The sequence below is a fragment of the Theropithecus gelada genome, chromosome 4 (genome assembly GCF_003255815.1).
Source record: "Theropithecus gelada isolate Dixy chromosome 4, Tgel_1.0, whole genome shotgun sequence".
Taxonomy (NCBI): domain Eukaryota; kingdom Metazoa; phylum Chordata; class Mammalia; order Primates; family Cercopithecidae; genus Theropithecus; species Theropithecus gelada.
In genome coordinates, this window is record NC_037671.1 from 12,518,901 (window position 1) to 12,590,989 (window position 72,089).

Consider the following 72,089-nt stretch of genomic DNA (forward strand, 5'->3'; position numbering starts at 1 on the left):
AATGTGTGGATATATAGCTTAAATACAAAGACAAAGCTTTACATTCCTAGAAGGAAATAAAGAAGAATATCTTAATAAATTAAGGGTTAAGGAATAATTTCTTAGAGACTCTAAAATACAGGCGATGAAGAAGAAACCTAGAAAAGTTATTAAATTAAAATTAAGATAAAAAAATATAAAATATATACATATATGTTCTGTATATGTATTCAAACATCTATACATATAAATAGGGTAAAATATTAACAAAAAATCTAAGTAAAATGTGCAGATGTGTTCTTTGTACTATTTTTATTTTTAAAACATTTCTGTATGTTTGATACCATTGTCAAGTAAAAGTATTTTAAAAGACAATATAAGGAGACTAAAAATAGTAGCTACAGACTAAAGAAGAAAAACAATCTAGGGCACAAGGAAAGGATTATCTAGAATATATAAGGAAATGTAATAAGTCACTAAGAGAAAGAATCCACCATAAAAATGAGCAAAGCCTACGAACAGGCAATTCACAGGACAGAAACACTAAATGATCATTAAATATGAAAAGATGATCAATCCCGCTAATCAAAAAGGAATTGCAAATTAAAGCAAGATACCTTGTGTTTTTATCCAAGTGATAAAAATTAAATATGTTGAAAAAGAAAGCTAAGAGTGTTGAAAAAATGGAAGAGTCTCATGTGCTTCTGGTGGAAGAATACATTGGTACAACCACATTGGGGAACAATTTGTGGGACGTGTATGTAGGAGTTAAGTCATTATTGACAACAGAATGTCCCAGACATTGTAGAAAGAGGGGAACACTTTCTTTGAAAATGAAATGCTGCCTATCTGGGTTGACCTGCTGGGGCTAGTTTCAGAGACTGGCTGTTTTCTGCACCCTTTCTTACAAAATAGTCCTAGCAGTACAGATGCTCTCAACCACTGCCTGAGTAGTGAAGCTACACATCAGCTAGATCTACATCAGATAGTGAGATGGAAGCCAATGACTCAGCAAGCCAGTTGGTTATTTCCAAATATACACACCTTTGTTTTCCAGAGTAAAGTTTTACACAAAACGATTTCAACACACATGGTGGCAGAATATCAAAACAACTTCAACAGTGATATTTGGCTAAGGTGATGAGAGGTGGGATTTTAATGTGCAAGCTTGATTAAAATAATAAGTTTCATCATCGCTACTTTGTTTTGATAATTTAAGTGCAAGTGAAAAACAGCAGAAGGTATTGTTTCTTGGGAAGTAGCTCTCATGACTCAATGCTTTAAATGCTGTCTGACACCTTGAAGTTTTCCCTTTGTGACAATTTCTCACTCTGTAACAGGCAAGGCATTTTTTGAGTTTTTGCAACAGCCCTCAGACAGAAATTTACCCCTATTCCTATTAAAAAATGTTTGCTGTTGAATATTGCAATTCTCACGTATGTCTTTTTCATTTCCACTAATGCCTGACTTTGCTTTTAAGTATGCTTCTCCAGGGATAATTTTATTAAAATGAACTTATATGAAGTGTTATGTCATTATTTGCTACTCATTTGAGTCAATCATTCCTTTCAACCACAAATTTTATTGAGTGCCAGCAAGGTGACTTGCTGTGACCCCAGTGCTGGATACAACAACAGCCAACATTTATTGAACATTTATTATCTGGCAGGCATTGTTCTGACAGTTTTATGTGAATTACCTCATTCATTCTTTCCAAGAACTCTGTGAGGTAGACAGTATCATCCCATTTTACAGGTGAGGAAACAGTTGCAAAGGGAGGTCGAATCATTTGTTCCAGGTCACTCAGCTAGCAAGTAGTAGACCTGAGATTTAAACGTGGACAGGCTGGCTTTAGAGAATATACTTCTAGCTAGTAAGTGATTTTGCCTCTTCTAAAAAGCAAACCTATTTTATGTCATCAATATCAAAAACAAAAGTAGGCATGGTAGATTTTGCACCATAGTATGTAATAATTTTAACAAGTGTGCCATTTTCATAGTTAGAGTTTAGCAAAATTATTGAACCCATTGCTTCCCTTTAATCTTTTTTGAGTTCAGTGTAGAAAACAAATGGCATTGGAGATTCATGTTTAAAGGTCAGACTTGTGGGTCTTGACAATTACTAAGTTGTGGAGATTTTCAAAATGTGGAGGATGTGGAGTCAAGATATTCTAAGGAAAGAAACTGGCTGAGGTTTAGACAGTTGAGCAAATGCATCAGGGAAGCAGGCAGCCTCGAACCAGGCATAGTGAGGTTCTGGCATAGTGTCAAATATTGAGTTTCAGTAACTCGCCACTTTTCTCAGTCCTTGCTTTCTACGTCCGTTCCTTTGGGATTCGGGTCTTGTTTCTGCTCCCAGTTCTTGCAGGGACTGCTGTATGATTGCTCAAGGGTCATTTACCTCATTTGTGTTACCTCATCTTATCCTCATAGTTTTCAATGGTAAGAAGCAAAGATGATGTTCATTTTTCTGAAGAATACACTGGCTTTCAGAGGTATTATGAAACTTACCCAATATATCATCATTAAACAAAGGCAGGACTTAGAGCATGGCCCTATAACCTAGGATTCTTGACTATCTCTAGAAGGCCCATCTAATCATTCCATCGTTAAAGGAAAACATAAAACCTACCTCGGCATAGCTCCCTTCTTACCTTTGGACCTTGGACTGTCCTTCAGTGCTCAGATCTCATCTTCCCGAGTTACTCTTAAGATTGAAATTAAATTGCCACGCCCAATACGGTAACCCTATACCCTCCCTAATTGTCTAGATTAGAGGAGTCTCCTGTGTACACAGCCCCGTAGAATCCCATGCCTACTGCCATCATAACATTTATCACAAGGCATTTTAATTAATTGTTCTTTTTTTTTTCTTTTTTTTTGAGACTGAGTCTCACTCTGTCGCTGGAGTACAATGATGTGATCTTGGCTCACTGCAACCTCAGCCTCCTGGGTTCAAGCGATTCTCCTGCCTCAGCCTCCTGAGCAGCTAGGATCACATACTTGGCTACCTTTTTTTTTTTTTTTTTTGGTATTTTTAGTAGAGACAGGATTTCACCATGTTGGTCAGGCTGCTCTTGAACTCCTAGCCTCAAGTGAGCTGCCCGACTTGGCCTCCCAAAGTGCTGGGATTATAGGCGTGAGCCACCACGCCTGGCCAATTGTTCTTTTTTTATGTGTCTTCATTCTGAACCATAGTACTTTAAGGGCACAGATGATGACAATAATGATTTATTTTTTAATTTTATTTTTATTCCCAGTGCATAGTAGAGTTCCTGGCATAGAGAAGTTGCTCACTAAATATTTAGGGGGAAAGTCTATAATTTTAAGTTTGACAGTGACTCTCACAATATTGTTGTATTTGACCTTCGACATATGATGAATAGCTCTCATTCCTCTTGAACTTGTTACTGGCAGTGGTATACAGGGTGGGGCAGTTCACAGCAGAATACACGAGAATGTTTGACAAGATTGGTCCGAGCATCTGAGTTCCTCTAGATTGTTGAGAGACAAAGAGCTAAAACAAATATTTCAGTACTAGTGGGTTAAAACGATCCTCTTCAAATGGTGTAATGTGCAATGCTGCGTGATGCAGTGTTGGTATTTGCAATTTTTTATAAGAATTCAGAAAAAAAAAATACTTCATGCAGAGAAGTGTTTAAATTATTATTACAGTGTCTCTATACATTTTCACCAAAAGCTGACAGCTTTAACGTTTAAATAAAGTAATTGAAATACGTAATAAATAAAATGAAATGTAGAGAGAGCATGTTGCTGTTGCCTAATAAAGAGTATTGCGAATAAATAGCAGTATTATTTTTTTAAAAGAAGGAAATAGTGTAGACCCAGAGTTTAACACAATAGTAGAGATATGAAAACAAGAGTAACTCCTCTTATTTAGTAAATAGTTAATACACACTTTTAAACTTAAAACTAATTACAATGTTTACTTGGTAGTTATTGAAAGAAAAAATAACCTAAAATAACTAGTAGTTATTTAAAATATATGAGAATTTAATATTGAAATAGAATGCTTTTATAGAAAACATTTTGTGAGATTTTGCATGTGATTGAAGGAAGAACTCTCCTCCAAACTCCCCGACCAAAAGTTTTTTTTTTTTTTTGAGACAGAGTTTTGCTCTTGTTGCCCAGACTGGAGTGCAGTGGGGCGATCTCAGCTCACTGCAACCTCCGACTCCTGGGTTCAAGCAATTCTCCTGCCTCTGCCTCCCGAGTAGCTGGGATTACAGGCACCTGTCACCAAAGCCCGGCTAATTTTTGTATTTCTAGAAGAGATAGGGCTTCACCATGTTGGACAGGCTGGTCTCAAACTCCTGACCTCAGGTGATCCGCCCACCTTGGTCTCCCAACATGCTGGGATTACAGGCGTGAGCCACCACACCCAGCCCAAAAGTTTATTATTTATAGGTATCTTGAAGAAAATCAGGACTAAAGCATTTGGATTTGGACAGTCAACTCTCTGTACAGTGTGTGCACAGCATTCTTTGTTACATTGTTTAGCTACTTTGTGTGCCTGTGTGCTCACGCAGGTGTGTGTGAGTGCATGTGTATGTGTGTGGGAGTATGTTTTTATTTTACAGTGAGTGTGCTAAGAATTTCCTGTTGGTGCCAGCACACAGCAAAAGGCAGTTAGAAATGATGAAAGGTTTATTTGAAAGCTGACTCAGTCATTCATTAACTTGTGCCTATTATAAATTATTGAGCCTCTCTGGACCTCAATTTCCCCATTTATAAAATGGGAAAATATAACAATTAGTAATAGTACATATACGGTACTTGATATAATACATAGTATACCATATAAACCTAATAAATTATAGCTGTGGATATTATTGTTGTTATTCTTATTCAGTTATATTTGGCTAATTGCTCAGCAATACTTGGGCTACCCTCTTAGCCCTGCCTTCATTAATTTGAAATATTAAGGGTTAGACTTGACACACTTTAGTTCCTGAGGTCTGTGACCTTCCACACTGCCTATTTCATAGTCACCAACAATACTTATTTACTGGAATGGCTAGATCGTGTTTTGTGTTTGCAAATTGCTTTCCAGCATTTAAAACCCTTTAGTCTTACAGCAATTCTATGGTGTTGATGTTACCCTGACCATTTTGCTTATTAGGAAGTTAAGGCCTGGGAAAGTAAAAAAAAAAAAAAAATAACCTGCTATCATTTGGTCAGGGCTGGAGCAGGGATCAAACACAAGTTTGGGACTATAAAGCTCTCCCCTTCCCATCATTCTCTGTTTTGGTCTCTAAGCCAACAACAGTCTGGGTACTATGTTTTGCAGACAGAATGTATTATTCAAAGTAGAATATATTGGTGGGGAAGGGAGTGCTATTACTAACTATCCTGAGACAAAAAGAGTAAGTCAGGCCAAGTAGGATATAGGGTCACAGTGGTCAGAATATAAAAATAAGGCATATCTTCAAACTCCAGCTTCCTTAGCAAATAACTTGGGAGTTAGACTACAATTACAAACAATAAAAAATTTAAGTAGCATAGAAGATACAGGTAAGTGATAGCAGTTATAGCTATCCAGACAAGAAAAACATATGCCTTAGGCAGGGGGATATACTTTACTCATTTCTAAGATCCTTGCACTTAGTACAGTACTTTGAACATAGCGGAAGTTCATTACATGTTTATTAAATTGAGTCAGACTTATTTGAGTTGAAGTGTTCAGTGAAAATGAGGGAGGGAAAATTGTAGCTGAGGTTTACGCAAAGTCTCCTCCATTGGCTCATGGTTGCAATAAGCTTGTGATTTATGTGACCTTTCCTAAATAGGTCACTAGTGTGATTCTTGAAATATCATTGTGCATTAAAGCTACAAACCACAACGCATACTAAGTTATGATTAATCACATGATGGGGAATGACTGGGGACAGAAAAGGCAGAGATAAAGAAATTCATTTCCTGTTTAAGCAAGAAATATTCTTCTGATTTTTTTTTTTTTTTTGAGACGAATCTCGCTCTGTCACCCAGGCTGGAGTGCAGTGGCGAGATTTCGGCTCACTGCAACCTCGCCTCCTGGGTTCAAGTGATTCTCCTGCTTCAGCCTCATGAGTAGCTGAGATTACAGGCATGTGCCACCATGACCAGCTAATTTTTTTGTTTTGTTTTTTGTATTTTTAGTAGAGACAGGGTTTGCCATGTTGGCTAGGCTAGTCTCAAACTCCTGACTTCAGGTGATCTGGCCTTCTCAGCCTCCCAAAGTGCTAGGATTATAGGCATGAGCCACCATGCCCAGCTCCTTATAAGTATTATTAACCTAAAAATAATGGGCTGATTTCATTAATCTTCGTAGAATAGGTTCTATGATTGAAACAATAGGTTGCATTCAATCTAAATGTCCCACACTGAATTCTTGAGTAAGCACAACTATAACGTTCTGAGGATGTTAACTCATATAAAGTCTTTCCTTTTACATACAACTCATTCCTGATGCCATCCCTGGGTAGATACATCATGGTGAGCTCAATAATACAACACTGTTCTGTGTTTCTGGTGAGAACAACTAGAATTTGTTTTGACGTGGGAGTTGTCACACTTCATAAAATGTCTCTGAATAAATTCAAAGTGATACATATAGAATCGGTGGGTGTGCCAGTTTGGTAGAAAAAGAAATCTAAGTGACACACTTGGCTTCCTGGTTGATTAAGACATACATCTTTCCATTTACTGGGCTTCAGGGATTGGGTCTTGGAGTATGTACAGGAAGATCCATGAGGTATTAAGACTGGTGGATGAGGAACTAATTCTGACATCTGGGGCCAGTGTTGACCACCTCTCATTGAACCCTCCCGGGCCCTGCTGCTTTGATTGCAGTCTGCAGTGATTTTCCCCAGAAGAAGAGCTTTTAGCATTAGAAGGGAAGTATGATGTAGTGACTACAAGTATGTACTGGAATCAAGGATGCTGACTGTTAGGTCTATCTGTGCTACTGACTAAATGGAAGTCCTTGGTCAAGCCACAAATCTTTTCTGAGTTTCTGGTCCTCATCTTCAAAATTAATGCTTGGTATAAAGCATGCCTAAGGCTCTTCAAGTCCCTAATGACATTTCCTTATCCACTTTCTGCAAATATTTGCCATCTTTCTCTTAGCTAAGTGGTATCAGAAGGTACATGAGTGCACTCATCCTCAAGGCTGGCTAGTAAAGTCCAGAAAATCCACCATCACTGCAAAATTTCTCATAACAAAGGCTTCTTCTCAGTTTTTACCCCACCTTCCAAACTTTATTGTATGAAACTTTGCCCCAGTCCTTTTTTGATTTTTAACCAACCTCAGTTGTCCAAAAACCAAGATGCTGGTAGTTTTCAAAGGTCTGAAGGGTTGGAGAATTGTTAAGTAAAACGTCAATTTCATTAACTGCAGTTTTCTGTATCTTTACTTAAGAAAATGCTTGTGTTGACTAGAAAAGTTCTGCACATACATTAAAATTTATTAAGAAAAAGCTGCATAATTGTTAAGTGACCACAAAGATTCGGAAGGCTAAGGTGAAAAGTTTTCTTGACTGCCCCCTCCAGTAGGAGTGAAGAATTGTAGCATTTTGCTAACCAGTCTGTGCAATGAACTGTGGCTGGAAGATCAGACACGTACATGTAAATACCTTGCTCAGGAGGAGAGGGAACAGTGAGGACGGCATGTTCCAACTGAACCAAAACACATGCAAATATAGAATGACCCGTTCAGCTGAGGATAAGATGGAAACACCTCAAACACCAGGATGATCATAGGAAAGGGCACCCAGCCATGCCTTGGCTATGGCTGATAGATTTCCTGTTAATGATTAAGTTGGAGGAATCCATGGAGTGCATGGCCTCAGTGGCTTCTCAAATCCCAGAATGAAGCATTTGCAGGTGACTTGAAGGTCTGTTAATGATCACTGAAGGTAAAAGCTGCTTGTTGACAGTTCCCTACTTTTTCTTGTGAAATTACTTAGCTCCTCTGGGATCACTGTATAGAACCTTAGATAGAAATATTAAAATTCTATTTAGATGTACAATGTTTTAATGCAAATTTTTAACCATAAAACCAACCGCTCCATTCAGTTAAATTAATAGAATTACAAAAAGATGTAATGATAGCAATTAAGTCTTGAAAATGCAAATTTTATAGTCAAGGACAATTACCTCATTTATAGTATATTGGAATAGTGCCAGATGAAGGTAATTTAGATCCTCCCAGCTCACAGTTACATCATGATGGATATCTTCATTTCATTAGTTCAACAAAGATGGGTGAGAAGTTAGACAATACATAAAAAAACTAAAGAGTATTTGACCTTTATAGTATAACTAGAACCAGAATTCATTCACTAATTTATCAAGTATTTAATGAGTACCAATTATCTAAAATATTAGTGATATATTTTTTCTGCCTTAGAGAAAAAAGAAGTCTTTATTTTCAGCATCTAGAAAACAGTGGTTTGTAGAGAGATCAGATTTTTTCAAAACCAGGCCAGGTTTTTGGTGCTTGGTGAGTATCTTTATGTGCAATGCAGATGACCTAATTTTGTGTTGATTGGAGTGATACCAAATCTCTCTGCAAAAAGAACAATGGGTTTTTCACTAATTATCTTCTCTTTTATTTGAACCTGCTTCAAGTAATTGTTGGTGTCTTCAAATCATGCACTGTGAAAGCTGGACTACCTAAATGATTGCTTTTGTCATTTTAAGGTTTTACTATGTACTATCTTATGCTCCATATTTTCACATTATCATCTTGGCTGCAGTTCATTTGTACAACATCCAGAAGTTTATCATTTCCATATTACAGGAAGACAATTAACTTTACAAAAAATGTTTAAATAGAGAGATTTAATAATAAGAATGTAGGCTTTTCAAACTTCCAATTCTATACTGTCTTAATGCAAATTTTCTGCTTATGTTCATAAAAAAATATATACATTGCTCATGATCTCCCCTTTTGCCCTCTAGAGGGCACTAGATCACACTCCTGATGATGAAAGGAGTCAAATTGAAGCCCTGCTTGCTTATGTTAAAATTTCCCCTTGAGTCATTATCTCTGGAGAGAAAATTTCTCCTGTCTAAAGGAACCAGTGACTATGAGGAGTAGGCAGTTCGCTTCTTGTCACGTTGTTCCTAAACAGAGGGAAAGCAACGTGCTCAGGAGCTTTTGAAGACTGACTGCCCAAGTTCAAACATGGCTCAGGCACTTCCTGAATACATATATTGGGCAAATTATTTGTTTCTGTGCCCCAGTTTCCTCATCTGTAATATGGGGATAATAATAACTACTCCACAGCGTAGCTGTGAAGATTTTTTAAAATAACAGTATGTATAAAGAAGTTGGAGAACAGATACAGCCTATAGCAAGCACTATTAGTATTAGGGTTCCCCCCCCAATATTTTATAGCAAGCACTATTAGTATTAGATTTTTTTTAATACTTTTTTTGGAACATAATCCCCAATAATGATTCTGCACTACTGCCCCTGGATTTCTTCCTTAGTCCCATGACTCAAATGGGCAAGCCTCTATTAGGACCATCTAAGAGAGATATGCAGTTCCCTTACAAGATTCAATATTGGCTTAACGTACTTTTAAAGAGGCTGATGCCATGGATTCAATAGATGTCAAAACAGAAAGTAAATCGCTTCAAAGTCAGGATGACATACTTTGTAGTTTTGCTTTCTTGCTCACTTTTGGATAATAAACCTCAAACCAAAATATCAAGAGTTTATTGTAATGAAAGGCCATAGAAACACATGCTAGACAAATGAATATGTATAATAGATATACGGCCCTTCTTTAGTCTATGGAAAATATTTTATCTTAGTTGAAAGCCATATATAGTAAGAGTCATTAGGATTTTTTTCCCCTAGAACTTACATAGCAGCTAGAAGAGCCAGTAATGCTTTTGAAATTCAACCTTTGTTTCTAGTGATGATGTCTAAGTCTTTGTAGGTTTACTATCTTGGTTCACTTAGCTAGTAGTAGAACAAGAGTTTTCACAAAATATCCACCTGGGTCAAGGTGGTGGTAGTGGTAATCCTCTATCTTCTTTCTCTCCCTGATATTTATATTTATTTATTAAGGTAAGTTTTATAATGTATAAAAATGTAATGTAAGAAATGATTATAAATCTTTGGCTATATACATGTTCAAATAGATGCTTAAAATTAATTGCCCCTGATCCTCTCAACATAGATATTAATTCATCAATAAGTCAACTGATAGTTTGTGCCATAACCTCTAATAGATCTGGCTTTACCCTGGAAGCCCATGGAGGCTACAATTAGCAGCCAACCCTTTGCCTGGATTGTACTTCTAAAACAGTCAGATTTTCAAGTGCCTTGTAAGCATTTTAAATATATTTGTGTTGATGTACGAACTGGTTTGATCATTATTAATGAACTAATCGACTAAATAACATATTAGATAATCAGTTGGTGGAGCCTAATAATAGTATCAGCTCTAGATGTGAGTATCTCTTGACATTCCTGTAGTCTGATTTATGAATGGTATGCTACACATCAATCTTTACACATCCATTCGGAATAAATAAGCAAGATGAAAGGAGATTCACATATTCTTTGTTATGGATAAGTCTTATGAGGTAATGGCTCTATGATAGTTAATACACCCTATTCTCATAGCATTATGATAGAACCTAAAACTTAATTGTCCTGTTCAAAAGAGAAATAATGCAATGTTCCTACTTAAAATGGTTTCTTATGCAAAGGCATAAAATTTCTAGCATTAGAGGAAACAAATGTGTATCTGGTACTCTAGCTGCTGCTGTGTCTCAGTTGTAAAAATCTCGTCTGTGATCATAATAGGATATTGATTAGTTTGGAAGCTATACAAAGCTGAATTGCATTTCTTGGTGGAGTATGAAAGGTCACTGTTTGATTACTCAATAACTTTTCAAATACAAGAAATGCTATTTAAAACTATGCTTGAATGATTGGGTTGTACTATAAGAGGGAAATGGGGGAAATGCTACTACTTTCATAAAGGTAGTTAGATGTTAAATTCTTATATCATTTTCTATTCATGTATATTTAACATTCTGTACTATTTTATATACTAGAACATAAACCATGAAATCAAATTATAAGCGCAATTTTACATGTTGTCCGTGTGATATCTAACTTATAAGACATATAATTCACTTGTTTTTAGGCATTAATTGAGTTTGTCACTAGAGCCATCTTATATTTAATAGCATTTATTTTCTGTGATAAGAAATATAAGGTACTTTGTATTATTATAGAAAATGTAAAAAATACAGAACTATATAAAGAAGATAACAAATTGCCCATAATTCTGATATTCTGATTAACTTCTGTTCTTTCCTGTTTTTATTTATAAAGCAATAAAAATCTTATATATTATATTTGCTGCAAGTTATAAATTCAGGATAATTTTATAATAGTTTTAATGATAATTTTCCCCTTTTAACTGGGAATGCACTCTTATGAATAGTAAATATTCTTGAAAAAATGATTCTTAGTGGCTGCATACTGTTCTAAATTATGGATACACCATAAAATATTTAACCTGTTAGTTTATGCTCATAAATACCTCTGAATTCTCTTATTTATGTGACCTATGGTTTTGTTAAGAGCCTTGTATAATGGACATCAGCATCATCCTCTCTGATCCCATTACTTTCTCTTTACATTGCCACTAATTTCCTTCACTCACTTCGTCTTTTGGCATTACAGGTTTCTTTCTAATCCCTGGCATGCATGCCCAAGCCCAGTGCTCACTATTTGCTCAAACAAGTATTCACCTTTGATAGACTGAGTAACCTAAATCTGATTTGGCAAAATAAAGAAGCCTTATTGAGTCTATTGCAAGTACTGGCTAACAGCATCCCAATACATTGTTAGAACTCAAAACATATTTACCAAATGTATTATGATGTTCTTGCATTGCTATAAAGAAATACCCGAGACATGGTAATTTATAAAGAGAACAGTTTAATTGCCTTACAGTTATGCAGGCTGTACAAGCATAGCCCCAACATCTGCTCTGCTTCTGATGAGGGCCTCAGTAACCTTACAATCACAGTGGAAGCTGAAGGAAGAGCAGGCATGTCACATGGCAGGAGAGGGAGCATGAGAGAGAGGTGTGGGGTGCCACACACATTTCAACAACCAGATCTCATGAAAACCGACTCATCACAAAAGGCATAGTGCTAAACCATTCATGAGAAATATGCTCCCATAATCCAATCACCTCTTACTTGGCCCCACCTCCAACAGTGGAGATTACATTTCAACATGCGATTTGGTGGGGACACAGATCAAAACCATATCATTGAATATATAGATGACTGAATGACAAGAGGCAGGTTGGAGAAGGTAGAAAGCAGTACATGTGGAAAGAGTGGAGAATTTGAGTAGTAGATTATGAAGACAGAAGAAAAATGGATGATGTAAAAATAGGAAGAATACCACAGGAGTGGGCAGAGGAAACATAAATAGGGTGGAACACATGAGAACAGGGTGGAGGATTTGGGTGTCAGAAAAAAAGCAGTATGGAAATTAATTGATACTGTCTGCAGTACAGCCACATTCTATGTCATGGGCAACACAGCAAAAGTATCATTCATGATTGGTACTCTCTGGCTTGTGTAACCACTCACTGAGATAAAAGACACTGTTTTCATATCAATTATTTTACTTAGGGTTTTGATATCATGATATACCTACTAATGGACATTTGATCCCTATGCACCTTTCAGATGTTGATAGATGTGTAGCATCTGGAATTGGAAGGTGACGGACCTGCTCTTCTGTGTGCTAATCAGAATCTCCCGGAGCACTGGATTCAGGTCTAAAGTCAGACTTTTTAAGAGGGAAATAGACACTGGAGGAAATGTACCCTGGAGGATGGTCAGCACAGCGAAGGGACCTAAAATACAATCACCCACAGAAAGGTAAAAAGAAAGCTTGGAGAGGGCACGATTATATAGTACCTAATAGGTAACTACTTCTGAAGGCATGTCAAGTAGAAAAGGAGCAGGCTGGCTCTGTTTGACCTTAAGGAGAAGAGACGTGGAAACAAAGAAGGCTTTTCAGGAAGACAGATTTTGGTTTGTTCAAGGAAAACCTATAAGCAGTGGAAATGCTTGAACTTGTGATTGGTTCATCTTTGAAAAAGTAAGACCTTCCAAACTGGATGTGTTTAAGTACACCTTAGTGGACAGTTGGTGGGGATTTGGTTGTAGAGAGTCAAATACCTACTATTCAGTGGAGACAGATTATCTTTAAGGTGTCTGCCAACTTTGTGATACTGTAATTTTATGCAGATCTCTGTCTAGATGGAGCAGAGAAAGCAAATGCAAATTTGTATTGATGTGGCCAAAATTGCTTTAACAAAAGTTGAAACCATTTTAATTTTAATACCGTCAAAAATTTTACTTTGATCTTTCATAGGAAAACACCTGTAACAACTATAATATTGTTTTTTTTTTCCAATATCACCTGTGTTTTTAGTCTGAATATAATGCATGGCTTTCTGAACAGAAAAAAATCTCACTTTCTTTTTTTTTGGTTTGTATTTTGATTTTTGAGACAAGGTCTGGCTCTGTCACCCTGGTTGGAGTGCAGTGATGCGATCTCAGCTCACTGCAACCTCCATCTCCCAGGCTCGAGGGAGTCTTGTGCCTCAGTCTCCCGAGTAGCTGAGATTACAGGCATGTGCCACCTTACCTGGCTAATTTTTGTATTTTTAGTAGAGACAGGGTTTCACCATGTTGATCAGGCTGGTCTTGAACTCCTGGCCTCTTGTGATCTGTGCCCCCGGACTCCCAACGTGCTGGAATTACAAGCATGAGCCACAGCACTCGACCAGAAATCTTACTTTGTAAGTACTAAGATACATGATTGAAAATATCCCTACCCTTGAGTCACTTATATACATAATGCATTTAAATCATGAAAAAGCCTGCAAAGACTGCTTTGGAAGTGCAGAGAAGTAGAACTAATGGAGTCCAAAAGAGGAAGGGAGTTTATAGTGGACTTGTCCCAGAGTTGGGTCTTAAAAGCATGAGTAAAAGCTTGGTGAGTGAAAAAAAGTGGAAGACTAAATAAAGTTCCAGGAAGGAAGACGAGTGTGCAAAAGAGAAGGTAGAGAGTTTTCAGGTCTCTGAATAGGTTAGCAGAGTTCAGGCTTACATTTGAGGTGTGGCAGGAGAGACTGAGGCATAGTCAGATAGAGGAAGGCCTTTATGCTAGGCTAAGAAACTTCAATTTTATACTTTATGTACGTGGAAGCCATTGACATGAATAAGGGAGATTTGACTTTAGCTCAAACACTGATATTTGATATATACATTTAAATGAACCAAGAATGTAGGCAGGGAAACCCAATAGGAGGCTACCGCAATGGCTTCAAGAAAGATCTTAAAAGCCCAAGTTGGGCAGTGGTAATCTGTATGAACAGAATGTGAAAGGATTAAATATTTTTAATATAAAATCATTGGTCACTAATGTTATTAAGCAGTAGGGAGATGTAGGAGTCAATGATGACTCCAGATTTCTTACTTGGGTGACCCTGTTAGATCCACCAATTGAAATGGGGAGCATAAGACTAAGGACACGTTTTGGGGAAAGAAAGTGATTTATTCAGTTTTGGACTTACTGATTTTAGAGTGCTTTGGAGCCCTTTAAGTGTTACGTCAGGCAGGAAGCTGGATATGAAGATTCATATCTCAAGAGAATGATTCTGCTTGAAGGTATAAATCAAGTTTTATCTACATATAAATAATAGCTAACGCCATGAGTTTGTCCAGGGAGAAGAAAAAGGAAAAAGAAGTGGGCTGAGGGAGAAATCAAAAGAAATCTCATGGTAAAAAACGGCCAAGAAGAAAAAAACTCACAAAGGAATACGAGAAAGAGTGGTGGGAGAAATTGAAGAATAAAAAAAATCTGATATAGAATCAAGGGAATAGTTCCAAGGAGGGCTAATCTACAGTAGTAAGTGAAATTGACAGTCTAGCAAGTAAAGAGCTAAAAGTACCATTGAATCTGAGAATTCAGTGGTTGCCTTAAGGAGACTGGTTTATATGGATTAGCAGCTAGAAGAAACATTGCTGTGTTGACTATCAGATGAGAAACAAGAAATTAAAGTCCTTAGTTGTAGAATTCCTCCTCCTCTGTCCATGTTTGAGAGATTTCTATGAGAAAAAGAGCAGAGAAGGGGCACAGCTAGAAGGAAATCCAAGGTCAATGGAACAGTGGTGTTTGTATTACTTTGCTTTTTGTTTTAGAATGGGGAGTATTTCAGCGTCTCTCTGGATCCTAAAAAATAAGATCTAGCAGAGCAAGAAGGGTGAAGTTGAGGAAAAGATACATGACAACATACAGAACGTGGCATTGGCTTTGAAGAGCAGAAGAGAAACCACACTTTCTCCAACTCCTGGGCTCTATGCTCTAATTCAGCTTACTCATTACACGTGGATTTGCATATGTGTGTTGATAAAGTACTTATTTTTCCTTTGGCAATTATCTGGGACTGAATAAAAAGTTCAAGTTTATCACTTACCAAAATTCTTAGCTATAAATCTTCAGATTCAGGGATTTTAAAAAATCTCATTTTTTTAAAGACATTAAAAACAACTCTAAAGATAAGTTCTATATTTTCATCAGTATTAAATATTTTTTGTCAACTGCATAAAATCCCTGAGCCTTATTCCTTTTACTTCTAGAGCAGCAAAGCTGCAAAATCTTGCTTCCAAGATTAATTATACAACAAATGTGAGTTCACATACAATAAACACGTACAGTGGCATGAATAACAAAGTTAACCAGAAAACCTTTCTTGCAGTGAATGGACTCTTTCCATTGTTTCTGTAAACATCTATACTGTAAGGACAGAATGCTGAGTTTATAATTACAAATTTGAGAACATTCTTTTTAGAAAGGATTGAAATACAAGTTTTATGAAAATTGAAAATAATAGCTCTATGTAGAAAACTGGATATGGAGAATAAAATGGAATCTGGACTTCTACAATAAGGACTTCTTTATTATGTCTTTTAAATGATGTTTTTAATTATGCAAGTAATAAGCAAATTTATTTTTATAATAGCTTTCCATTTACAAACAGCCCCCATCAATTCATGTGTATACTCAAACTCATTAAAAACCAATGAATTTCATTCCCTATTTCGTTTTCACTGAGTCCTTTCTGGTTATACCGTTAGACCAATGTAATGGTTTTCTCTATAAAATGGTATAGTGCTCTATTATTTTCTATTACCATTTCTCCCTTCTTCATGTTTGTATGTAACTCTTTTTTTCTTAAAATCTTTTGGCTAGAGGAATCCACTGATTTGGCAGACTTTCTTTTTAAACAGTTGCAAATACTTAAACCATTTGTAGAATTAGATACCCTTATACAATGATGTTTGCTTTTTATTTTCATATACATGTTTGGAAGTCAGTTCACCTTAGAAGAAAATAGTGGGTACCTGTGAGGGATGACCGAAGCCAATATGAAATTAAAATACCCAGCTGCATCCTCACGTATTAAGGTGCTCTGCTCTCTTCACAACTTCTGTAAACTTATCGCCAAATCTCTTTCTTTAAATTGACTTTATTTTTATTTTTATTTTCTTTGAGACAGAGTCTTGCTCTGTCACCCAGGCTGGAGTGCAGTGGCTTGATCTTCACTCACTGCAGCCTCTGCCTCCTGGGTTCATGCAATTCTCCTGCCTCAGCCTCCTGAGTAGCGGGGACTACAAATGTGCACCACCATGCCCAACTAATTTTTGTTTTTAGTAAAGATGGGGTTTCACCATGTTGGCCAGGCTGGTCTCAAGCCTGGAGTGTATGGACAGCAAAGTCCAGGCTGAGGTGGTCTCACATGGAGATGAGGAATTTGTTGAGAACTGGAATAAAGGTCACTCTTGCTATGTTTTAGCCAAGAGACTGGTGGCATTTTGCCCCTGCCCTAGAGATCTGTGAAACTTTGAACTTGAGAGAGGTGATTTAGGGTATATGGTCAAAGCCATTCACCAAGTCTTTAGGAAGTTCCAAGCTTTCCCACATCTTTCTGTCTTCTTCTGAGCCCTCTAAATTCTTTCAACCTCAGCCTGTTACCCAGTTCCAAAGTTGCTTCCGCATTTTTGGGTGTCTTTAGAGCAGTGCCCCATTCTCTGTAGCACCAATTTACTGTATTAGCCCATTCTCATGCTGCTGACACATGATTTTTCTTGGCCACCTTGCCAACCAAGAATCTCCACAGCCAACAATGCCCCACTGCTGCCTGGGTCTCACTTTGCCCCAGGCCTGCTGCTGGAGGACCCTCACCCACTCAGCCCGACTATGTAATAACTTGTACCTGTGTTTGGTGGTTCCCAAGCCCTTGTCCCATGTCCAGGAAGAATGGGATAGACTGACAATTCAATGGGTGAGGATTGGTGGTGAAGAATTTTATTGAGTGATGGAATAGATCTCAGTGGAGAGGGGATGAGAGGGTGGTTTATCTCCCAGTGTGGCCAAGTCCAGAGCTTTTTATGGGCTCGGAGTAGGGGAGTGTGTGCTGATTGGTGAGTATGCAAAAAGAGTTGATGTGCAGACACCACTTAAAGGTGGGCATGACAGTGTAGAAAACCAATTAGAAAAGGATAGGGATCTGCAAAATAGGTGAAGGGTGGGGACCAATCAGAGGAAAGCACACCAAATGGGAAGACAGGTTCTCAATCTGGTCTATGTATCTACCAGGACTTGTAGCTAGGCTTTAAACTGTCTTAGGCTTGAAGGTGGGGTTTCACTGGGTAGCCGCCCCTGTCTGCCTAGGCATTTGCCTATCTCCTGCTGCTATCACTGCTATGAAGAACTACCCAAGACTGGGTAATTTACAAAGGAAAGAGGTGTAATTGGCTCACAGTTCTACATGGCTGGGGAAACCTCAGGAAACTTACAATCATGGCAGAAAGGGAAGCAAACACATCCTTCTTCACATGGCGACAGGAGACAGTAGTTCTGAGCAAATGGGGTAAAGCCCCTTATAAAACCACTAGATCTCATGAGAACTTACTATCAGGAGAACAGCATGGGAGTAATCACCCTCGTGATTCAATTACCTCTCACCTGGTCCCTCCCATGACACATGGGGATTATGGAAACTACAGTTCAGGATGAGATTTGGGGGGGGGACAGAGTCAAACCATATTACACATCTATGTGTGTGCGCACATACACAGACACACACACAGAGGAAAATATAGACGTGAAGGAAGCTATGATTCCCTACTTATATTAATGTACGTAAAACCAGTTAGCACAATTTATGAGGCCTTCAATACTATTCCTTGTCTGATCCAAGTCCAGGACACCTCTACCTTTATTAATGATAATGATTATCATTATTTTCATTGTCATTATTGTCTGATAATAGCAGTGACTAGAGAAGCCTGTTTGCCCAAGATGTCAAGGAAAATTATGTATAAACCCAGTAATACTCAACATTTACTTGGAAAGAAGTGCCTTGTCGATAATAAGGGTTGATATAATTATGAATTTGACTTGAAAACTCATTAACAAATATACACATTCTATGAGTAGGCAAATATTCCCAAAGCATCATTCAGAGGCAGTGCAATTTTTGTTCTGAGGCATGAGGAGGCAGCCAGAGAACTGATGTCACTCTCCCTGTCACTTTCTCAGGAAGGCTAAACAGGATTCTATGAGCTCTTCTGGGTTGATTTATTAAAGGTTTTATGGAGAAAACGGTGGGAATTCAGGAACCACTGGAATAATGGGTGGAAGAATTTGCAGAATAAGGCTGCATCCCACACACAGAGGCACAGAGAGCAGAGGTAAGAATGAAAAGGACAAAAGACCTCACCTGAAAGGAATGATGACAATGGGTAAGGAGTGGACTATTTCATATAAAGTTTAAATGTCATGTTTTTATTATACCAAGGAAATAAACTATTACAGACAGCTGACTACAGATGTTTATGATTAGCACAGTACTTGGCTCTCATTTTCCTGGATTCTGCCCCATTCTAAATAAACCCGGATTGTTTTCATTCTCATTAGCATCATAGAACTCATTCACATTGAAGAGCCTATTAAGACACTCAGAGAGATGTTACTTCTAGATCTTATATCTTCTAAGCCATTTGCACAGAGTGAGGATTTGATGTTCCCTAACTAGGTAATAGGATTACTATATTTTGAAATGGTCCCTTTGGGACAATCCTTATGCAGTTTCCTGTTTCCTGTCAGGATGGTTTAACCTATACAGTGAAAAGAAGGGTTGCAGCAGGTTTAAATATTTAAAAGTAAAGCTTATTTGAGCTGCATAAAGTAATTGCTACCTGCAGCAGAGAAAGCATAAGTCAGGCTCCATTTTTTACCTGAGAAACTTTGAAGAGCTGCTTTTGTCACTTGTTTGTATTATTTTTAAATGCCTTCCAAGTTCATAAAGTCTCGGAAAACGTAATGTTTATGTATGGAGAAGACTCTGACCAGGGTTTCTTATCCTCCTCTTGTTTGCTGGGCCTGACTTTTCAGTCTTCTTGCAGGACTTTAATGAGCAGGGAATTATTCACAATTAATGATAGCCAATCACTACAGTGGGGAATATACACTTATAAAATTATGACAAATAGCCACACCATGTGATCAGAGTATACAAATTACACCATAAGCAGAAAGTAGTTATGGTTGATTGGAGCAATTAAATGTTTTCTTTTTAAAAAAACTCCAGTGAGAATATTTTAGAAAATGGCTTTTTAATCATCTGTAGAACTGTTAAAATTATTGTCTCCTAACAGTTGTAAAGTACGCCATGTTTAGAATTAACTGTAATCCCTTTGCATAGCCATGGGATTCTTCCCCCAGAAACCTGTTTACTTGAAACTTATTTTTAATCACAGACTTAACATCAACTCATTCCCATTCTGAATGAAATGCCAATAATTTTCTAAGATTAGAAAAGAAGACACTGGGCTTCCACGAATGAGTAAGAAATACGCAATCTGCGTAGCCAGATTAGGGAAAATAAAATTCTAAACAAATATGCTTGTTATCTTGCAGCTGGACTCTCCCCACCAGATCAGAACTTGATCAGGTGCTGGAAGGCGTTCTAATGACCTCCTAAAAAGTAACTAGGTTACTCTCCAGGGCCGCTATGGAATGTAAGCCAAGGAAGCCACCTGGTCTCACTGAGAATGGCTTGTGGAACCTGGGAAACCTGTGAGAAAAGGAGGGTAATGAAGAGAAGATGTTCATATTGACTTCTGTTTTTTTCTTTCTTTCTTCGCTGGGGAGTGGGAAGAAGACAGGGCAGGAAGTGCTAAGGTCATTAACAGGTAGGACCAAGGGGAAATCTGTTGTCTCACTAAGGTCCAGGAAAAGTGTCTGACCTCTACAGAGATTGGGTCATTTCATCTTTTCTGCTCAGCTTTGCGATTTGGGAAAGCTTAGGGAATGTGCCTGAATGGATCCCATAGCCTTGAGGGAATGTCAGGAGACACTGAGAAGCAGAACATAGCTAGGCAATAGGTATGCATGTCCAGTAAGTACCTAGTAAGAGACAGGGAAAGCACCCAGGGGATGCAGATTGGATTCTGACCCTGGATGTACCAGTCCCATGGACATTCAGACACAATGATCAGGGTTTTACAAAAGTGCTGGGTATCTTCATTAACAAAGAAAGGCATATATACAGCAATATTTTTAGCTCAGCCGTGTCAGCAACATCTTTTTCATAGCAATGGGCTGATAAGCTTGGATACTATTTGCTTTTTGTTGGTTTTGTAAGTTAAAATTTGAGAAACTTTTAATAACAATATATATATTTTTTTGTAGAGCTTGGAAGTCTCCCTGAAAATGCTTAATGAAGAAATTTGACTTGGGAATACAAACGTGTGCTATAGGATTTTATATTAGAATTTTGGCCACAACAGACAATTGCCTTCTGAAGTACCCAGTTTAGTTAAGTGTCTAATAAAAGTTTGATTTTTTTGAGGACATACTAAGTGATAGGTGCAATAGGTGCAGTGTTTTATTTGTGTTAACACATTTAACCTCTGCAACAACTGTTTTCACAATAGCCTACAAAATAAGAAAACTAAGGCTCAGAGAGATTAAAATGAGTTGGTTGTGATTAAAAAATGAAATATTAGATAGCGCCCAGACTGAAACAAGTTCTATCTGATTATAATATCAAATTTGTAATAAGAATATATTTCTTCTGGCTTGATATAATAATATCTTTTTTATTTATGGGTAAAATATTACCACAGATGTCAAATATAAGGGGAAAAAGACACTTAACCTAATTTTACATTAACAGTGCACTCAAAAAAATTTTTAAAAATTTCATTGTCTTACTATTATAATAGTTCTTTTTTTAAATTATACAATTGTTACTTAAACTAGGGTAATATGCTTTTCTAGATTTTTCATATATATCAACGATGTTGATTCAACTTTACAGTCACTCTTTAATGTGAATTTTCATAATTTCATTTACCTTTCATGGCACCACCATAGTGGTTGCCTTATTAATTTATTTAATTAAAGTGGTACTAACAAAAGTACCTCACTTCTGTTTAAAAACATGTCTTGGCCAGGCACGGTGGCTCACGCCTGTAATCCCAGCACTGTGGGAGGCTGAGGCAGGTGAATCCCCTGAGATCAGGGGTTCGAGACCAGCCTGGCCAACATGGTGAAACCCCATCTCTCCTGAAAATACAAAAATTAACCAGGTGTGGTGGTAGGCACCTGTAATCCCAGCTACTTGGGAGGCTGAGCAGGAGAATCACTTGAACCCAGGAGGTGGAGGTTGCAGTGAGCCGAGAATGCGCCACTGCACTCCAGCCTGGGCAACAAGAGTGGAAACTCCGTCTCAAAAAAAAAAACCACGTCTCACCTTGATTATTTGGAAATGTACACACTTTCTCCAGATTCCATTTCTAGAATGTTATCTATACGTTCACAGGAAGATAAAGCTTCTCAAATACCCTTGGACACACAGTCACTCCCTCCCCACCAACCCCTACCTGAAGTAACATAGCTTCTGGGGAAAATCTACAGTGGGTTTATCAGGAACGATCCTTCTTCCTGGATTTTCAGGTATTGCTTTCCTTGTCTAGGCAATAGGGCTTGAAGAGATGTGTTTGTTGTAGAATTAACAACCTTTTTCAGATGCATGAAAAGAAGCTGTTTATTTCACCCAAGATACGTCAGTTTATAATCACCTTAGGAAAGCCAATTTACCTTATGGAATGAAAATCAAGTTTCGTGGTTTAAAATTCACACAGTGCTATCTGTAAAGACTAGGAGGCAAGGATTGTAGCCAACCACTATAGATCACACGGACCTGTTCCTTGTCCCTGTGATGGTTCCTTTACTTTTCAGCATCCTTATAGCCTGCAGGTTCCTAAATTGAGCCTGGGTCTTCATATTATATATAAATAGTAAGGCATCCATTTAGCCAGATTCGAGTGGTCTATGACTTGAGGCAGAATGAGAAAAATTTCCAGAATAGATAACTTCTGCCATACTGAATAAAGATACTTGATCAAATTAACTAAAGGTAATTCTGTTATCCACTGAAAACCCGGGTATCTAAACCCAGGAGAGGTCCTGCTGCTAAGATGCCAAAACATGAAATTTATAAAACAGCAAATGACTAAATATTCTGTAGATCCACAGCTCTATTTCTCAGTTCTCATTTACATATTTAATTGTTTCCAATAAGACCTCTTTGCAGCAGAAATAGAAAGATGTGTGTGAGTGCACTGATGTGTGGCATCATCTGAAATCCACACAGGATCTTTGTTTACCTGCTGTGCTTAATTTCAGTATACATTTCTATGATTAATTTTGTTTTTCTTCAGTACATCAAACTGTTCTAAGTCGTTTGCGTCTGGTATTTTATGCTGTGGATTAAAGTGGACTCGTGATTCCTAAGAATCGAGTTGTCTTTGAATCTGAATTCTAGATGATCACAGAGGACCACAGAACCTGATGCTTCACCTGGGTTTCACACTCACTCACACCCATGCTCAGAATCCCTCAAAAGAATGTGAGCCTGGATGGGGAAAATTACTTGATTTTTTTTCTAGTAACTAATAGAAATTTTTAGCGTTTCTTTTCATTCTTAATATGGCCAGAAAACCATGGTAGTATAATCAGTACTTACAATTTTGTCACCAGAAGAAATCACAGGTGTCTGTCATATCGCTTTATTGCATATATCCTGGAATATGATTTCTGTCCATCACTCATCATGCCTCTGTCATTGTGGTAGTTATTAGATCTACCCCATGATCTCATTAAGAAACTGTGTGCATTACTCTACAAATTATTTTACATTTTGGTAACTTTATTTTAATACAATCAGTTTCCTTTGTATTCTTTTAAGTATTTTATTTTGTACATTTAAATATATTGTTCTGGCCAGGTGCATTGGCTCACGCCTGTAATACCAGCACTTTGGGAGGCTGAGGTGCGCAGAACACCTGAGACCAGGAGTTCAAGACCAGCCTGGTCAACATGGCAAAACCCACCTCTACTAAAAATACAAAAAATTAACCAGGTGTAGTGGCAGGCACCTGTAATCCCAGCTAGTTGGGAGGCTGAGGCAAGAGTATCGCTTGAACCTGGGAGGCGGAGGCTGCAGTGAGCCAAGATTGTGCCACTGCACTCCAGCCTATGCAACAAGAGTGAAACTCCATCTCAAAAAAAAAAAAAAAAAAAAGTTCTGTGAGTAGATCTATAGACTTCGACAGATTGCTGAAAAAATCTGTGACTCAAGACAAGTTAGAAACCCTTACTCCAGGTTACATAAAAAATTTATATTACTATAAAGTTTTAGTATCAAAATGGAAAAAATATTTTCCCTTTCTATTCTGTATAGCTTTTAGCACATCAGGGCTTCATTAAAACTCATTACTAGACCTATATTTTTCCATAGGATATCTTCATAATTCTATAAAATGTTTCTGTAAACATCATTTTATGAGAACTATTTGAGCACCCAATGTGTGTTTGCTCTCAAGCAAAGGGCTGAGAAAAATACAAAAGTAGTGAATTCATGGTCTCTGCTCTCAAAGACACTGCAGTTAAGCTGAGTGGACCAGACTATGACTGACAAAACAACTGGAGAAGAATCATGTTCAAAATACTCAGGTGCTAACCATAAGTGCAAAAGAAGAGTTCAGAAAAATTAAAAGACATGTGAATAGGTGCCAGACGCTGCAAAAGCTTGCATGAACTGCTGAGGCTTGTGCTGGAAACTGAGGAATGGATAGAATTCTAGCAGCCAGAGGAGTCAGAGCCCTCAAAACAGGATAAAGACAAGAGTCAGAGGCTGGACAGGAATGGTCATGCTCTGTGTCCTCATCCTGCTTTATTTTTCTTCATAGCTCTTAAAACAACCAGACATACTTGTATCTAATTATAGTATGTCTTCAACTGAGATGTATGATCAGGAACATTGTTTCCTTCACTGGCGTAGGCACAACACAAAGGAAATGTGCCACCGCATATATAGCAGATGCTTGATAAACATTTGTTGAAGGAAGAAAAGAGCAAGAAAAAATGAGAGAGGAACAGACAAAGAGAAGGAGAGAAGATGTGACAAAGAGAGGGAGGTGGTGAATGTGTGGGCTGAGAAAACTGAAGGAAACAGTCTGAACAGAGCAAGGCATGTGCGCTAGAGAAGGTGAAAATACATATGGAGTGGTTAATACTAACAACACCCGTAAGAGAAGTAATCTTTACAACCAGTAACCAGGAGCTAATCTAAGTAAAGGAGCTATAAGGCATTCTATGTAATGAGCTCATTTAGATCAAAGTACCTACTTTAAGGCTGAAAACATAGCAGGGACTCAAGAAATGTCAGCTCTTCCTTCTTGCTATTTACATATTTAAGTTTTAAGGCTAGATAGCTCAAGCCTCGCTTTAATTGTAAGAAGTGTGTCATGACATTTGTTTATACATTTTTTAAGAAATTGAGATAAAAGTCCTTTACTCTGGAAAATCTTTGCCATATAGAGTCTTCATATCTGGCTTATTCTGTTATGTTGCACACTGGTTTATAGAGTTTTATAGGTTCCTATAGTGGCTCGTGCAATACTTTATTGACTACTTATAAAGACATTAAGACCCAGGCATAATGTTTAGCTCTTCTTAAGGTGAGAAATTCAATTTGATAAAATTTTGGAGTTGTAGAACTCTTGGATATTACCCAATCGAATCCCTTAAATTAAAAACAAGCAAAAATTTAGAGAGACATAACGTTTGTCTAGCTGGAACATAACTTCTGTGGTTCACAGAACTGCTTTTTCCGCCACATTCTCTGCTAGTATCTTGAGTAACCTTTCACCAGTGTTACCTCAAAGTGTCACTATTTTAGCTACTCATTTAAGTGCCTGGCACATATACTGTAAATGTTCAATTAATATTTTTAAATGAAACAAAGAAAGAAGGAGGAATAAATAAATGGATTACCTTTACCATTTTTTTGGTGTAAGATCATCCATCCATTCTACTGTAGAATTTGTCATCTCTCATGTAAGTGCTTGTAATCACAGGAGCTAGCAATAACTGTTTTTCACACATTATTTTACAAGGAAGAGAATTTTATTTTCTTTTTGAATTTTAAGAGATTAAAAGTTAAACTTTATTAATATGTATCATTAAACCCCTCTTATAATTAAGAAATAGAAGGCATAGAGTGAAAATGAATAATGGTTTGGTATAAGAGAAAGGTCATATAATTTGAAATTGAAAAGATTTAAATGTATGTACTAGCTCCATTTATTTTACTCCATTCTCCCCAGTTCTGTTACCATAGAAAAGGCACAATGGTAATGTGATCACTACCTGTGACATAGAATTGTTTTGAGGCTCGAATGAGCTAATGCTTGTGGAAGTATTTAAAGTGGGGCATGCCACACATATGAAGAGTAGTTGTTGTTGCTTTCCATAATTTCCCAAGGTACCAAATAATGACCCTGGGCTATGTATAAAGATTAACCTTGTATCTGGCAGAATTACATAAATAATTGTCACTCGCTAGACTCTGGGACACTGACCTAAAGTTAATTATTTGTATTGTTCTCTAATAGGGACTTAACATCTCACCCAAGTCACCTTTCTGGTCTCTTGTTGAACAATATAAGGAAAATTATTAATGATAGCAAGAGAAAAGAGTTTAGAATTAATTCTAAAACTTGAAAACTTGGACCAAAAGCAAAATTCCAATATGTGAGTATAAGGAGTTGCAAACCGAGGATTTTCTTCAAAGAGAGCATGCGTATGTTTTATATGTTACTATTTCATCATCTCCAGTCCTGACAATGCAGGATTTGGGACTTGAAAACCAATACAGGGCAGGATGTGTGGATAGGAATTGTCTGTAAATGCTAACCTCTTAAACTACTCTATCAGAAGAAGCCACAGCATCTCAGTCCAGCTTCTACCTTTCATCATGTCAACTCTTCAAGCATATGTGCGCGGGCGCGCATGCGCATGTGTGGGAAAAGCTTTGGAAAAATTTACAACTGCCGGTCGTCTGATGAATGAAGGTATTAGAATAGCAGATGTAGAGTATGGAGTTAGAAAGTGAAAAGCTAAGCAGTGCCTTGGAGCACCAGGAAATCGGACCAACATGGTGAAAGCCATCAAGGTGCCTGGGCTATGAATGTTTTAATGTGCAGTAAAGCACTTTGATAGCTGCCTTGAAGAAAAAGAAAAAAAAAAGGAAAGAAAGAAAAAAAAACGTGTAATGTTTGCAAGAGTTTCCCGAAAGCCTCACTGAAATACCTCCAGCAGCTAATGAATGGGGAAAGGGTCAGTTGCCATCAGTGGTGTGGATAGAGGCGCTAAACGACTGTGGCAAATAGCACAATAAGTGAGAGGTATCAGGTGCAGTGCAGGGCCACAGCACAGACCAGGAGCGAACCCAGAGGAGGCTGCTCTTCTCTTGGGGTCATGGACCATCCAGAAACAACACTTTCTCTACCTCAACCTTTTTTAATGTTGCCAGAGACTTTTGCCCTCGGAGCTCAGGTATTCTTCAGTTCTGACCCCTCAATTTGCAGCTTTGGCTTTCACAGGTCATCTGTTATACAAGATAGAAGAGCAGAATTCCTGTGCCTGTTCATAAAATGCTTGTCTTACATTTAGAGTAAGTTAAGTAAGACTTAACCCAGGATCCTGAAGAGAGAAAGGGTAGTTTCTTTCTGATAGTGTAGGTCCCTGGGTGCAACAGAGGAAATAGAGATACAGTGTTCACCACGGCTCAGACATCATTCCTTATATAAGGGAGCAGCCATTTCTGCTCAGAAGGTCTATTAGTTTCTCCCTGTTTGCCAGTTCAAACTGTGTCCTCACTTAAGGGGAGCTTGCTTGTAAATTAGCATTATTGTTCACTTAGGGAATGAGCTAAGTAAATGTAAATGGAAATCTATCATTACTTCTAGGGAGGCTATTACTCGAACTTCAAACATGAATGGTGTAGACCCTTTATGTCTAGATAATAACACATATACATTCTTATGTAGCCATTTGACCTACATACCAATGAAAGGACCAGTTAGTATGGAGGTGAATGTCTCAAGGCTTTGCTCTATTTTAATGAAGTTGACTCTGTCCATAATCTAACCACATTTTTCTTCCAATGCATGGATTAGAACAGAAAGATATGTAAGTTAATCCTTATTTCTTAGGAAGGTAAATATTTAAAAAGAACCCAAACCATTTTCTCGGTAATTTTTGAAAAGCACATGCTGTTAAAATTCAAGACTATAATTTTAACACTTCATCCTGTAGGTTTGTTTCTAAGCTATTAATTTGCTATCATGTTTTGGGGGAACTTGTCGAGCTCTAATTTTTTCTTCTTTCTCCCGTATCTGCAAAGTATGCACACATTTGAATTATGACTTTCCTACAGGAACTAACAGCTGTATGTGCAAATCATGCATATAAATCAATTACGAAGGCCTATGTACTATAAATGCACCCATTAATTAAGCAATGTCAGATGCTATGAACCATGAAGTTCATTACATCTTTAGCATTCAAAACCAAGGATTATTTGAAGAAGAAATACTAAGTTTACCTAATAGTTAATGAAATTAAGCCGGGTTGTTGCCAACATTCTTATTTTATGCCTAATTCAGTGTTTAAATGTTTATGAATAAAACACTAACTGCTGAAAGCAGATATGTTGAAATGTAATTACTGGTAAGTTATAACGCACTTGAGGACTCATTATACCAGACTTGGGAGTTTTAAGATCACCAGTGTAACACACTCTCCAAAAACACAGAGTTTTTATGGGCTAAACGCTGGAAAGGCATAAATGCTGTTGAATTTGTCCTGGCTGAGTGGAAATTTTGATGATTGTGGCGGTATGATTTATGAGTATAACATTTTCCAGTCATTACGTGGTTGCATTTCTGCATTGTGACATGATTTGCATATGTGAATATCCCAGCAAATTAGCTCTTGATGACTGCTGCATCTGCCTGGATAAAGAAGCCCTTATCTTAAAACCAATGCAGCTGCTACTACTACAAAAAAAAAAAAAAAAAAAAAAATCCCTGCTTGGAACAGAAATATTCAGTCCCGCTTCCCTTTGAAATCTATAGTCAGTGACTTGACACACATGGGTTCAATTTCAGGGATAAATACATGCTTGAAATGACTAGGTTTACACATCTGTAGACATTTTAACATCCCTTAAGTTGTCTGCTTCACAAAGACTTCCTGGATGGTTCAGAGAAGCCTGACACCTTTTCCCACACCCCTTTGTCTGGGCTTGGAAATCCCATGGCTCTCTTTCGGTCTGCCCCCAATAAATTGCTTCTCCTAGCCTCCTATATATAAACCATACTTACTTGGGACATAAAGTATCCTAACTTGCGTTAACATATCCTTGCGTGTGTGTTTTCTATGGGTCTACACATGTGATACCTGTATTCCTAGGTTTGCTACTCTGTCTCTAAGGACTGTTTGCCTCTGTGAGTTAACTAAAATGCTGTTCCTCAATTACAGAATTGTGGAAAGTAAAATATATTCTTTCACACATAAGTTTGAGTTTTCTGAGTCTTGCATTTCACAAACACAATCAGATAGTTTTACATTGAAATAGTTTCAATCACCCAGAAGAAGTTAAGGACACAAACAATTTTGGGAAATAAAGTATATCGAAAAGTGATTTTGTAAGTTTTTCTTCCCTGCTTTATTGGTTAAGTGTGGCTGTCTTTAGGCTGTAAATACCTTACTATTTCTTCTCTAGCTTGGTACCATTATGCTTATTGCTTATATTTTCCAGACAGAAGCTTCACCCTTTCCTTCCTTATTTTCTTTCTCCAAGAATATATTTTAAGTAATTTTGTTTTTTTCATTTTTAACATTGTTTATAAATGTTTGCTTGCTCTTGGCTTTACCAATGTTGCTTTAATTCTTAGAAGCTTGCATCATACTATTGTTTCATCACTCTAGGTGTAGTATCTCTCTATATCTTCTAGAAACATCCTTTAGCATCTGAGCTTATCAGATAATCTTGACATGTACGTAGAATGATTTTAACAGTGTCTCCAATTCTATGTCATGAGATGTGCTTCAAACTGTAGAAATATTAGATGATTTAAAGAGTCCCACTGTTTTTGAGTTTTATCCCGTTTGGGGTTTTTGCCAACACAATTGTATTTAATTTTAATCTGAGAATTTTAAAATCTACTTTCAAAAATTGGGTAACATGTTGACTCAACCCATCATTAAACTCATTTATTCTTTCTCTCTCTCTCTCTTTTTTTTTTTTTTTTTTAACTTTGAGATGGAGCCTCGCTCTGTGCCAGGCTGGAGTTCAGTGGTGTGATCTCAGCTCACTGCAAACTCCGCCTCCTATATATAAACCATATTTGAAATCCGCCTCCTGGGTTCAAGCTATTCTCCTGCCTCAGTCTCCCAAGTAGCTGGGACTACAGGCACACGCAACCACGCCCAGCTAATTTTTGTATACTTAGTAGAGATGGAGTTTCACCACATTGACCAGGATGGTCTCGATCTCTTGACCTCTTGATCCACCCACCTCGGCCTCCCAAAGTTCTGTGATTATAGGCATGAGTCACTGCGCCCGACCATTTATTCTTAATTCTGGAAAACATTGGGGTACATGTTGACTCAACCTGTCGTTAAACTCATTTATTCTTAATTCCAGAAAATAATCATGTTTTTCCCATGATTCTCATTTTCTCTGTGTCACTCCCCAGTCTTTTTTTTTCATGGAAGAAATTCAAACAAGCCACAGTTATTGTATTCTTTCTACATTTATAGACAGTCAATATACAGTAAAGGCAATCAAGAATTTACTAGATGTTCACAGTCTTACAATTCTTGAAGCTGGGTTGAAGTGTATCAGCATATCTTTAGGCCTGTTTGGTAACTAGAAAGCAGATTCCAGATCCTCTTTCTGCCTGCATGATTCATCTTGATCCTCACAGTGTCGTCAGTTCTTTTCTCCCATTTTGTGTCATCCTCATCATCTTAGGCTCCATTCACCTGAATGCTGAGCCTGTGACAAGTCTGGCATGTAATCCCTGTAAGCAGGCTTGTCAAAGAGGGGAATGAATTATTGCTACAAGGCGCTGGTGTTTAATCCTGCAAGGACCTACCGAAAAGACTTAAAATGTGCCCCAGAACTGCCTGCCTGGGAGATGAAAGAAGGACTCATTTATCCATCATGCTTCCTCTTTTTTTCAAGGGATACTCCCAGATAGTAACTTTCTAAACCTCTAAGATTCACTTGCGTGACTGTCTAGCTAGTTCCTATGGAGGTCCCTTACCATGGTACAAAGATGACCCAAGGAGGGGACCCAGGAAGAGATACATAATGCTGGTGGATGGTGAGGCCCTATCTCATTGCTCCTGCACAAAGCTGATTGAAGCCTGTCTGGAACTGGTCATGTCCACTGTGGCTGGAGTACAAACTAAAGCTAAGGAGATATTGAAATGGTGTCTGAAAGCTGTCGGATTGAGTCTGTATCTTGTTCACTGAGATCAACTCATACCACACAGTAAGTCCAATTAATCACAGACTCACTTTTAAGGGTAGGTCTGCTATCATTTCTGCAATGTCTTAGTACAATCAGCTATAGTCCTGGCTGCTGCAGCTGATCCTAACACCATGACACTTAACTATCTCCCTCTTCCGTGGTTCCTTCTTGTTTCCCCTCATGATTGGTCAGCATTTTAATCTAAGTGTGAAGCAGGTGTACTGGTTACCAACTTGTTTGAGTCTGATGGAGAACACCCACACACACAAATTACATGAAGCACATTTATTATTTAGAGATAGACAGCAAGGAACAACAGAAGCCTAAGATTCCTTGTGAGCTGATTCCTCTCGGCTCAGGAAAGCTGCCTGGGGAGGATGGAGTCTTGTTTGCAAAGGGTCTGAGGGCTTCCAGATAGCAGCCTGTTCAGGGACTTATAGCCCAGGGGTTATAGGGATTGCCGGGCTGATGCAGTGAAAGACATCTTGTTTCTAGGGTAGGTCGGGGAGAAAGGTGAACAGAGCCCAGGTTGTTCTGGCCAGTCCTATACTATCTTAGGATATTGCATTTCCAGCACATTCCACAGTTAATTTTATGCCTGTAATCCCAGAACTTTGGGAGGCTGAGGCGGGTGAATCACTTGAGGTCAGGAGTTCAAAACCAGCCTGGCCAACATGGCGAAACCTCATCTCTACTAAAAATACCAATATTGGCTGGGAGTGGTGGCGTGCGCCTGTACTCCCAGCTACTTGGGAGGCTGAGGCAAAGGATAACTTAAACCCGTGAGGCGGAGGTTGCAGTGAGCCGAGATTGCCCCACTGCACTCCAGCCTGGGCAACACATTAAGACTAAGAAAAAAAAAAGAAAAACAAAAAGAGGCGAGAACTTGGTCAGTCCAACACCACCTGTAGAACTGTTCTGCACTAAGTTTCTTCCTAGTGAGAAGACCCAGACATTCATTAGTTAGGGTCTATGCCCTGATAAATTTGTTCCCTCCCTAAAATCCAGATCCTCTTACCTAATAAAGTCTGAAGTTGTGAAGATGGAAGGAAGAAATTCTAGAAGGGAGTTATGGAAAGTGATGGTGGGAGGGCTTTCTGCCACATGGTTTCTCTTGGCTTCTTTTTTCCCCAGGATTCCAAAATAGTTAAGAAAAAAACAGGCAATGCTACAGCCTTTTCAATTATAATTGCTTTCATATGTTTTAAGAGACAGAGCTACCACATAACCCAGTGTTTCAACTTCTACCTATATCTATTTTCCAATCCACGAATCTGCAATCTTAGTATTTGTGATGGTGAACATGCCGGGAGTTCACAGCACTCACTTAACACTAGCAGAAGAGTTATTATTCACATCTGATTGGTGGGTCACTCAACCCCAAAATCTCTACTAAGGGTCTGCTTTCTGGGAACAATTCAAATATCTATTTTTTTTTACCCTGAGTCTTCCCAAACAATGAAGGCACAGGTAGCTTTTGTGGGCAGTGGGATTCCAGGGAGCAAGCATGTAGAGCAGGAGAAATAAAAGAGAATTAATGAAAACCAACACAGGATTAAATGGGCCTGGTGGTACAGGCCTGCAGTCCCAGCTGCTCAGGAGGCTGAACTGGGAGGATGGCTTGAGCCCCAGGAATTCGAGGCTGCAATGAGTTGTGATCATGCCACCACACTCTAGCATGGGTGACAGAGCAAGATCCTGTCTCAAAAAAGAAAATAAAATCACAAACAAACAATGAAAGCCAACACAAGAATGTATTATCAAGTTGGCCACCATTAATGGCAGTTGTGCTTCATCCACAGGAACCTTCTGAAGAGACATATGATGTGTGTTGCAGAGCTGTTCACCGGGGTTCAAACTCATGTAGGAAGCATTTAACCACGAATTCTCATTAATCCCTTGGTGAAGGGTGGCTTCTGGGGCAGTGAATTCCCCATATTTTCCAGTGTAATCATTGGTGACTCTAAAAGGGTTTCATGTGGATATCCTCAGCAGTGGAATTTAAATAATATACCATTTATAGTATACTATATAAAGACATACTCTACGATTTGTAGTATACTTTATATAGTATACACTATATATACATACTATGTATGCATACATAGGCTGTCACCATCAGAAACATATTCTTCTAGATAAAGATACTCAAACATATGTCAAATCTTTTACCAATAATGGAGAGTGGATGAATGTTCATTGCAGTCTACAAGGGACAAATTTACTATAAATTCTGGTGTGTTGAAAATATCAGAAGATAGGAAGAAAAATTGGTGAAATAAGCTACGTTAAACCCATCACATGATTCTGTCTGCAAATAGAGTCTAGAGAATTTGGAAATTTAAGATTATTTAGAATATTCACATCAAACTTTATCTCTCCAACTATTTAAACTTATTGAAATATAAAATAATGACTCATTAAATGGAAACAACCTCTATGGTCATCAAACTAAACTACTTTATTATTATTACCTAATATAGGGTTTTTAAACAATTAAATTTTATATTTGTATCACTAATTGGTTGTGGTTATAGAATTAGCTTTTCTATGTAACCTACTAGATGTCATTTAGGACAAAATACCCAGAATTCTTTTACTTCTTTACCCTCATGAAACATGCAACTTTTTTTTCTTTCTAAGAATGATAATGAAAGGCTACATTTTATTTTCCAGAAAATGTGTTTATGTCTATGATATACCAATATACCCTCAAAATTTGGCAATCTGCTTTAAATATATACGTATATATTCCCAACATATGTGCGGATATATACATATATCTTTGAGTTATGAACTAAAACACAAACAAGATGTACACCTGCCACCGTCTTTAATTCCAACTCCTCAGAGGCAATCACTTTTATTCAACTCTTTCAGTTAATACACTTATAATTCTGTTACTTGACTATCAGTTTTAGCTATTATCACAATGAGATACCATCTCACACCAGTTAGAATGGCGATCATTAAAAAGTCAGGAAACAACAGGTGTTGGAGAGGATGTGGAGAAATAGGAATGCTTTTACACTGTTGGTGGGACTGTAAACTAGTTCAACCATTGTGGAAGACAGTGTGGCAATTCCTCAAGGATCTAGAACTAGAAATACCCACTGACCCAGTGATCCCATTAGTGGGTATATACCCAAAGGATTATAAATCATGCTACTATAAAGACACATGCACATGTATGTTTATTGCGGCACTGTTCACAAGAGCAAAGACTTGGAACCAACCCAAATATCTGTCAATGATAGACTGGACTAAGAAAATGTGGCACGTATACACCATGGAATACTATGCAGCCATAAAAAAGGATGAGTTCATGTACTTTGTAAGGACATAGATGAAGTTGGAAACCATCATTCTGAGCAAACTCTAGCAAGGACAGAAAACCAAACACCGCATGTTCTCACTCATAGATGGAAACTGAGCAATGAGAACACATGGACACAGGGTAGGGAACATCATACACCAGGGCCTGTTGTGGGGTGGGGGGATGGGGGAGAGATAGCATTAGGAGAAATACCTAATGTAAATGACGAGTTAACAGGTGCAGCACACCAACATAGCACATATGTAACACACACCTATGTAACAAACGTGCACGTTGTGCATGTGTACCCTAGAACTTAAAGGATATACATATATAAGTGTTAGCTATCATCTATTATTTCTTTTTATTTAAAAAAAGATCAGATTTTTATGGCCATACACACACAAGCACATACATTTTCCCTCTCTCCTCTGATTCTTAAAGCAATTGAAATATACATTTTGGTTAGGTCAGTATTTATCACTTACATTACTGTAACATTGTGCATATTATGCATAGTACAGTGTCCTGCAGTGAATCAATGTATTATAATTATCTTTTTGTGTAAAACTTTCATTTCAGAGGAGGCAATATGGTCTTTTCCTTTATATTCCTCTATGTCTCTACCACTTATCCATCTTTAGTTACTCTTTGAGTAACTAAACCTCCTTTAGGCACATTTAAAGATTAGAAATTTTTTCAGTGTTACTTTTTAAAAATTGGATGTTTCTCGCTGGAATCTCCTTACTTCAGTTCACCTCTGGATTGATTGCACTCCAAGCCTGTGTTATTTTCATTGGGGTTTCTTTTTCACCTCTCTGTTAAATCCCATCTATGGTATTTTCATGTTCCCTAGCATTTCTTTAATCCACCCCTTTTTCCCTTTTCCTGTAATTTCTGAGATAATCACTTAACTTTGTCTTTTGCTTTACCACTTCAGATTTCAGCAGTATTCAAAGGTTGTTTGTAGTCTCCATTATAAATACTTAAATCGGGGCCTGGCACGGTGGCTCAAACACATAATCCCAGCACTTTGGGAGGCCGAGGTGGGTGAATTACTTGAGGTCAGGAGTTCAAGACCAGCCTGGCCAACATGGTGAAACTCCATCTGTACTAAAAATAAAAAAATTAACCAGGCATGGTGGCGGGCACCTGTAATCCCAGCTACTAAGGAGGCTGAGGTAGAATAATCGCTTGAACCAGGAGGTGGAGGTTGCAGTGAGCTGATATAAGACCTTGCCTCAAAAAAAAAAAAAAAAATTTAAATTGTAAATGATGTTTATACCTTAAGGTTTTCGATCTTTGTGGTTGACTGTTTTTGTATTATAGAAGTAATAATTATATTGATTTTCTTTTTTTCTGGCAATAACTATTTCTTAGAAATCAATTCCTTTTATTCATCAGCTAAAGTCCTCTTCATTAGTACTGTAGTACCTCCCAAATGCTTGGTACTGTTTCTCATGTTATCACGCATATGTAGAAAGACTTTTGTTTTGTACTTCATGGGAGATAAAATGGGTTATCTCAGAGTTAGTGAATCTCTGCTCTAACCTTCTAGGAACATTTTAAATGATGCTAAACCAGTGTTTCCCTATAGCAGATCTGCGCCTACTAACACATTCAGGAACTGTTGGGAGTGGCAGGAGCCATAGTCATTTGCAGCCAAGGGAAGCTGCAGTTATGCAAGTGTCCTTGTCATATGTGACATGGCAGCCGGAAGCTACGCAGGAGAAGGCCTGTGTTCCTTGCACGATTCAGCCGTTCCCTGTTATGAGACAGCTGTAGTAATGACTCCATTGCTCATTAGCATGCCTTTCCCTCCAGAGTGACACTGTGAGATCTTTGGTATGGCTGTGCCGCTGTTGTTGTCTTCGGCACATCTGTGAGGTAGAGAAGGAAGTCAAACATGGTCCAGAACCATTTTTACTTTCAGCTCTGTGAGTTAAAGGACTTCCTAGTCCTTTCCTTCTTGCCTCATCCCCATTATATTTTTACAGGAATTCCTCTAAGTTGTCAGCATGTGCTGTAACCTTAGCAGGTGTAAGTGCTGACATAAGCCTTTTTCCACATTTCTTATTTATTTATTTATTTACTTATTTATTTTTATTTTATTTATTTTTTTTTGAGATGGAGTCTTGCTCTTTTGCCTAGGCTGGAGTACAGTGGTGCAATCTCGGCTCACTGCAAGCTCCACCTCCCAGGTTGAAGCAATTCTCCTGCCTCAGCCTCCTGAGTAGCTGGGATTACAGGCACACACCATAATGCCTGGGTAATTTTTCCGTATTTTTAGTAGAGACAGGATTTCACCATGTTGGCCAGGCTGATCTTGAACTTCTGACCTCAAGTGATCCACCTGCCTCGGCCTCCCAAAGTGCTGGGATTATAGATGTGAGCCACCGTGCCCAGCTTTCCCACATTTCTACATCCAAATTATTTTCACGGAGAGCTACAAGAAGGATGATTTAGATATATGGACTTATTGGTGCCTATTTCTAATGCAAACCTAAACTAATTTCTATGGCTAGTATTCAGCTTAAAGTGGGTTTGAGTAGTGAGCAGATAAATTTATGGGAAGAGGGATAAGCATCAACATTTTAAACTGGTTGAGATTACTGTGTGATTTTTAAGGAAAATATTCCTGTTCACTTCGGTGAATAAGGAAGACTAAAATTACAAAGTGCATGTGGTTGTCAATGTGAGTTTGCATTTTTGTTGAGCCAAAATAGCTCAGTCCATTGAAGACTTCTATCCACAGAACCAAAAGTCAATGACAAGGCAATGAAAACTTAGAGAGGCTTAACTTACTTTTGAAGAGTTTGCAATAAAGGAAATAAAGAGAATTTTAGTAATTAACAATGGAATCATTAAAATGATGCAAAACCTGTAAGTTATTTTAGCAGTTTGCAGCATAAACTTGCAATTGTCATCCCATAAACTATTTTCTAAAGGTTGAAGAAAGGATTAGAGCATTGCCATTGGTAGGTTATGTTTTCAATTCATCCAGAAAGAACTATATTGAGAATTGCTCTAAATCAACATTTGGCATGAAATGTGGCCCATTAATCATAACAGGCTCCAAATGGTTTTGATGGCAAAACATTTGAGATGGTTAGTCAGGTTACTTACTTGAGGAAGAATTACTAAGTTCCTGACTGTTAGTCGAGTACCCACAGTCTGTCGTAGTTGTTAATGGTTGTGGTGCTATAAATCTAAGAGAATTAGACCTAACCATCACCTGGAAACTGCTTCTGAGAACTTCCTTACTAAAGTCATACCATGGAAAATTATGACCCAGATCCCCCACCATTACCATTTCCAACAGTCAAGCTCAGAATCTTTAGAAACTTTTAATAGGTTTTGAATTTCAATATGATAATATTATTCATTTTCAACTGAGCCATGCCAAGCTTACTTTGTGCAATTTAACAGTAGGTAACCATACATGAATTGGAAATTGCTATCCATATTTACCCTAAACGCTCCATCTCTGCTTAAGTAAGACATGCATTCGATTTCATAGCCAACTGATTTTACTCAATATTTCAGAGAAGGTTTCCTTCACTATCTTGCTTAGGATTTAATGTGGGGTAAATAAAATTATTTTTTTCTGAAATATCAAAAAAAATTTCCTTGATAAAATATTAAGAGAAAACACTACTTAAAATGCTAACATAAACAATTTATCATAAAAATATACATTCTCAATATATGTTTGAACTAAAAATGATGTTTGTTTCTCAGAAGCAAGAAATTTATATACTTCCCCTGGAAGAATACCATCATGAATCCAACAGAGATTTTTAACCAGTGATTTAGACCACCATAGGTACTGAGCTAAATTTCTGTTAGAGTAGGGACTGAACAGAGCAGGGAGGTCCAGGTATCAGCAGTAGTCGGTCACTTGTGAGAGAAGTAGTGAGTGTCCTGATGCCAACTCAGCTTGTGCTGTGAGTCTTGGCTGCCCACATTAGTTTGCTGGGGCTGTCATAACAAAATTCCACCACCTGAGTGGTGTAAGCAGCAGAAATTGTCTCACAATTTTGGAGGCCAGGAGTCCAGGATGAAGACGTTGACAGTAGGCTCCTTCTGTCATCAGAGGGCCCCGAGAGAATCTGTCATCCTTTTCTCGTCGCCTCTGGCAGTTTGCTGTAATGCTTGGCATTCCTTGGCTTGTAGAAACTCCGCTTTCAGGTTCATAGGGCATTCTCCCTGCACACGTGTCTCTGGATTTTCCTCTTTTTATAAGGACACCAGTCCTCTTAGAGTAAGAGCCTTTCCTACTACACTATAACCCATCTTAACAAGTTACATCTGCAATGACCCTATTTCCAAACAGTCATATTCTGAGGTACAAAGGGTTAGGACTTCAACATAGAAGTTTTGGTGGGACACAATTCGACTCCTAATACTGCCCACCAAGTTCATCCTGTGAACTTGGGCAGGTCACTTCATTCTAAGTCTCAGCTTCCTCGTTGGTAAATATAGTAGAGCTAATAGCACCAATGTCATTGGCGTATTTAAGGACTTAGCTAGGCCATACACACACAAGGTAACTGAGTATATCTCAGTCATTCCTAATGGTAGTAGCATAATATATTAGGTCTATAATTTGATTTCCACAAGGTTTCACATTATATTTAATCTTACTTTAATTTCTTATCTCTATTGGCAAATGTACACAAACTTTAAAAATAAGAAAATACTGCTATTCAAGTATACAGAAAAAACAATAACCAGTAATTGTTAATGGCTATGGCCTTTTTAAAAAGGGTTCTGGGCCAGGCACAGTGGCTCACACCTGTAATCCTAGCAATTTGGGAGGCCAGAGTGGGCAGATCACGAGGTCAGGAGATCAAGACCATCCTGGCCAACACGGTGAAACCCCGTCTCTACTAAAATGCGAAAAATTATCTGGCATGGTGGTGGGCACCTGTAGTCCGAGCTACTCCGGAGGCTGGGGCAGGAGAATCGCTTGAACTAGAGAGGTGAAGGTTGCAGTGAGCCAAGATGGTGCCACTTTACTCAAGCCTGGTGACAGAGTGAGGCTCCTTCACCACACCCCCCTCACCCCAAAAAAACAGCATTCTGGATATGCCTCTACATCTTTAGGTAGTGATATAGGTGATTCAGCCATAACATTTCATCTGTGATATACACTGAAAACTCATAATTGCTTAAAGTGACAGAGTATTCACAGATATATATTTTCCATTACATATTTAACTGGAAGAAATGTTGTACACAGTAAATATGAAAGTTAAAAATAGGATTAAATAGACTGGAGTTTACCCTGTTAAAAGGTATATACTTTTTATATTTTTAAACAAGTTAAATATTTTGTGATATTTCCTGAAAATACCATGCCAACAAGAGCACAGTTATTTAACAGAAATAGTTATCCTACTATGACATGAGAGGCCTCATTAGATTTTTTTTTTTATAATCAGCTATAACTGCATCAAAAATTATTGGCTATAATGAAACAAAGGGTCTCTGGAAAGTGAACTCACATGAATACTTATTGTGAGTAAATTAAATTGAAAAAGCCTTGATGAAGCAATATACACCTAATTTCACATACAAAATGCTGTCTTCTCCCTGAAGAACAACTACAGATTCCATTAAAATATGAATATTTCATATAAATATCAATTAATCAAAAATGTATTTATAGTGTCCCTGACTGGAATAAAAAGCATATAAGTCCAGGCACAGTGACCCACGCCTGTAATCCCAGCACATTGGGAGGCCCAGGTGAGCAGATCGTTTGAGCCCAGGAGTTCGAAACAAGCCTGGACAACATGGTGAAACCTCATCTCTGTAAAAAATACAAAAAAAATTAGCCAGGCATAGTGGTGCATGCCTGTGGTCCCAGCTACTCAGGAGGCTGAGGTGAGGGGATTGCTTGAGCCCAGGAGTTCTAGGTTGCAATGAGCCCTTATTGTGCTGCTACACGCCAGCCTGGTCAACAGAAAGACACCCTGTCTCAAACAAATAAACAAACAAACACATGAAATGTCATATATTAAAAAACCAGGTGAAAAGATAGTGATGCCACACCTCAAAACAACAATCAAATTGGTAAACCTAAGTTAAAAAGCTTCATCACATAAAATATGACCTTTTTGGAGAATTCTCTTCTCTTTTTAAAGTCGTAGAAATATTTTCTTCATATTATAATTGGATACATATATTCTAATACATTTGGGAAACTGTTAAGCTTCATGTTTTGAAAGGGGTCTTTGACTAAGAAGCATGGAATGGAAAGGAAAGAGGGAAGTAGAGAAAGAAATGCATGAAGTGATAGTAACAGAAGCACATGCTTCCCAGCGTGCACGCCAGTAGGCTGGAGAAGTGCTTTCTTAATAAGCATTCCAAGCACACTTTGGCATATGTGTTTCAACAATAGCATCCCTGGGGATGGATCTTCAGGGAAGTTTCCAAATACATTTCAGACCTAATTTTCATTACGCATTCACAAGATACCCTGCATGGTGATGAGATACATGCAAGCAAATAGTGAGAAGGATTTGTGTAATATAAGCATTTGATGGATCTGTCCTCCCTAGGTCCCTAAGCCAAGCACTCCAGTAATAGTGGCCATGGCCCTGCAGTGATCCCCTGCCCTACAATGACAGCGTGCTATCCCCTCTACTAGCTACAGGTAGTGCATTCTTCTCTACTTCTGCTTGCAAGGTAAACGGAGTAACTCTCCAAGATCAAAAAGTATTTAATTTAAAATCTGCTTACTTGAAACTGCGCCCAAAGTATGGTCAGCACTATAAGAATTATTGAGTAAATCTGAGCCTACTCAAAACCAGTCTGAACTTGGTCACCATGTGAATGAAGGGCAGAAAGCCAAAAGACATGGGAAGAGAATTCTTCATTATTTCATCGATCTTGATACAGTCTTATCCAATACCAAATTTACCAGGTCATTACACTAGATTGTTTTCGGTTTCGCTATGTCCATGAAATCAGCACCAAAGAAAACATTTCTATGTATGCCTCACTGATCAGTTGGTCAACGGACAGCCATTAGAATTTAGGTGCATTAATTTATAACTGCTATTCAACAGATATGTATTGCATTTTTTCATATATCTCGACTCCTCAAATGATTATAACTACTGGAAAGTAGAACTCTTGCCTTACACATATTTGTAATTTCACATTGCAATTCTTGGAATGTAGTATGTGACTTATAACTATTGTAAATTTAAATGATTGACCAAAATAAGTACAGTCAGGGTATTAGTTGATGCAACCCATGGGGTCCAATCAGTTTTAGAGCAGAATTGTTAAATGAAGTTAGTGTAATAAAGATTTAGCCTGTTCAGCATTTCTCATCATTTCACACTAGGAGTGCATTTGAAACAATTCTTCTAAATTATTTTTCTTCAAAGAAATCAAGATTAACATAAGTGGAAACAGTGACAAGCTAACAGCCCCTCATGGGCAGCAAAGGGACTGTCACTTTGCCAAGCCTTTTTACTAACACAGAAGGTGTTTTCTTTTACCATCAAGAAAAGTGTGGCTTTCCTGTTAAGCTTGATGCGTACAACTGGAAAAAAAAGAAACCTGGCCTGAGATGTTAGAATAAAGTCTTTCCTGTTCATTTGCCAGCATTCCTTGCCTCATTTAAGGGGAACCTATTGAAAAAGAAACTGAACTGAAATGATTTTCAGATGTGAATGGATTTCCAGGTAGTCAGTCACCTGGTCTAGGGACCAGTCACACTTCCTTGGCAATCTTTTTAATGCTGCTAAGGTACTATGCTTCAATGATCATGGACTTCCAGGTCATCCTACAGCATTTGCCTTTGTTCAGGTCTATCGAATCGGTCTTATTAACTCTTTGCAATGGCATAAGTACTAAATGAATCTTCTCCTGAAGGAGAAATGTTATCTCTGTGATATGAGAGGAAAAGTTAGATTAATAGAATCCCAGGGTTAGAAAGGAACTCAAGGGTCATTTATTTTGAGTCAGCATTTCAGTTGTGGAGCCCCGTCCCCTACATAATATTTATATTGGCCAAGTCTGCATGAGGTATGGGTTAGAACACTTTTAATGATATCGTTTATGTTTCTGTGTAGAAAACAGAAGTATTTTTCAGCTCTCATGGTCTATTGGTATTTTCCATGCCATAGTCCATGAAATGTACCTTGATTTAAGTTCAGCCCTGAAACCTTGGACGAAGGCCTGAATGGAGCCAAGAAGGTGAGAGGCTTTGCTCCCTGTAAGGCTCTGAGCATAGCACATTTCCTAATGGTGTAGAAGCGCTCGATTAAGAAGGAGAAACTGATACCAATTCTGTCTTATCCTCTGGTATGACTCGAGCAGTTCAAAGAAGGCTACCATGACCTTGGAATCTCTGTCCCATTCAAACTGCAAGGCTCAAAATGCCACCGTTAGAGAAACTTTCATTTTGTCAAACTGCAACCTTTCATGTTTTTCTTTATAAAACATAATCACTATAGAAAGCTGTAATATAAAAAGTTACTAAAATTTATTATCTTTTTAATAAGATTTTTCTACTCAGATATTTCTACCAAAATAACTGGCCCTAGCAATATGTAAACAATCAGAACAAAATAAACTAAAGGAGAGAAGAGGAATCTGGGGAGAGAAGGTGTCTGAAACACAGTCACTAGTGAATGGAAACACCAGCACTGCAAGGCCAGCCTGATCTCCAATATCCACTGTGAGCTGCCTGAGAGCCTTGAGCAAGTCCTGCTCCTGCACCCTGGTTGTTTTAAACCAAGGGCCCAGATCATGTTGGACCCCACAGCTGCTGCTTAATTGCTTAATTGTTTTTACCATCCTGTAGGACAAAATGACATAATAGCTTCAGACAATAGCAAGTGGAATGTGTAATTCCTGCTGATCACAGAGTCTCAGACATTGCTGGGACCTAGACCGGGCCTGTGTCTTTTGCTGGACTTCAATCTCTGCAGTCTGTCAGAGAGTAAGTTTTCATAAAGCACCTGCCATGTGCCAGGCACCAGGTGGAGCTGGGGTCAGAATCCTGAAAAACAGAAGAGGATGCTGCTCTCATGAGGCTTAGAGCCTAGAGAAGGAGAGGGGTGTTCAGTAAGGCATAGACAGCCCATCCCAAGGGTCCCCTTCCCCATTCTTCCACCAACAAGAATGAGGAGGGCAACCTGGGAGAAGGACAGGAGATCCGTGAAACTACTGCAGGTGGAGGGAATGGAATGCCAGGGCCTGAGGCAGAAAAAGCCAAGATGTTCTTGAAAAAACTGTAAGAATCACAGAGGACTAGAGCAGAGGGAGTCACTGGCAATGGTACGAGGAATGAAGCTGGAGACCCAGATCATGGGGTGCTTTGTGTAGCAGGGATTTGAGATCTTAGCTTAAATTACATGTAATATCATGTCTGTTGAATGACGTTTAGCTGGCTGGTGTCAAGATTAGAATTCTTTTCTTTTTCTTTTTTTTTTTTTTTTTTTAAGTGTCATTCTGGAGGCAAGTTAGAAACTGAATTGGGTAGGGCAAGAGGAGAGGCACAAAAGGAGGTAAGAAATTGGATTCTTTACCAAGGAGGATATTAATGGCCTAAACTGAGGAATCAACATTGGGAATAAAATAAAATCCATTTGAACATTTGAAACAGTGACATGGTTTATAGTGCAGAGAGGAAGAAACGCTGTCAGGATGAAGCCAAAGACTGAATAACTGGATAGAGGGTAGAACCATATACTTAACAGGGAAGGCAAAAGGCAGCTTTGGAGCAGGAGGTCAGACCCCATGAATTACAATGAGGTATTCATTCAAGAGGAGGTGCTGTGTGAACATTTGACTTTAAACGATCTGGGGTTAAAAGAGTGATTTGGGCCCCAAGCAAACATTGGAGAGAAGGTACATGGATGGCATTTGAAGCAACTGGGAAGGACAAGGTCCCCTAGGGAGTTTGCATAGAACAGCAAAAGGAGAGTCCACCAAACCAAGTCTTCTGAACTTTGACATTTAATGACTGAGCTGACACGGGAAGGAAACAGCAGAGGGGTACAGAGAAAAAAGAAGAATCATGAATACCTGATGTTAAAGTAATTTAGAAGCCAATGTGTCTGCAAATGGTGGGTGGTCATCTGCTCAGAATGCTGTGGCGAGATTAAGCTGAAGACTAAGGTGTTTATCGGATTTAGTGACATGGAAGTCACTGGTTAATTTAGCAAGGTATGGGTAAATAGCAGCTATATGAAAATTTCAAACTCTAAAGGAATACTGAAGATTGCTTTATCTTCAGACTCTTTTGATGAATGTAGAAACAGGTTCAGACCATTCAAGTAAATCTTCCAAGATCACACAGCCATTTAATAACAGAGCTCGGGCCAAGATCTTCTCCCATAGTTCTTTCCATCGGACAAAGATCACTGATACTTTGTTATCCTGAGATATCAACTTGAATTTTTAATTAAAATAGGTCTACCCATTGCTTAAAACAGTAACAGCGTTCAATTCTTTAGAACAATAAAACTTTTGTTTACTCCAAATATTGATGGGAGTTAGTAAACTGGGGTGCTTCAATGCAAAGACTCCAGAAATGCTCTGTGTCAAAGGCTCCACCAACGAAAAGCAGAGCTGTCCAGTCCAGGAACTGTAGTGTGAAGCACACATAAGACATCCTTTATTTTGACATTTCAAAAAAGCGACCAAATGGCTTGGTTAAAATTACAAACATACTGTAAAACATCATGTCAAGACAAAACAAAAACCAAAAACTCCAAACACCATTTTAAGGTGGCATACCAGAAAGTATCTGAAAACGGTTACATGCCATTACTTTTTCACTTTGGTAAGATGAAAACAACATGATTTTTTTTTCATGTGTTAACAATGTACTCTCTCAGGCTAAGACCTTGTATTCCAAGTTGAAGCCTAGGGCAACATTTTTACAGCTGAATTATAAATCCCTGAAAATAGAGATTTATAATGGAAATTCTAGAAAACCATATCTAATAGATCTATGCTACCTGGAGTCCCACTAATGAAGGGAGCTCCGAAATTTTCTTCTGCATACCTTTGCTAATACAATTAAATGATAAAAAAAATTCAGATGAACAATTTAAGATAAAACCCTTTTTTGATACCAGTATATATTATAGGAATCGTTCACATTGAAAACAAAAAGAAAATAATCTGTTACAGCTGGGTAGAAGAATGTAAGATATAAAAAATTCTTTGGGGAAATGATGGGTTATTAAGGTATAGACTATAATATCATCGTCAATCTATAAAACTTTTACAACCTGGTCTTATTTGCACAGAGATTACATCCCCAAAGCTCAGTGCCAAAGACACATGTTAATAAGCTCACAACTTTTAATTAAGCAATATGTAAAAGTAGATTCCCATTAAGCTGTGATTTGTGGGCTAGTTCATTACAGTGTGCCCCAATCACCAGACACATATTCAATACAAATCAAGCAGTCTGCATATTATCCAGCTTAATGTGAACCTACCAGTGATGTTTTATTGCCAGTTCAGAAGAACAGTTCATGGAAGGTATTTTTCCCCAAAAGACTAGGACAGAGATCAAAACCTAATGACCCCATGGTGCTTGTTTAATGAAATGACTCATCTGCATTGTTTATTTGCATAACACAATAATTACTCATACAGTTAATTATCATACATCTGATTATCTGACCTGAGGGGTTAGAGTTTTTATTGCCATAAACCCATAGAGGGCAGCCCGGGTAGTTGGTTTGGGTAGTTGGGGCAAGATTAAATTCTTTTATTTCAGTTTGTTGAGAAGGAAAGTGTTACACAATTAATGGTCTGGGGAGAACTGGCTTAGTGAAAAGAAAATGAGGCTGCATCTTTCCTCCATAAGGTAAGTTCTGCAGGAATTAGGGTGTTAATTCTAAAAAATAGAACCATGGAATAGTGGGGAAAGAATATGACTTCATTTCATGAAGGAGAACATTTTCAGTGTAGATAAATGGCCAAGATGGAAGAAAAGTTGATATATTTGACTATATAGACAACTAAATAGTCTCTACATAAAATGCAATCATCATGCCTTCAAAAAATTAAATGACATAATATCCTGAGTAAAAATAATTGAATTCATCAATATTTAATCAATAACCCAATGTATTCATTGAATAAATAAATATGTATTCAACAATCATTGTGTGCTGAGCATTTTATTTTAATGTAGATTATCATATATATTTATATAGACAACTTTCCAAAACATTAAATTCTTTTATTTTACTTACGCTTTGTTTTAGGCTTTCTATTCAGATCAGCTGGTTTGTCTACTTATGTCTGTGCCCATAAAGTATTTTAATAATTACTGCAGTTTTAAAATACATTTAAGATTTTGTTTGCTCAGTGCTTTTTCACTTTTCTTTCTCTTTCATTTATTATTTATGTACTACATGGTTATTGTAAAAGTATAAAAAGATGTAGATACACAGAAAAGAAAATCACCTTAAATACCAACAGATAACCAGTGTTAACACTTTAGTATCTATTTCTCCATTTTTTAATGCAAATCTATACATACATCTGCATGCATGTAGAGAAACTTTTATAAATAAATATATATTTCAATTTTGAATAGTAGTCTACCTAGTTTATTTAAAACACATTACAGATATATTTCCAAGTCAATTATTAAACTGTCAAAAACAATGCTATGTACTAGCAAGCATTCAGCAAACTATGACTAGTAGGCTAAATCCATCGAGCCATGGGTTAATAAAGTTTTATCAGAACACAGCTATGTCCATTCCTTTATATGTTGTCTGGCCTTTTGTGCTCTAACAAGAGAGTTGAGGAGTTGTGACAAGTCTGCAACTCTTGCAAAACCTAAAATATTATTTGACCATTTACAGAAACAAATATAGACCACTACACTAAACCGATTCTTTTTAGGGAGACTATATTCTTGCTGCACTCCATGTTTGGGACCATATGACTGAGCCCTGGCCAGTGAGACCTGGGTGGAATTGATACAGCACTTCTGAGTCTTAACATAAAAATGCCTTATATTTTAACCTCTTCTTTATCCGTGGTCATATTCCACTTCTGATTCGTAATGGTATATGTTTGCAAAGTTTTTCTTTGTCAATCTTACCAGAAGAAGAAATCAATATTGTTCTATCAATTTAAAAATCATAAATATTAATTTATATCCTTATTTTTCAGTTGACTTTCAGCTTTTGAAGCTTTATTCTTTTTTATATTTTTTTCCTAGCTTCTTGACTTTTGTTTTTAAACAGTAAATATATTACAGAGTTGGCCACATCTCATAAGTTTTCATAAATAGTGTTCTAATTGCTTCATTACCGTTAATTTCTTAATAGCTTATGATTGCAATTTTTATTTCCTCTTTGGCCCACACATAATTTAAAAAGTTTCTCACACATGCGTTCTGTTAATATAAACTTTCATAATTTCTTAATTGTTTTTGTGCTTTATTATCTGAAAATGCATTATACAACTTTTGTTGTGTACAGTTGGTGATTTTTCTTTGAGTAAGAGCCCTAATGTGTGATATAGTCTTATAAATGTACCAGTAGCACCAGAAAATGAGAATTTGACATGAACATCCTTCTGCATAAATTATCCTGATTTTTTTTTGTATTATTCATCTTATCTATATTAGTAGATACCTATAAGTTTGTCAGAATTACATTTAGTGCTTTAAAAAAATACAGCTTTCCAGGAGCCACTTACACTGTCCTAACTCAGAGAGTTGGTTTTAAGAGTATTTATTAACTGCTTACCTCTAATTCCTATGAAGTAGGTAATGTTTTTATTGTCGTTTTGTTTTGCTTTTTGCTTCTCTTTTGCCTGTACTTATCTTTTCTAGCTGCTGATATAAGAATTTATCCTCGGGAGAATTTTTGGTGGTGCTTTTGAAAGGCCTGTAAGTGCTTGGTTCTCCAGTGGCTGGGCTGTGCATGGGTGAAAGACTAAAATTATGGTAAGTAGGAAGAGTTAAATTGATCTTCAGAAGAAATAATCCGAGACTTAAGGGCTGTGAGACTATGAAAAGAAAATGTTGATCAGATTTAGAGGGATCTCTATGGAGGGGGTAGAGTGAGACGTAATTTTTGAATAGAGGGGTCAGTGTTAGTTTCCAATGAGAAGGCGCCATTTGCGCAAGGGTGCTAAAGAGAAGCTAGCCAAGTGGACCTCTGGGAGCACTTAGCTGTGTGGATCTCAGCTGGGACAGAAAGCATGGGGAGGTCTTCCAGGCAGAAAGAACAGGTATGTTTGAGAAATAGGAAAAAGCCAGGATGATAGAGCAGTGTGAATAAAGGCAAATATATCCGTGAATGTGAAAGAAAGAGGTAATGGCTGGACTGTGACTTGAGGTCCCTGTGAAAACTTTGCCTTTGATGCTAAACTAATGGAGAGTTTGAGCAACAAAGTCCCATGCTCTGACTTATTTTCGAGGGATTAGTTAATGCATTGAGAAGAAGTCAATGTGGGGTGAGGACAAAGGCAAAGAAACCAGTAAGAAGACTCTTACAGAAGTCCAAGAAGGCAATAATATTGGCTCACATTGGGGTTGCAGCAGAGAACAGGGTAACAAGTTGCCAGATTATGGTTTTATTTTCAAAGCATACCCAGGAGAGTTTCTGAATTTTTGATAGCAGAGGCAGAGAGGAGCTGCTGGAATCAGTACAGCTGTTGGTGTCTGGACCTGTCACCTTGACTGCACTCCACCTTTTTGTGACGATTTAACCCGATTTGATTGTGTCAGTGGAAGGGACATGTTTTAGTCCTACCTGGAAATATTAAGAGCCAGTCATGCTGCCCCATATAGTTTTTTTTTCCCCCTCTGCTATGACATCTGGGAGTGTCCTAGAAAGTGGTTACTTTATCAATCTGGGCACAGAGTGAGGATGAAGACAATACTGTGCAGTCTGAGGGGACTTCTGATGGATGTATAGCAAGCACAAGAAACAAGCTTTCTAAGCCAGAACTGTTTTCAGCACTAACTTGGAAGGTGAACAATGTATCTAATGAGCCTATATTGTAGGATCTGGGAAAAGTGGGAAAAATAGAATATAGTGGCATTTGGTGGATACTACTGGCTGCATTTCGCAGTGTACTCCAAAAATAGATGAGCTCAAAAGAAATTTGCTGATTGGCAAGCAGAAATGAAATGGGATAAAGGGAGTGGAAAAATCTGAAGATTTGTAAGGTTGGAAGAGGTTATTGCTTTTTACTAGCTACCAATACAAAATAAACTTGAGAATACCTGTGAGCAAAGAAAGCCTTCTGGTAAGAGTCAAATCAGTGGTATTCTCATTGTTACTACTACCTCTGAATGGGTTATGATGTTACTGAGTTAATTTAACAGAAAAAGGTTAAGGAAAAATCCCTGTCATCAATGCTTAATAAGCTCAGGGCACCTGCAATTAAGACATGTCTAAAAAGAACTGTAAGAACTATTGGCATATTCAGCTGACAAATCAGATAAATAAAAAGTTGCCTAAGGTTTTGAGACAGTTGCACTGCCAAAAAGAGCCACTAACCTAACCCAAAAGAGACTGTGATATTTTTGAAACTTAAAATGACTCTGAAAATGAGGAATCAGGTTGGTGAACCTACTGAGACTCCAAGGAGGGCATATTCTCTAAGCTCACTCTAGATATAACTACAGAGGAGAATGTCAAAGAAAGGAGCCTCCACAAAGGGTGGAGCCAAGAGTCACACAGAGCAATGTACTGGGAGAATTTACTCCATGAAGCATAATTAAAGTCTAATCAACAATTATTTCCCGTAACCAAAAGAGTAGGCCTTCAGAACTCCCGGAGGGTTTCAGAAAGGCTCTGGATCAGCAACTGCATGTCTCTTCTCAAATGGGAGTATCTACTGTGGTTCTCGCTCTGTTCCAACATTATTTGTGGTGTTCATATGGGGTAGTAAATAACTTTTCTTTTGTGTTCACAGGTTTCTGGATCAAGTAGAGCTGCATTCACAACTGATATAGAGACTACCCAGTATCATGCCTCCCTGTTGTAGAGACAACTGTGCACCATGCAGAGATTTCAGACTCTAGGTGGTATATGTTTAAGAAGGGGTGAGTGTATCTTGCATACAGAAGGATAAGTGGTGAGTGTATCTTGCATACAGAAGGATAAGTAAACCAAATATTTCATGATCAAAGTGGCCAACTGCTAAAGTCATTAGAGGTGGTCACAGTTTCTTTGGGTTTCTCTTTGGCCTATGGTAGGAATGCACTTATCCACCCAATTGAAGTTAAGAGTAATCAGGTGACTTGATTTGGCTAATGATTTATAAATATAATTGATATGTATAATATATGGGCAGAGCTTTTAGTGTCTCTCCCCATTTGTTCTTTTTCCACCCTGCCATAATATTGAGAACTTCTCCATATAACAGCTTCTCCGGCCTGGGTCCAGTAAGAAGATAATGGAGCAGAGCCCATTGGATCTTTAGCACGTAGATACAGAATACAAAGTAAACCTGAGAACTGGTAGCTTTACTTGTAGGTTTGTACCTACAAGTACATAACAAACTCAAGAACACCTTTGAGCAAAGAAAACTTCTGGTCAGGATCAAATTAATGGTAAACCTCTCCCTCCCATTTTTACTACTTCTGAATAAATTATAATGGTACTGCATTAATTTAACAGAGAAAGGGTCAGGTAAAAGAAGCTCTCTCACCAACACTTTATAAGACATTTAGCATGATGTGGAATATTTGCTGTTATAGCCACTGAGATGGGGGTAGGAGAGTGTTTGTCACTACCCTATGCACTAAACTATTCTGATGAATATAGGAGTTTAGGATAACTCCAAAATTTCTGGCTGGAGCAAATAGAAGATCTTCATATCAACTGAGATGAATAAGAATGTGAAGAAGCTGGCTTAGAGGGAAAAATCATGGGTTACAGTTGGAACGTGTTGAGTTTGAGATGTTTATTCAAGTGGAGCTATCCAATAGGCATTTGGAGAGATATGTCTGAATTTTGTTAAAAAAAAAAAAAAAAGATTTGGGCTAGAGGCATAAATTTGGAAGTCACTGTCTCAGTCCCTTGTGCTTCTCTAACCCAATACCATGGACTGGGTTATTTATAAAAAAATAGAAAATTATTTCCCACAGTTCTGAAGACTGGCAAGTTTAAAATCAAGGTGCAAGCATCTGGTGAGGGCCTTCTTGCTGAATATTCACATGTCAGAAGGGCAAAAGGAATGAACATTGTGACCTCACTGGCCAGAAGAGTTAGAGCCAAGCCAACTAATTACAGCATGAAGCTTCTTTTATAAAGACCTTAATCCCACTCACCAGGGAGCAGCACTAATGAGCTTTCACCTCTTAAAGGCCCTACCTTCTAATATCATCATTGGCAACACCTGAATTTTGAAGGCAACATATTCAAACTGTAGCATCATCTCTTCTAATAAATGAGATCACTAATGAATGAAGAGAGAAAAGAGAGAACAAAGGACTGAGTCCTAGAGCACTTCAACGTTAAGAAGTAGAAGGAAAACGAAGAATATAGCAAAGGTAACTGAGAACTGCAACCATATAGGAGGAAAACTAAGAGAGTGGTGTCCTGGTAGCCGAGTGAAGAGATACATCAAGAATAAGTGAGTGCTAAATTATGTCAGACATCTCTATGAAATCAAGTAGACTGAGGACTGACAATTGACTATTAGATTTAGAACCTTGGGATGGGTCACTGTGGGACTTGGTAGGAACAGGCTCCATAGAGAACAGGTGTGAAATCCTGAGGCGCTGGGTTGCAGTAAGCATGGGAGAAGAGGAGTTAGACTCAGCAAGAATGGACAAAGGGGAACAGAGAAATGAGAGATGATGGGGACACTAGGGTCAAGGGGAGTAATTTCTTTTCCAAGATGGAGAAATAATAACAAATTTGTATTACCAAATGAAGAGTGAAAAATAATAAGGTAGAAAAGAGAGAAAAGAACTGATACAGTCAGGAAAGTGATCTAGCACCTAGTGGAAAGATCAGTTTTAGAAAAATGCATGGAGCCGTCCCCTGAAGTGAAAGCCAAAATGCAGCATCTGTGGGTGCAGGTAATGGTCGGTTCACAGCGTGACAGGAAATCGTGGGGTTCCCTCCTGATTGTTTCAGTTTTCCCAAGGAGGTAGAAATCCAGCTTTTTAGTTGAGAGTGGGGCTAGGAAAAGATGTGTTTCAAGTTTGGGAAGAGGATGAAATGCAATAATCAGATAGGGGAAGAGTGAACGAAATAAGATAATATGACTACCAGGAACTGTTAAAGGCCATTTGAGATCTATAGTCATAAATTTAGAGTAAGATTGGTCAGTAACAGTGTCTATTTTTCTCCCGCTGCATTTAATTGCATGAGTGTAGACACAAATTAGGCACAGGTGAGTCCAACTAGGGCTGTGGTCTCTTCCATTGATAAAAGGAAATGAGAGGTGAGCCGAAGGTGTAAGCAAAGGAGTGATGATGTTGGATGACTATGAAAGTTAAACTGGTTGAGAAGGAAAGAAACAAAAAGGGACAAACCAGGGAAAAAGTGATAGACATGCAATTGACACGATTTGATTGTCTGCAGCATCAAATCTGCACTTGCAAGCCTCTGAAATGTCTTATAACTTTGCAATTTCATTTTTAGTTTTCATTACTCTTTCCTTCTCCATTAACTTTTCTTTTTATTTCATCCTGTTACATTTTTATCTAAGCTGGTCCACTACTTATAGCTTTCTGTTTCTATTTCATAGGGGTTCTGTCTTCTAAAATGTTCCAGTGTGCCACTTTTGGACATCTCTCTTCGCAGGTAATGTTAACAAATATAATACAGCTTTCAGTTTCATAGGTGACACCACATATACTTTCCTAATTTCCTCAGTGGTTTTAGTGCTTAGAATTACATTTGCTGTTTCAGGACTGATTATAAGAGTACCATGAACTCAGAGTAGAGAATGTGGAAAATAAAGAAAGAAAAGAAAATTATAAAATGTATAATATCAGTGCTCACAAATAGCTAATATCAATATATCTGTATGTGTTTTTTTCATGTTTTTAAATATCATTATTTTTATAATTGAGACCATAGTATATGCATCTTACCCTTTTCGCTCCACATTATATTTTGAACACTTCCTCATGTAATTCTTTATTATTTGAAAATGAAACTCTAATGAATATACAATATTACAGCATACCTGTTCTGTGTATATCTATAACCTTCTTTACTTTTTATTATAAAACATTTTAAATTTATTCACAAGTAGTAAAAAAATAGTATCCAATGAACTCGCACTTATCCATTACTGTAGTAACACAGAGAGCTCTTTATGCAGTGCTCTTTGTTCTCATTCTTCCCATGTTGCCAGAAAATCGTTCTTAGTAGTATGCAGTTTAACCATAGGATGTCCCTGGTTCAGCCATGACCCACATTTAATTAATGGAGTCTGACACTAGCATGAGAATGACAATAAATCAATGAATCAGCAATGCTTTCCAGAAAAAAAATAACCTAAATGGCCTACTATATAATTAAAGTGGCATTTCAAATATCAGGGAGAAAATAAACTATTTGATACACCGTGTTAAAACAATAAAGAAAAACTACAGATTAAACTACATAAAAATTGAGAACTTCTGTATGCCAAAATATATATTAAAGCAAATGAAATACTTGACAATCTTTGGATAATTTGGTAACATAGGCGACAAAGCTTTTACTGCACTTAATATATAAAGAACTATTACAATTCAGTAAGAAAAACTGAGTTCCAACAGTAAAACTAGAAATTTTCATTGATCCTGTAAAATAAACATCATTTATAATGAAATATTTTCACCTTTGCAATAAGAAAATATATATATATATATTTGAGACGGAGTCTTGCCCTGTCGCCCAGGTTGGAGTGCAGTGGCCGGATCTCAGCTCACTGCAAGCTCCGCCTTCCGGGTTTACCCCATTCTCCTGCCTCAGCCTCCTGAGTAGCTGGGACTACAGGCGCCCGCCACCTCGCCCGGCTAGTTTTTTGTATTTTTTAGTAGAGACGGGGTTTCACCACGTTAACCAGGATGGTCTCGATCTCCTGACCTCGTGATCCGCCCATCTCGGCCTCCCAAAGTGCTGGGATTACGGGCGTGAGCCACCGTGCCCGGCCAAGAATATATTTTTACAGTTAATTTCAATTAGTAGCAAAATCTGGAGAAAGAAGAGTTTAACTCAACTACCATTTACAGTTAAAGTAGAAATTAGTATATTTCTGAAGTAAAATTGGGATACACTGGAATTTTAAATGAGCTACCAATTTATTTAATAATCTTACTTATAGAAGGCCGGGCGCGGTGGCTCACGCCTGTAATCCCAGCACTTTGGGAGGCTGAGGCAGGCAGATCATGAGGTCAGGAGATCGAGACCATCCTGGCTAACACGGTGAAACCTCGTCTCTACTAAAAATACAAAACATTAGCCAGGCGTGGTGGCGGCGCCTGTAGTCCCAGCTACTTGGGAGGCTGAGGCAGGAGAACGGCGGGAACTGGAGAGGTGGAGCTTGTAGTGAGCCGAGATCGTGCCATTGCACTCCAGCCTGGGCGACAGAACGAGACCCTGACTCAAAAATAATAATAATCATCATCATCCTCTGACTTACAGAAATGTATTATTTCTTTCCTCTCAAGTTTCTTTTTCTTTCTTTCCATCTTTCCATCATTTTGTCTTCCCTACTACCCTCTTCCTTTTTATTCTTTCCTTCTTTATTCTTCTTGTTACACTCATTAATTTGTCTAGCTAATCACAGCAGCTAACAAATTTATTTCATCCTTCATGGTATTCCTCACAACCACCCCATGAAATGGACACTGATAAAACCCCCCCGGAGTGATTGGGTACAGCTACTTTAGATGCTTTCATGCAGAGGATTGAGAAAATGATGCTACCTTCTCATATTAAGTAAGGAATCAGTGGAACAACAAAATTAGGGCATCAAAATCCGTTAACAGAAAGACTGAACTGAAAGTATCAAGTCAGTTTCAAAGAGAAAGAACACTTGGTGCATTCACTCACAATAATCTGTGGACCCTGGAGCACAGTTTTAAGCCCCCTTTAAACCCCCTTGAAATCCCCTTCCTGACTGTGAAGCTCTCACATTCCGCGTGCTCAGCATAGGACCAGGTGAGCTCTAATATCAGATAGTCTTTCTCCTGGGGTGGGGTGGACAGAGTACATCGACTATTCAGACATACTCTCCAATTGTGCACTCTTGAACCACGTATACATGCCTAATTACATCACTGGATTAGCAAATACCACTTGAGGTCTTTCAGTAAGGTTGAGTAACTTGTATGAGTCACATAATTACTAAGCTTATAGGACAGAATTTCATTCTAGATCTAACTCCAGAGCCCCATATCTTAACCACTTTGCTGTACTATCTTATTCATTTCTTTATTCATTTATTCACCTATTTATCATTCAATTACTGAACTCCTAGCTTGACCCAGACATTGGGGTGTTTATCCTTGAGGAATTTATACCATTTTAGGAGAGAATTTCTGCTCCTTCCAAGGTCTCAATAAATTAAGGTATCAATAAGAGAACAGCCTTTCCATTCTAATCTATCAAATGTCCAAGATCAAGCAAACTCTCCATTCAGCAGATCCCAGTGTTCATGCCACAGACCAGTGTATCAGTGCATATTACATATATCTGGTCCTATTTAAAGCATTTCAGGCACTCGTAGAGTATGTAAGAAAACAATAATTTTTGTGTGTGTGTGTGAAGTAATGAGTAATGGAACTTTTCCCGGATCCCTGGATGCAGAACCTAGCATCACCTACTTCATCCCTGAGTATATCTGTTCTCCCTGTCCCCTCACTCCTCACCAGTGACAAAAGAGAAAAGCTATATAAAATGCACTGTATTCAAAAGAAAAAAAAATGCATTTTTAAAAAAGATTAGGTTTACCTTATTTCACTCAATCACCAGCTATTTAGGACTTATCATTTGCCAGGGCTCTTCACTGTTATACTAAGCAAGTTCTTAGGAGAATCTCCAAATTGGTAGTAGGTATTTTCAAACGATTGGAAGAATTCCCCAGTTGTAAGAGTTCTCATTTGAAAGGACAATTTTTTCCCACCACTAGAGGTGTTTAAGATTGAGCAAGATGGCCAACTAGAAGTGATGTAGTAAAAGAGATTTGTGCTTCACATAGATGGCTGGACCCAAGAACTTGTGTGGATGTACATGCTTATATATATGTATACGTGTGTGTGTGTAGTTTGTGTATATATATATGTGTATATGTATGTGTAAACATATGTGTATATGTATATAGAGCGTGCACGTGTGTGTGTATGCATTGTTAGTGACTAAAATATATAGAAAAGACCATTTTGGACACGTCTTGAATAAGTACTTATAAAACAGAAATGCCACAGTGTCATAAAAGCGTTTCCTTCTGCTTATCCAAGCATTATCAGTTGATTTATTTAATAAAACTGAGGACCCAGATAGACTGGAAATACAGCTTCCAATAGAATGTTCTCATGCTGTGATTATTGAAGTGATAAGTAATTTGCTTTTAATGCTAGCAACATACCACTTAGCACCATACTTAACTGAAGGATGAAAATCACTCATTTTTCATCCACTTGCTTAACTGACACTTAATATAATCTATCTATTTTCATTGAACTTAAAACAAGAAATATTTACTAGATCTCACTTTTTAATTTATAGCAAACATTTAAAATTTTAATTTCTTATTTATATTTTTATCCTTAATAGAATTGCATTCCAAATGGATAATTTATTTAGACAATAAGAGCACAGTAGGTACTAGCAAAAATAATCTATTAAAAGGATTTTTTATTTACAGTTTTCAATTACAATCGTATTTTCTAGTGTATATTACTTTGTAGGAAGAACAATGTCAATGTGAATGACACAAGTCAATTAGCAACCAACTATAATACTAGAGATGAAGTTACCAATGAAATCACTGAGAATATACACATGAGTTTTTTGATATTGTTTTACTAATAAAGGCCTTAAAAATAATTATTAGTATTATAAATTATCCTCAATAGACTGAAAAAGACTGGTGACTAAATTCACAGATATGTAGTCCCGCAGAAACCTGTTCTGAATTTTGAAATAATACTTTGTACTGTGTGTAAACACATGTACTCTCCTAAGGGGACATTGTATTGGTGCCTCTTACATTAGAACTCAGTTCTCACAGAGAATCTGTTTACAAAGACTTTACCCAGCTCTCCTTATCCATGGAATTATTATTTGCGGTCCATAAAGAGTCAGAGAAAATGAGAGAAATTGATTTATGAGAATAAAGTTTCTTTTATCTGTCCCTATTTTTCTTTCATTCTTTCTTTCTTTTTTTTTTTTTTTGAGACGGAGTCTCGCTCTGTCGCCCAGGCTGGAGTGCGGTGGCGCGATCTCAGCTCACTGCAAGCTCCGCCTCCTGGGTTCACACCATTCTCCTGCCTCAGCCTCCTGAATAGCTGGGACTACAGGTGCCTGCCACCACGCCCGGCTAATTTTTTGTATTTTTAGTAGAGATGGGGTTTCACTGTGTTAGCCAGGATGGTCTCGATCTCCTGACCTCGTGATCCGCCCGCCTCGGCCTCCCAAAGTGCTGGGATTACAGGCTTGAGCCACCGCGCCCGGCTATCTGTCTCTATTTTTCTTAAGAAACTATGCATACATGTACGCCAAAAAAGTCTAAATTAAATAGTTTCTTTCAATGCCAGTACAAACATAGTGTTTACTTCAGGTGTAGATTGTGCCAAATCTTATTTCAACATTGAACTGGGTGATAACACTGAGCCCTGAACCTCGGAATGGTCCTTTTCAACAAAAAGAGAGGATTCATGAAAACACAGGGCAGTAAATTTCTACACACCAAACACCTATGTGTACATATAATGTTATAAAAGATGTAAACAAACTCGAGTGTTGAACCTGTTACTTAGTACTTAGTGCCCAGTAAGAGAAGTTCAATGGCAGGGAAAACAAATACAGAAAATCAATAACAGTAACAAAATAAACTCTGCAGACTTGTATTTTAGAATATTGAACTCATGCTTTGCAATAATGTAGTAGAAGATGCCTCGGATTAGAAAATATACTGTGGCCATGGGCATTCTTCAGGTGCAGAAAATATTGTTTTCTTTACTCATCCTTCCACTGGAGCCACCAATTTCCTAAAGGAAACCCGTAAAAGGAAAAGTATCAATGGATTGATTGCTGATTTCTGCATCGCTCATTCAATTCATTCATTGAGCACATGAAACATAAATTTAAGTGAAATGTGACATGTCCGTTTATTCTTTCATTCAACAAAAATATACTGAGCACTTATTAATTCAGTACAGCATTAGAAACTGGGGAGGTAACATTAAGTAAAGTAGACAATGATCCCTGCCTTCGCAGGCCTTAAATTTTAGTGAGGAAATTATAAATAGAAATGATAGACCTGCAAAATTGGCAGATATTTACTTTAATTCAGTTAAGCAAATGGCAGCTAAAAATTTACTACAGGACTTTTGATTTACTGACTTGATTTAAGAATTTAGTGAAATACAGCATAAGATGCAGAAATCTGCTTCTATATATACAGTTGTTCCTTCTCAGAATATTTTGTGCTGATATAGGTCTATCAGAGAATTTGTTTTAATATATCTAGCCCCCTTTTTTCTTTGTTTCTTTGTGTGGACTTCTTTATACTGTAAATAAGAGCAGAACAAAGAACCAGCCCCAATGCTATTGTTAGGCCTCCTTCATGCCATCTTTCCGACATCAAATGTTTACTAAGCTCCCCCATAGTACCAAACACTATTCCAAGTTCTGTTCATGCGAAGATGCATTTTTAAAGTTCTCTGTTAACAGGTTAACTCATGCTGTAATGGGAAACAAAAGTATGTAATTAATTTTACTTAACAACTGTGTTAAGTAAAAGTAGAGGTAAATATATGGTGATCAGAGATGTGAGTATTAATATTTTCAAGAGTGGAGGAGAGGAAGGAAGGAAATCAGTGATAGCGACATTTAAGTATCTGAAGGAAGATTCTAGTTGTCTGAGGTGAGCAGATGTGATAATTTAAACTTTTTTTTTTTTTTGAGACAGAGTCTCACTCTGTTGCCCAGGCTGGTATGATCTCGGCTCACTGCAACCTCTGCCTCCCAGGTTCAAGCGATTCTCCTCCCTTAGCCTCCCATGTAGCTGGGACTACAGGTGCCCACCACCACGCTGGGCTAATTTGTTGTATTTTTAGTAGAAATGGGGTTTCACCATGTTAACCAGGATGGTCTCAATCTCCTGACCTCATGATCCTCCTTGGCCTCCCAAAGTGCTGGGATTACAGGCGTGAGCTACTGTGTCCAGCCAATAATTTAAACTATTAAAACATGTTTGGAATATTTATTAGTTTCTGTAAAGTTAAAATCTGTTGACAGAGACACTAATGTACATTGATTGTTCTTCAGTAATAGCCATAGAGGATAGAAAGTGTTGATAGTATATATGTTTGATAATTTCTGCCAACAGAGGGAACACACTGTGTAATCTTTAATGCAAACTTCTTATGTTACACTGACAATATCATAATAGACAATGACTAAAGCTGGGAATTGAAAAATCACTAGGATTGGATGCATTCACATGTTCTCTAATTATTGGTATCTATTTTGACCCTTCTAATAAGCACTGCCTTCTGTTTGAGAGCTACGACTGAAAAAACATTTCTCATCCTCCCTTAAATGTGCGGAGGAAGGTCAGGGAGCTGAGATGTCCCTTATACAGTGGACAAAAGATTCTTAATGATGCTGGACTTTTTATGACCATTGAACCCTTTTATGGTTCATTGTCGCTTTGTGATTATCTGATACCTGATCTTCAGTTGACAGAGAGGAAAGCAAGTGAGTAAAGGGGAAAGGAAAGAGATTATATGAGGACCAGAAAGGGGGCTGTGCTACTTTGAACCCTTTACAAAGAATTGTGATTTGGAGCAGCCCAAATCTGAGCCAGCCAGTTTGGGCTTGGCGGTTGTTATCCTAGAATACAAAAGTTATACTACACAAATTAACTCATTTAAGTGACCTGATTTTTTGTTCTTATTTAATTCCTTTCATTTTTCTTTAAGTTGCTTCTAGGAAAAAAAAGTGAATTTTTAAGCTAAATGAAGAGGAGGGGGAATTTATTTAGACTTGACCTTACTATTTTTTAGCCATTCCTCTGTTTTCCTCTTCATGAAAGAATACCACTGTGAAACAATGTTAAAAATGGCGTCCTGCCCTTTTCAACTTCCAGAGTAGCCAAATAATGCTCTCTAAACTAGCAAAGATTAAGATGGTTTCTCCTCTCTCTGCAAACATATTTGCAATGACCTTGACTTCTAGGTGTTCTTTCCAATACCCATTATTGACTTTTAGTCAACTACATATCACAAGGCAGTAGGGTTGAAAAGGAAGTTGAACTTAGTCTTCTCACCATGAGTTGTGCAACATGGAGCGTTAGAAAAACAAGAAGAAAGAGGTAGCACTTCGTGGCTCCTTCACAGTTGATGCACTCATTCATAGTAATGAGCTAAATATTTAATCAGCAAATAAATACCTTTTTATTTTAATGGGTTCTTTTCATGTCTCTCAATTAAATGTCAAACGAGTCTCCCAGGATGCTGTCCATTTCACTTATATGCTCCTGAATAGCTGTGATCACTTCACTGTGGACGAGCTTTAGGCCACTGATATCACCAAACACCTGAAAAGTTGTGACAAATGGGCACATGTTTATTAATGATGTTTCAAAGAAATATTTAGGTGGAATAAACAACAACTGTTAATTCTTTCCTATTTTTCTGTTGGAATTGTAGCTTGGAAGTCCCCTGAAATGCCTTATGATTATCCTAATTCCACAGTATAACAGAAGCTTATCATTTAGATTTTATGGTTGAGTTTCACTTCTGACATTTACAGTAATGTTATAGCAACTCTGTCCAATATCATAATATTTGTATAAATATATTTAGTAGTATACAAAATAGGATTATAATTAACAATTCAAATATGTTTGAAAAGTTATTTTTTTCTAATTCTACTGAAATCTAAAATCAAAAACAAGACTGGAATTTTCTTTTGTGCTTTGAATAACTATTGTTTGATTAAAAGCATAGAAATAAAAAACTGGGGAAAATAAGGGATAACATTCCTTTTAGTAGGAACTCACTGTGCCTAAGGAAGCTCTCTGTCTATACAAGACTATACTTGAGACAACGAACAGCCATGCCAACATCCTGCTTCCCTTGTCACACACAATTTAGGTTTATTCCTGGACTGTTTAGAATAATCACCAGTTTCACTGACTTCATATGTCTCTCCTACCTCTTCAAGGTATCTAACATTTCCAAGCATTCTGCTGAAGGATTGTTTTCCCCCCAGAATTTATGACCTCTTGTACCAAAGGCCATTCAGATGAGAAAGGCGGGAGCCACATCTACGTGCACTTTGGCAAATTGAATGTATTTTTCTGGATACCAAAGGGGACATAGGCTTACCTGACAAGCCTCTTTTTCTTTTTTGGAGGTTGCAGAAGCCATTTTTCTCTTTCTTTCTTTCTTTTTTTTAAATATACTTTAAGTTCTGGTGTACATGTGCAGAATTAGAGCTACTCTTCCATCTCCTGATGAGACTATAAATCTTAAAGCCAGTCAATCAGAAAGCCTCTCTCCAGGGTGAGCAAATGGAGAGAAAGAGTACTGACTGAAATACCAGGAAAAGAAAATCTTCCAAGATAGCGAGTAGGAGGAACCATAAAAGCCTGGATCAACGTCATTTTATGAAGAAAACATTCTCAAGAATGAACCAATGTAGATGAAAAAAAGAAGAGAAGAGATTTGATAATTTTTTTTAACTTGAGTCAAAATCCCATCAGAATAGCTATGGTACTTCCCATTTATATGAGTTAATAAATATCCTTTGTGATTATGCAGAAATACATTAGGTGTTTGATATATACAACCAAATAATGTTGAGGAAAATTTATCTATCCTGAGACAAGAATCGATAATATATTATGGTATTTGAACTTGTAAAGTCCTTTTCCATTACTGGCTTCCCTGTCATTCTTTGTCTTTCTTTTTTTTTTTTTTTAATTTGAGACAGAGTCTGGCTCTGTCACCCAGGCTGGAGTGCAGTGGCACGATATCCATTCATTGCCACTTCTGCCTCCTGGGCTTAAACAATCCTCCCATCTCAGCCTCCAAATTAGCTGGGACTACAGGCATGTGCCACCATGCCTGGCTAATTTTTTGTATTTTTTGTAGAGATGGGGTCTTGCTATGTTGCCCAGGCTGGTCTCAAACACCTGGGCTCAAGCAATCTGCCCACCTCAGCCTCCCGAAGTGCTGGAATTCCAGGCATGTCTGTCATTCTTATCAACTATCTTTTGCATTTACTCTTTATTATACACCTCTCTATTTCTTGGTATGTGATCTTTTAAAACTTAAGTTTATTGGGAAACATTCTGTGCACCACGGTATTTATTTAGATGCCTTTTCTTCTTTCTTATCAAGACTCTCTAATAATGCAAGCCAGAGTTACAATTCTAGAGCATTTTCCAAGGTTCTTGAAATGCCTTCCCTTTTAGATCCATCATGCCAGTTCTCTGAACTTCTGAAATGCCCTTGTGAATATTAAAGGGTGCTCAGCCTTCACCAGGAGTTCCACAATGAGAAGGTCACTTTCTCCTCAGCTTTTTGTCATTTACAATCTTTCTTTGTTGTTGAGAATTAGATTCAGAGTAACAACCTTAATCATCACTTTATTATCTAGAAAACAAACTGTTGGGATGTCTCCTTACTCAGTAGTAGCTCTTTATTAATATGAATTCTTTAAAGAGTCTACAGTGCTTGGGTAAGAAGGAAGCGGGAACAAGAGTGGTTTTGTTTGCTGGGGATTTCAGAAACTTTCCAATTCTCATCTGGATGAATTACCTGGAATCATTTTTCTACCTGGTTGTACATCAGCGGGGACATGGACTAGAATCACACAGCCTTCCATGTTACTCTGATTTTTCTAATTTGCTCCCACACCTATAATTATTCCCCCTTGTCCTCATCACAGCTGCCACCATAATGTATCAAAAGTCTACTTGTAAAAAATGATTTGTATGTATGTGTGGTATACATCAAATTAGCAAATTTGGCTTCATAGCTTTGGGGAAGATGAAATAAACACATAACTACCCTCAACTGTAATTCCTAAGGAAATTTATTAATTGTCATTTCTTTTTCAAAATTTTGAAACAGGATCTTGCTCTGTCACCTGGGCTGGAGTGCAGCACAATCACAGCTCACTGCAGCCTCGACCTCCCCAGGCTCAGGCGATCCTCCCACCTCAGCCCCCCAAGTAGTTGGGACTACAGGCATGCACCAACACATCTAGCTAATATTTTTATTTATTGCAGCGGTGGGATGTTGCCCAGGTTGGTCTTGAACTCCCGGGCTCAAGCAATCCACCCTCCTCAGTCTCCCAAAGTGCTGGGGTTGCAAGCGTGAGCCACTACACCCAGCAGATTGTCATTTCTAAGTTAACTCCGTGTGAAAAAGTTCATTTTCTAATCACTACAATGTGATTATAAAGAAATCTTAGAACATTTTAAATTTGTATTAGTTTGTGTAGTCATTTAAGTGATGTGTGCTAAAAATACACAAACAACATTGTAGTCATACTTATTTTGTTTTATGGATATTATTGATTAATAGGAAGAAATGTGGCTAGAAAATGAATATTACTAACGACTGAAATCTTATGACAAACTTGTATTTAAATGGGTCATGCTTAGAAAATAAACAAAAAACAAACCTAGTCATGTAGTCTCTTTCAAAGGTAGAAAAAGACAGTGAATGATGATATCTATGTGGTTTCATATTTTAAATATAGCATTATCTCATTAAGTCATAGAAGTATAGTTTGGTTTGGGTGACTGCAGCCAAAAAGACTATCGAAATATTGGGTAAGTTTTCCATTCACTGTAGTTTTGGTTATACCTTTGTTCATACTTCAGGAGGGCAATTCAGATACACACAGACACAAACAGATGTAGCAGATATTACATACACACACATATAAACATCCTTTTAAATTCTCATATTCTTTAACCTAGTAATTTCACTGTCAGAATCTACCTCTGAGAAGTAATATAGGGTATTAATGAAAACTGCGGAGGAAAGATCTCCAAATTCTATCCCTCCATGACAACAACAACAACAAAAGTGGGCAAAAACTCAGAATCAACTTTTTTGGAGGAAAACTGGATCCAGCACTCTCTGTGGCTGAGGCCGAAGCCACTGAAGTCTTGATTAGCCACTCAGGACCTCACCACAATGGTGTGAGGGATTTATGATTGTGAACTAATAGAATACAAGCTTGAAACACCGCTGTGTCACTGCCAGACAGTGTGACTGGAAAATAACCTCAGCAGAGACCAAGAAGTATCTTTCAGCCCGTGCCAAGGCCATGCTCAATGGAGACACCCATAGCAGTGGAGGCAATAGCACACATAAGCCCTTGTCTTGTGCTTGAAGCAGGACTGGCCCTCTTTGATGTAAAGAATCATCTGCATTTCTTAAGACATTTTCTAGCTAAAACAGGCCTTAAGAAAGAGATAGTTAATTGGTTGCTAATAAGGGTAGGTATCTTCTCAAGTGTCTAATTGGAAAAATGAAATTTATTTATCATTGAGCTGGTGGGATGGATCAAATCTAGCTGCTGAAAATACACAATATTGATAAAGTTTCAGTGAGAGGCCTTTATAAATATGGTTAGGGAGATAAGGAGAAAAAATAAAATAGACACAGAATTCTGGTAGTAAATTTTGATTTCATTTGCCCGCTTAGCACTAAGATGTATATATTCATAGCACTAATTAACTGACTGCAGCAAGACATCAACATTTGGAAGCCTGATACAAATCATGATGATTCTGAAATGAAGTGGAAGTATCCCTCAATGAAATTCAGATTGCTACACCTGATTGAAACTATAGAGTTCAAAAGTAGTACTAGAAATAATATGACATTGTATAAGTTATAGGTTGAATCATCATCATTTTAGAGAAAGGATGTTTTCAATTTGAAAAAGTAAAGCACATAGGTTAATTTCCTTGAGGGGTTAATTGAACTCAGGGCCGACATTGGGATTTATTCCCTGGAATTTAGGGATCCTGCGTGTCGGTGGTGGTGGCTCTGTTGATCATTACGGCTGTGAAAATTATAAGCCAAAGCACGCAGTCCTTCCATTTTTGCAAAAGTATACTTTACTTGGTTGTAAACTATTCAATATTCTTAAGATTAAATATCTGAATATTGCTTCTGAAAGAGCAGCTGTCAGCTCAAATCTAAAGTCTAGTTTGTTTACTGGCTGTATTTTATATCCTTTAGAAAATGACACAAAATGGCAATAAAATCATTGTAAGTATTCTACAGGGGAATATAAATGCCCTTTGGTTACAGTGTACATATCTTTATACGTAATTCTAGTTTATTTTCCCTAGAATTATGTTAAATATGTAAAAAGCCTTTTCTCATAAAGGTAAAAATGCTAGATGTTTTCAAGTTGTAATTCAGCATTAGTGTCAAGATTGCTTCAGAAAATAAGCTACTGTTACTGTTTCATTCCTTTTAAGTGTCGCTCAGCATACTATATGCAATTTTGCACATAAACTTATATTTCATGTTTGGGTTTCAGAAAATGTAAGTGGGATTAAAAATAATTTATAGGAAACAAATATTTTTGAATAACAGATTTTTAACATTGTTTTATAATATTATTTTAAAATAATTGTTTCAAGTAATTATGGAAGAATTTGTTCCATAGACTGTAATGAGAAACTAATATTATCTATGAATTTCAAAAGAGAACAATCAATATATTAGTAGATAGTTCTTAGATTAATATTAGCATAATTCCAAAATGCACCAAAATATTTTCATATTTCCATATATAAATATAAGATATTTATAATACTTTGTAATAACCCTAAACCTAATCATAACCCTAAACATAATCATATTATAACCCTAAGCATAATTGTATCTTTTTATATCCGCATAGCACACATATATATAACATTGCTTTTCATTTTGCTTTTTTTGATGAGAGAATTATTTTCTACCTTATTAGAAACCAGTATTAGGCAGTCTTGTCAAATGGAATCAAGATAAAAATCACATATTCTGAAAATGCTCACCTCAAGCATTACCTTTTGGATGCATGGATTTAAAGTATATTCATAATGCAAATACTCAAAACATTTCCAAATATTAAGATTAACAAATTTGAAAAGCATGAAAATATTTTTTTCACATTTAGAAGGTCACCCTTCAAGATGTCTTTTCTAAAATCCAATTCAGTAACAGAAAAATATACAGAATTCAAAGGGAATTCTGATTCAAGTAAAAACATTCAATCTTTATCAATTATACAATAGTTTCCATTCTTCATTTCTACAACGTTTATGTTAGACATTTAACCATACATTATCATTCATATATTATATATATTCATGTATCATTCATATATCGTATATATTCAAATTTTGACTGCTTCTTTGCATTTATAACTTTTAAACATTTCTTATGAGTTAGAATCCAAGAAAAGTTTTCTTATTCAATATATGACACATATATTATTTCTAATGAACATATGAATACAATAATAGAACAATCATTTTCTACAGCTTTCAGAAGTCCTAGTTATTCGGGGATTTAAAGGAAATCTAAAATATCAAAAATTATTTTATATATAAGAATATTTTTAAAAATATGTATCTTATTCTTTTTCATGAATGTATAAATTAAAAATATAAGATCCATATAAAGCAGGAATTATTAATGATTACCTCAAAAGATAACATAAACGAAGTATAGAGAAATTTAATATTTTGTAAGATTGAACTGTAATGCTTCTACAGCCTGTAGAATCTCTAAAATATTTCTAACAATTACATCTTAAGTTGCAGTAAATGGAATCAAAAAAGACGTCATGATTTTCTAAGGAAACCAAACATAGCTATAGTAAAATTCATGTAGTCACTAAAAGTTAATATTTTTGCGTATTATTAAAATAACTTTTAAAAACAAATAGTTGCGTATACTAAAAATATGTCTGAAATCTAATGTAGTCATTTAAAATTTACAGTGTGCTAGGTTTTGAAACAAACAAAACTGTGATTTTTCCTTTTCAGGTTACCAATAAGACAAATAAAATGATAAACGCAGCCTGAGGTGAGACTCTTCTTGCTTCATTTTTATGAAAAACTAACCATTTCACAGTGAGTTGCACTGACCCAGTTATAATGGGCAAAAAATCACTTCTTTTGACACATGCATATGGGAATAATTATATTGTCAATTAATTTTCAAAGGGAGCTAAATGCCTGTGTATATACGTAAATGATTAGTAAATATGTCTAAGACTTTTCATGAGGGTGTGGCAGAAAAATGTCTTACAAGTGGCATTATATTCTAATACCAGTCTGATCATGGAATTCTACTTTGCTTTTGCATTCTTTTGTTTACATGTTGCTTATAATAAGGTCTGAGTTTCAGATATAGCAAAATGCTGACCTTTTATAATTTAGTTAAAATAGTCCATCAATCATTCTTAGTGAAAGGAAGAGGCAAAATAGTATCAGGACCCTATTTTTTAAAAAATACAAGTAGCAACTATGAAGTTTGAATTTGAAAACCAGAAATAAAGCATATTAGTATACTTAAATTTTTTGCAATATTATATGCAAATCCATAATCATTGTTATTACTGTTTTTTTATCTTAATGTGCATTTTTGATATTATCATGTGAGCAAATGTACCCAAAGGCCATACTGAATCTTCCTTTGCAGGTGTTGTGCACAAAATATCAAGTGTTCTAAATTTGGTGAATGAAAATGTACCTTTCTTCTATTTTGTATAAATAAATTCACACCAATATTAAATCCAGAGCAGCCTAACACTATGCACAGTGGGAAACACATGCATGGCTTTTTTCCTTCCCATGTGCAATGACTTTGAACAAAAGGAAAAACTGATGGGGTCATTTTCTCCCTGAAAATATAACATATCATTAACAATTTAAATTAATTAGATGAATGTTGTCCAAAGGCACCAATTTTTCTGTATTTTTCTATTGATTTCTCGTCTATATTATTGTGCAACTTCTTCCTCTCTCTCTTAATCTTACTCTTTCTCTCTCTCACACACATATGCACTGCAAATTGGTCATTGTAAAATATAGATATGGAAAATTCCAAATACACTGAACTATCTTTTCTGGAAGAAATCAAAATAGAAGAGTGGAAGCTAAAACATTTTCGATTATTCGTCACGAGGTCTTGCCCTGCAATTCATCAATTCAAGGACAAAATGTGGTTTCCGTCTCTCCATTTATTCAAAGCTTCATGCAGCCTTGCAGGAGAGTCGTTTTCATCTGCTGTCTTGAGAGAAATAAAGTTAAGGTCCAGTCTCTCTACACCTGCTCTTTGCACTTGTGGTCACTTGATTGCATGGGCAGTAGGAAAGTCCAGAGCTGAGTAAAACCCACCTAAGAATAATACTGTGTTTCGGTTTGTTCTTTTCTCCTTTCTTCTCCTGCTGCTTTCTATCAGCCAAGCACTTAACAATCACTAATTGGTTAATCTGTTATTTAGGCAAGTATTAATATTCTAATTTTGCAGACAAGGAATCAGGCTTCCTGCTGTGTATCCCCTGGCCCTGGGTAAGGAGTGCTTCAAATGGGAGATTCAAAGTAGGTGAGCCTGGTCTCCTGAGACGCAGCTGCTTGCCTAAAGCCGCGCAGGAGGGCTTCGCGGAGCCTGCGTTAGATCGCTCGGTTCCTGACTCCCAGTTCTCCGCTCAGACCACCAGGCGACACTGCCTCTAATGACAAAAACCGTTTTCCCATTCCACCCCAACTAATGCTCCAAGGACTTTCTTAATTGCGACTGATACCCTGGGATTGGGAAGCTTATTTGTGACTTGATGAATCTGCACCAATCTTGCCTGGGTTTCTAGGTTTTGTAGCACTAAAAACTTTAGGGTAACTTTGTTCTTACAAAAATACCTCAAGATAACACTACCTATGGAACAAAGAGACAAAGCATTGCTCTGTGGAGAGGAGTTGGAATCCATGGAGCCTAGAAAGGCTGATAAAAATAGAATTAAAGAGAGGCGCTCACTGCTTGGTCGTCCAACGACCATCTCTGACAAACGGTGGAGGGGATATTTTACAAAGCAAAATATGTAGAACACGGTAAAAGTTGTATCTTCTTAGGTCACAAGCCTGGATGAAAAACATTATGAACACATATCTGTAGGAAATATTGCTTGTAATGTGATTTCTATTTCAGACAAACGAAATCTGACCTCTTTTGTGCAGGAATTATTCTTTTGCAAAAGCATAGTTGTCTACGCAAATTAAACTTGAAAATAATTTGCTCCAAATCCAAAATGCTAGGTGTTTACTGAGGAAAAAAACATAGAAAATGTGAATATATGACCTATATTTCATATCAGAAGTAGGAAAGCCTTAAAAATCACTCTAGTTCCAAGTTAGAGCTGTGTTAAATGCAAAAGGAACTTAGAGAACTAGGTACCCTATTTAAAAACCACCATAAAGCCTTCAAGAATAGAGTTCAGGTTATAAGGGTGAAGCAAAACCTCATTCATTTTTGTTTCATATTTATTGCCATATCTAATTTGTAAAGAAATTAGGCCCAGACACAGCTACCTACTTCTTCCATTATCAGAATATCCTACCGAAATATGGCATCAGTCTTACAGGTATTTTTAAATACCTCTAAGTCATTTCCTAATTCTAGGTCACTTAATTCACCGTGGCATCGATGGTAAATATCGTCTGGTGTCTATTATGTAGCGTAAATTGGAATCCAGAAATTCAATGCAATTCAATAGATATCTTTAAGTACCAACTACATACAAAGTACAGAGAAAGGAAATTCAATGATTGAAGGTAGCTTTTGGGCAAGTAGGTGACTGATTATAAACCATCATTTTAAAAAATTAAGGGATATTTCTTTAATCCAGAAAACATAATCTACCCATTTGCTGGTATTTGATATTTCTTTACAATGCACACATCTGGGGAAAGATAACAGAATGGGTTTTCTCACTGAGGTTGCAAAAGACCAGTTTTAAACCCCTTCCAATGTTAAGTTTTGTAGCTCGAAAGCCCAGGAATAAGCCTGGCAGAACCTTTCAGAGATTAAGAAAGAGCAAAAGGAAAGCAGGAAGATTGGTGAATAGCCAGACAGATAAGAAAATTTGTCTAATTCTCAATTTGCTCTGGGACTGGTATTGTTTTATGGTTCCTACCCTCTAAGAGACACAATGTAACACTGGAAACAAGTTTGGAAAGGCTTAAGAATAAAATATAATACTGTGACAAGTGCTACAGAAGGTACAAACTGGTTACACCAATTTGAAAGTGCACTTCATAGGTTTCACAGAGCAGGGGACAGATAAAGTAAAGCCAGTTGAATGCCTGCTGGAATTTCAGTTGAGCACAGGCTCCTACCAATGCCCAGCTGTTCTTCCACCATTACCATCATATAAGGCAATGGTGTGGAAAACACTGGCAATAAAAGAGTCAGATGGGTCAATAACACCTGTTGCCCCACTGCTCAGTTCTTCCAGAAGTGAGTTTATTTTATTTTTAGCATAATGTTACTATTAGTACTTGAACAAATATTTACTAGTTCAGTGGATTTAATTGTGCATGATTCGTAATACTTTGCAATCTTTATTGCACTTTTTTTTTTAACAGCTAAAAGTACTTTGCAGATGTTATCTCATTAATCTGCCCCAAATCCCTATGAGCCAGGTAGTATGAGTATTCATAACCCAGTTTCACAGATAAGGAAATAGGCAGAGCAGTGGGAAATGACTCAGCCAAGGTTATGGGGTAAATGAAGAAGTGAGCGAATCGAAGGGTGGTGGTGATCGCTCTGTTCAGAGGACTGCAACTGCCTTACACCTGGGCTTTCTATTCGGGCCCCAAGGCTCTAGGATCTACAAGATATTTTGTAGCAGAAAGGCAGAGCACCCTGATGCCTCTTCTTTTCCTGTTATTTCAGTGCGTGGTGTACACACACATTTTAGCACACGCCTATGCAAATTGTTTTAAAAAATGCATCCTTGGCAGTTTTGTTCCGCAAAGAGATTACCTAAGCAAATGTTTCAGAAATCTGAAAAGGATTACATGCAAAAGTGGCAATAGCAGCCTATGACCCAAACTCCCGAAGTCTTACATTGGATACTGTTACAATCTGCTTACCTGCTGCTTTGCTACAATATAGGCAATTCCCTCTCATACTACATCTTGGTCGGGGGAGAGGAGAGTCAGCTGATGGGATATCGTTTCCCCACTTCTGTGCTTTTCTGAGTAGAGTGTATGTGACTCACTCAAGTACCCAAGCAATGTTGTGGGCTGTGATAGCAGGAGGAAGAAACTCCCAATCCAGGTGTTTCGCAAGACTGGGTGCTAAACAGTTTGAAATTGCTTGAAGGTTATATTGAAAAGGCTGTTTTAGGAGGACACACTTTCATCAACTTAGTAACAAAAACAACAATGGCTAAGGTTCAAAGGGAAAATGTGCTGGGAATATTAGAATTCCAATATTCTAATATTCAATAGAATATTCAAATATTCTTCCAATTCTAATCAACCAGTATTGCGCCACTGTTAAGTGA